The following is a 72,089-nucleotide window of genomic DNA, read 5'->3' on the forward strand; positions in this document are numbered from 1 at the left end:
TTACAAATTACAACATATGTATCACTAACAAGGAAACTTCATGGTAATGTATGGTGGAGTTTGAAATATAGACTATGACTTTTTGAAAATAAGACTGAATAACAACAAAGTAGAAATCACCTATTATTGATCTTTGCTCCCTCCTTCACTAGCTTAGTGTCTGGAAAAGAACAGGGGCTCATATAATTTTTTTGAATAAGTTAATGAATAAAAGTATAAATGCTTCTTTATTGAAAAACCTCTAAATAATTATAAATGATGAGATAATATAACTTACTACACTTAAAAGGTGATCCTATCAAACAAAACAGACCAGATATAAAGAAAGGTACTTAAGAGTTGTCTCAATTTCAACATCTATAAAATGTGTAGAATACTATATGGTTATTTTAAATATTAAATCAAATAATATAAATAAATCATATACTTGCAACTTTATATGTCAAATATGTCCTAAGTATGTTTGCTTATTGTTATAGCTATTATTATTAAAATTCTCTAGTTGTCCAATAGCTATTTGGCAAATTATCAATTGAATTTCTTTGTTAACCTCAAGAAATCACAAAGAACAGAATAATTCATTTATGTCTGAACACAGTCATTTGTTTTATCATTTTATGATGATTTCTATGAATTCTTTATATATTTTAGATGTATATCTTCTGTTAAATATGTGTTTTGTGAATATTATTTCTCATTAAGTTCTCTCCTTTTTATAATGGGGTTCTTTTAGAAACAGATGTGCTTAATTAAAGAAATCTAATTCATAATTTTATATCATTAATGTGTGCTGTTTTGTATTTTTAAGAAATCTTGAGCTTATCAAGGCAATGCAAATATTTTCCTGTGTTTCTTTTAGGAACTTTTGGTTCACATTTTTCCTTTATATCCATAATGCTAATTAATTCATTTTAGTGTGTGTTTTGAGGCAGGGGTCAATATATTTTCCATGAATCTATCTAGCATATGTTGAAAAACTATCTTGTGCCTATTAATGGTTATGACACATTGATTAAAAGCAAACAAACAAGCAAAAACAAGATTATACACACACACCCCTTGCTTTATGGCACTGTTTTTTAACTCTTCCATTTTCTTCCATTGACCTATGTGTTTACACTTATGTCAGTACTACATCATTTTTTTACTGCAGCTTTGTTGAAAATCTAGAAATCAGGTAGAGTGAGTCTTCCAACTTTGTTCTTTTTTTAATCCTCACCTGAGGACATGTCTTATATTTTGTTTTGCAACCTAGGTATTTGTGTCCCCTTTGTCCTTTGGTGAAGCTTTATTGAATGTTTCTTCCAAAGCCTATACCAGTGGTCGGCAAACTCATTAGTCAACATAGCCAAATATCAACAGTACAATGATTGAGATTTCTTTTGAGAGCCAAATTTTTTAAACTGAAACTATATAGGTAGGTACATTGTTATTAACTTAATTAGGGTACTCCTAAGCTGGCCTTTGCTAAAAACATCCTCAATCTGATTGAGGTACGTTCGCTGAGGTCGACCCCTTCCAACTCTCCCATCCACTTCTTCTAAGGCCACTTCTTCAAAATAGACTCGCCCAGGCCGAAAACTGACTTCTGTGTATGGGCCATGAAGTTTCAATCGCACTGTACATGCACACCTGCACGTGGTATTTTGTGGAAGAGCCACACTCAACAGGCCAAAGAGCCGCATGTGGCTTGCGAGCCGCGGTTTGCCGACCACTGGCCTATACAATTCTAAATCCACCCATCCCTGAGGTTTCTTCAGGCAGCAAGAGGTTGATTTTCTCCTGCCTTTCTCTTTCTCCTAGGTTGACATGCTTTACAGTAAGTGGACCAGGTGTTCAAAATCAATCCCCTTCACTGACTTCCAATGGTGTCATTAATCTAAGAATTTCAGGAATGTTGACAACATTTTCTGAAGAGGTATAAGCTAACAAAGGGGCATGAAAAAGACTAACTTTTTGATGTCTTCAAAGTCCCATTTCTACCCACCACCTCCTTTACTCCATCCCTTCCAGACTGGCCTTGGTAAAACCTAATTCTTTCTCACATTGTCAACATGTTTTCTTTTCCTATATATTCCCCCAATGTCATGCCTGAACTTATTAATGGACTCAGCAAAATAAAAATGAAGCAGGACCTTTCCAGTATAAGTATAATCATTTGTCTTTCCTATGCCCTCATAGCCATTATATATGTGCTTTATGAAAACTTAGGGAAATATATACAAAATACAAAGGAAAAAAATCACAAATTATCTCAGTCAGTTTTTAATATTTTGCCTATTCAGATTTCACATAAATATCCTACTATATGTACCTTTATTCTGATTTTGCATTGAATCTTTTAGGAATGATCATTATTATTAAATGCATCTGGGGTAATAATTGCATGGGCTCCCAAATACTTTATTATGCACTTTGAAACAGTCTTTAATCACCTATGCTTGTAATGATGTTTCAGGGGCTGTGTGAACAAATATTAAAGTATTTTTCACATGTAAATTTTAGAGTTATAGGCCCCCAAGTTATCCTTGTAAAAATTGTTGGATATTATGCAGCCACTAATAATAATTGATTAGAAGATTATATTAATTGATGGGGTGAAATTTCCATGATGTTAAAAACTAAGAATTACAAGATACCATGAAGAAGATAGAAAGGTCTGTTTCCTACTGTGGACAGAGATTCAATATTTTAGAGGAGTTCGGACAACATTTCCTTCCAAAGTACTAATAGTGAAAGAAAATGGCTGTTACGAGCCTTTATTCTTACAAATTCATGACTTGGTTTGCATAGTAGAGTGAGACAAAGACCAAAAATGTAACCCTTATAGAACTTGTAGGGAATGAGTTGAAATCTGGACCAAGAGGTCACCCTACATTGGCAAGAAGGGGGCCGGTCAAATGGCAGTATTTTGCTAAACTATTTTTATGACACAATAATAAACAGTGATAGGAAGGCTTTATGCCCTTCATCAAAATTAATCCAAGCACAGTGAGTTTATTCTTTGCTCTTGGTTGGCCTTACAACTCTTTCAAGTTTTAAACAGGTACAAAGTGCAACATGAACAGAGAAGGTTTAACGTGTTTCCCAGCTTCTGACAAATTAACAAAAAAACAGTAGAGGACACTTGTCATGTATTATTTGAAGTTCTATTTTAGATATAGAATATTTATAAAAGCTAAATAAAGCTTTCTCTTTTTGAAACTGTATTAGGTAATGACAATAACTAATAAAATTAAAAGCAGAATTTTATTTTTCAGTGTTCATGAAAATGACAGAAATGTTAAAGATGAGTAACAGACAAGTAAAAAAAAAGAACAAAAAGTCATACAATTTTTCTACTGTGAAGCAGTAAATGAAATTTGAAATGAGTTCACTTTTAACTTATATATTTTTTTGGCTAATTTTTTTTTACTTTTAAATCATGCTGTTGCCAAAGTTAAGGCCAATATTGGTACTGCAACATATTTATATTTAATATCATTAACCATCAGTTTTATGGCTAGGCATTTAGTCTAAGGCAGTGGTTGGCAAACTGCGGCTTGCAAGCCACATATTGGACCCTTGAGTGTGGCTCTTCCACAAAATACTGATTTCTGCACATGGGCCATGAAGTTTCAATCGCACTGTATGCGCACGCCCGCACGTGATATTTTTTGGAAGAGCCACACTCAAGGGGCCAAAGAGCCACATGTGGCTCGCGAGCTGCAGTTTGCCGACCACTGGCCTAAGGCAATAATCAAAGACATGAGCCAAGATTTACTTAAAAAATGTTCATAACTTTATAATTGACTTATAATTCTCATTAAACCAAAAATCAATATTAACAAAAATATGGCAATTCAATATTTTGATTCATCCATAAAAGAGAGTATTAAAAATCATTTCAAATTTATAATGGCATGAATAAAATTTATGTTAATACTAAATTCAGATAATTTATTTTATTTAAATTCATGAGTATATGTATAGAATAAAACTGGAAAAGATGTATACAAGCTATGGTTGTATTTAATTGAAGATAATTTCTGAGGAGAACCAAGATGGCGGCATAGGTTAACGCCGGAGATTGCTGCCTCCAACAACCAATTCAAGGGTACACCTAAAAGACAGAACGGCCATCATCCAGAACCACAGGAAGGCTGGCTGAGTGGAAATTCTACAACTAGGAGGAAAGAGAATATCATACCCAGACTCAGAGGAGGCGCAGTGCTGAAGTGAAATACTCAGGTGCGGAGTGCACGCGAGCGGGCTGGCGGTGGAGGGCGCGGTTGTTGTTTTCAATCGGGAAGGAGTTTCAGACTCTGAGCTCCAGATCCCGGCGAGTCTCTAGGGACCCAGACTCAAACGGGAGAAGCGGGACTGTCTGGCTTCGGTCGGAACTCGAAGGCAGTTTTCTCTCCGAGGTTTGCGGCGGTTGCTGGGACTCTGTGAGGCAGAGCCCCTAGGGTCGGAACTGAGAGCAGCCATAAGTGCTCCCTCAGCCCGCCCTGTTTGATCCCGTGTGACCCGCCCCGCCCAAGCCCTGCACAGAGCCATTTGCCAGATAGCCTCAGGCAAAGGCTAGATTAGCACCTCCCCAGTGGACAGAAGTTTTCCCACTGCAGACACAGCTGACTCTCACAGCCAGTTGGCCTGGAGGTCAAATCCCCCCAGTATTAACTACAACAATCAAGGCTTAACTACAACAAGACTGCGCACAAAGACCACTAGGGGGTGCACCAAGAAAGCATAAAAAAATGCGGAGACAAAGAAACAGGACAAAATTGTCAATGGAAGATATAGAGTTCAGAACCACACTTTTAAGGTCTCTCAAGAACTGTCTAAAAGCTGCCGATAAACTTAATGAGATCTACAAGAAATCTAATGAGACCCTCGATGTTATGATAAAGAATCAACTAGAAATTAAGCATACACTGACTGAAATAAAGAATACTATACTGACTCCCAACAGCAGACCAGAGGAGCGCAAGAATCAAGTCAAAGATCTGAAATGCAAAGAAGCAAAAAACACCCAACTGGAAAAGCAAAATGAAAAAAGAATCCGAAAATACGAAGATAGTGTAAGGAGCCTCTGGGACAGCTTCAAGCGTACCAACATCAGAATTATAGGGGTGCCAGAAGATGAGAGAGACCAAGATATTGAAAACCTATCTGAAGAAATAATGACAGAAAACTTCCCCCACCTGATGAAAGAAATAGACTTACAGGTCCAGGAAGTGCAGAGAACCCCAAACAAAAGGAATCCAAAGAGGACCACACCAAGACACATCATAATTAAAATGCCAAGAGCAAAAGACAAAGAGAAAATCCTAAAAGCAGCAAGAGAAAGAAACTCAGTTACCTACAAGGGAATACCCATATGACTGTCAGCTGATTTCTCAACAGAAACTTTGCAGGCCAGAAGGGAATGGCAAGATATATTCAAAGTGATGAATAGCAAGAACCTACAACCAAGATTACTTTATCCAGCAAAGCTATCATTCAGAACTGAAGGTCAGATAAAGAGCTTCACAGATAAGGAAAAGCTAAAGAGTTCATCACCACAAAACCAGTATTATATGAAACGCTGAAAGGTATCCTTTAGGAAGAGGAAGAAGAAGAAAAAGGTAAAGATACAAATTATGAACAACAAACATGCATCTACCAACAAGTGAATCTAAGAATCAAGTGAACAAATAATCTGCTGATCATAATAGAATCAGGGACATAGAAAGGGAATGGACTGACTATTCTTGGGTGGGAAAGGGGTGTGGGAGATGCGGGAAGAGACTGGACAAAAATCGTGAACCTATGGATGAGGACAGTGGGTGGGGAGTGAGGGCGGAGGGTGGGGCGGGAACTGGGAGGAGGGGAGTTATGGGGGGAAAAAAGAGGAACAAATGTAATAATCTGAACAATAAAGATTTAATTTAAAAAAAATTAAAAAGCGAAAGGACATCAAAGGCTCAAAATGAAATTTTTAAAAGGGAAATGTTAAGGGAGAAACAAAGGGAGAGTCTAGGTAGAAATGTTTTTCTTTTTGAGTATCATAAAACCAATATTGGAGAAACGTCCCATTATTAAAATTGCTAGTGCTTCTTCTCACGGGCGTAGGAGCAGTGGGGGGAAAAATAATTGAAGATAATTTCTTTCTCTTTTTAAAATTTTTAAAAATCTTTTGCAAAGAATGCATATTACTTTTGAAATTAGGAAAATGTTATTTGTAGAAAAATGAAGATTCAGATTTTACATTTCAATTCAAAATTCCCAATATAAAGAAGGCTATTTTGTGTAATTTTTTTCCAGTTATATCCTCTTATTGATGTTAAAGGGGCTGTGGCTAGCAATTCCCTACCTTTGATAAGCTTTTCCTTTTACACCAGTGAGGGTACAGTGAATAATTTCTTTCAGCTTATCTCACATTAAAGTGTGAGGTTTCCTTGTGGGATTTAAAACGCCACAAAACTTTATAAACATAAGAATTACTTCCACATGAAAGGACTAAACGCAGCAGCAGCATAGTACTGCAGGCCTAGGGAATGACTTAGTCATTGAATTGAAATGGAATACTCCCCCAAGGTGATTTAGAAAATGTCATAATCTTTTCAATATGATGAACTGAACAGACTTAGGGAGATCAAGGTAAAAGCCAGTTTCCAGGCTAAAAGGTGCAATCATCACAATTTGAACTTTTAATCTGAAAGACCTTCAATTTCCTTTGCCATTGGCTTCCACAGGATAGCTTAACTATAGGGTTCACCTAATTCCCGTTCAACTATTTGAAGGTACCTTGAAAGCATCTATAAAGCATATGGGATCATTCAAGAAGCTAAGAGATTTCGGTATTATAAGTCTCCCAGTGCTAGCATCACAGATTGTAACTTTTAAGCATTCTCCATGCTTCAAATATAAGAATAGGCCCCTCAAGATTATTGCCAGTAAAGACATAAATGCCAAAAATCTGTTAGACACTTATAGGACTGCCATAATTGATGGGATGTGGATAAGGGCAAGTAGACAGATGCATGAAATTTGTGATCTTTCGGGTGACAGTGTGTAACTGCTGTCGCTGTGACCCAGAATCCTTTAACTGGAACCATAGACTTAGCAAGTCAAATGAATAATGAAAAATAGCAGCTTTTCAGAAGACATTGATTAAGGATCAATGTGCAAGTCTTAGAAAAATACAATAGGCTGTAGTGACTGGCAGGGATGCCCCATTTCAAAGAACGCATAAAAGAGCCCCCTCTGAAGCACAGAACCAGCATACAAAGGCATTAAAAGGATTTCACCAAATTGTCAGGAAAATGGAGTGTCAGGCACATTGTTAAGCTCAGGAAAATGAGTAAAGCACATCTGTCTCACTAAGATAAAGTTCTGTGCTTCAAAATTAAAAGACTGTGCCAGTTACGGATGGAATATGGGAAAATGCCATTTGGACTAAAGAAAAAAAATGGATTATAGGATTATAGGAAATACCTGTTCCAAATTAAAACGCCAAAGTTACTGGTATCACTCTATAGTATAGGTTCCCATGGAAATTAATTTCAATTTCTAGGTATTTTAGGGAATACAGAAAAGCAGGACATGGACTCTGTCCATATATTGCATTTAAGAATACATACTCTATTAATTCCAGTAATGAATCAAAAAAAAAATAAGACCTAATATTAAAATTTTACTACTTTTCTCCTACTTTTTAGGTACTTGAAAAGTATTCATTTGTTCAGTCCTCACAACAAACCTATGAGATAAGTATGATCAATTTCTCAGTTTTACAAATCAGCAACACAAAGAGATAAGTAATTAGTCTGATGGCATACAGGCAGTAAGTAGAAGAGGCAGGAGTTCAACTCAGGCCCTATGATTTTACTGTCCACATGCTTAATCAATGCACTTGATCCCCTACTATGAGGAGACATCGTAAAGCCATTGTCACTCTGCCAGAACTGGTATACACTATCATCATATTCATGTGTGAGAACAAAATGATTGACAATGTGAAGAATGACATGAATCGAGCTATTTTGAAAGTGAGCTGGAATGGCCAATGTAGAGGAACAGAGCTGTTTGTCTTATTCCTTGAACCTCTGAACGGGCCACAACTGTTTTATAAGCAATTGTTCCTAAGGTCAGCAAGAAAGCAGACATCCTGATCACAAGGATTGATGATTTCGGACCTTCTATCTGAAGACAGAATCAGAAACCAATCATATATAGTGAAGAGTAGCCCAGATCGTCAGCACCAATATGTGAATGCTTTTCTTCTTTTTATATAATTATTCTTTTCAAGTAATTACTTCTTATAAAAACATCTTCATTCCACCCTTAATCAGAACACTATTTGGGGGTTCTGCCTGAATCTATGCTCCCCAGGTTGCAATTCTTTGATTGCAAATGAACACTTGTTGCCTCTCATTTGGCCTTGAACAACTAGGTGGACTCCATTTCATATGTCTAATAGATGTAGATGTCATTATCTTTGACAATAGCCAATTACTATATTACTTACACCGTATTGCTATGTATGGGATAGTGTGTGAATGTATACATATGCAAACACAACACACAGTGTCCTTACTTATTCTTTCCCCATGTTTTTCTTTTCTCTAGCTTTTCCAACTTAGAGTACATAAGAAATATATGAGAGACTTTGTTATAAATACAGATTGATCAGTCTTATCACAAGAAAATTAAATTCAGGAGGCATTAAGTGAATCCAAGAATTTATATTTTCAACAACTTCTCAGATAATGGCTATGTTGTTGGTCCAGGGATATACCGTACTGACCAGTGCTCTAGCAGAAAACTAACCAAAGTTTATCTTTCTATAAGCACATACATGACTTTTTTCATTAGTTCTGATTTTCCATGGCTCTGAACTCTCAATATCTGTAATTGCCCCCTAAAATTTCTGAAAAAGTCACTAAAACCAGGTCCAAGGAAACTTCATTAGACACACTATTCCTGTTTATGTCCATTTTTGGTTTAAGACAAGCAGTGCCTGAAATAATTAGTATTCAGCATGGCCTCATGTAACTTTAAGCGAGTTCCTAATATCTCAAACATCATAGGTTTATCAAAGTTCTTGTTATGTTTCTATGAATGCTTCACTGATTAACCATTTTCTTTTAGATGCCTGATCTATTCTTTTTATACTAGAGGCCCGGTGCATGAAATTCATGCACTTGGGGGCGGGGAGCAGTCCCCTCAGCCCAGCCTGCGCCCTCTCGCAGTCCGGAAGCCCTTGGGCGATGTCCGATTGCCTTGGAGGCAGGAGAGGCTCCCACCACCTCCCCTATGCTCGCCAGCCATGAGCCCTGATTCTGGCTGAGTGGTGCTCCCCCTGGGGGAGTGCACTGACCACCAGGGGGCAGCTCCTGAATAAGCATCTGCCCCCTGGTGATAGTGCGCATCATAGAGACAGGTAGTTCTGCCTTTCAGTCAATTTGCATATTAGCCTTTTATTATATAGGACTAGGGGCCCGGTGCACGAAATTCGTGCACTGGGTGTGTGTGTGGGGGGGGGGGGAGTGTCCCTCAGCCCAGCCTGCCCCCTCTCACATACTGGGAGCCCTCAGGCGTTGACCCCCATCACCCTCCAATCGCAGGATCGGCCCCTTGCCCAGGCCTGACGCCTCAGACAGAGGCGTCAGGCCTGGGCAGGGGACCCTCATTTCCCCCCATCACTGGTTCTGCCCCATGCCCAGGCCTGATGCCTCTGGCCCAGGCATCAGGCCTGGGCAGGGGACCCCCAGATCCCTCCGATTGCTGGCTCTGCCCCTTGCCCAGGCCTGATGCCTCGGCCAGAGGCGTAGACCCCTATCACCCTCCGATTGCCTGATCGGCCTCTTGCCCAGGCCTGACGCCTCCGCCAGAGGTGTCAGGCTTGGACAGGGGACCCCCATCTCCCCCCGATCACTGTCTCTGGCCCCCGCCCAGGCCTGAGGCCTCTGGCCCAGGAATCATGCCTGGGCAGGGGACCCCCATCTCCCTCTGATCGCTTGCTCCACCCCCCGCCCAAGCCTGATGCCTCTGACCCAGGCTTCAGGCCTGGGCAAGGGGACCATCATATCCCCCCAATCCCCGGCTCAGCCCCCCGCCCAGGCCTGATGCCTCGGCCAGAGGAGTTGACCCTCATCACCCTCCAATCACCAATCACCGGATCGGCCCCTTGACCAGGCCTGAGGCCTCCAGCAGAGGTGTCAGGCCTGGGCAGGGGACCCCTAGCTCCCCGCAGTTGCAGGCTCCGCCCCTGCCCAGGCCTAACGCCTCTGGCCTAGGCGTCCAGCACGGGCAGCGGGGACCCGCAGCTGCAGCGGCCCCGCGATCCTGGGCTTCGCTTTAGGCCCCGGCAAGGGACCCCTAGCTCCTGGGACTGCCAGCTTCGACCGTGCCCAGCTCCCATCGCTGGCTCCACCCCTACTTCCTGCTATCACTGGCCAGGGCGGAAAAGGCACCTGATTCTCCGATCATGGCTGGGGGCCGCCTTTGCCCTGCCCCCCAGCTCTTAGCTCTCCCCTGGGTTTACGATCACTGTCAGTGGCAGGGGGCTTCTTCCTGCTTTCCCTTTCGCCTCCCTGCATTGTGCCTACATATGCAAATTAACCGCCATCTTGTTGGCAGTTAACTGCCAATCTTAGTTGGCAGTTAATTTGCATATAGCCTTGATTAGCCAATGAAAATGGTATCGTCGTATGCCAATTACCATTTTTCTCTTTTATTAGATAGGATATTTAATAATCTTGGAATATTTTCCAATATTTTTTCCTTCTCATTTATTTTTGCCATTTTTTTGTCTTTATCTTTGGTTACTCTTTATACACTACTAGGATAAATAGCCTATAAGGAGCAGTCAACTTAAAAAGCAGGTAGAGGGGAAGATAAAAGATAACATGATCCACAACTCATCATAATATTAAACATATAAATATACAACAGTCATAATCCTATATACAAAGAGACATTACTAGTATGTATTTTCTGACTTTTAAATTCAATTAAATTGACATGCCTATAATCTTTGGCTTCCCCCTTTGATCCTTTCCCTATTATTATTAAATAGTTAATTATAGTGATATCAAATTCTATCTTCTATTCATGAAAGTCACGTAAAAAGCAAATAAAAATCAGAAGCAAACACAATGGGTCTCTAAGTACAACTGTTGCCTATTGGATAGCTTGCAGTCTGGCTCATCAATAATTTCTGGGGAAGGCTTAATCATATGATTTAGATTTAATTCTCAGCTGTACTCAAGAGGTCATTAGGAACATCAGATCCTTCTGGCCCTTCTGGGAATTCTATAATTTGATAGTAGGAACTCCCAGAACACTTAGGTATTGAAGTTGTAAAGATACATTTCCTATGTCTTCCAATTTTTGCATTTGCTTCCTAATTGTCTCTAGGGTTTTAGAAAAGGCTTAAGTAAGGCTTTCTAAATGGCTTCTTAGCATATCTTCTTTCTTCAAGCAAAATAAATGAATGCATTTTGAGAGACTATTGAATGAGCCCTTTATAACATTTTATTAGTTAACAGAAAAACTCTAACAAAATATTTTGCATCTCTGGATGTCTTTTTAGAATAAGGTGGTTTCTCTTGAAGAATACCACACTCAAGGGGAATATTAGCATCCAAGAAGCACATATTTTATCATTAATCATTAATGAGACCCAAAACACCTGCAGCAGGGAAGAGTGAAGTGCCAACTTCAAGTTGAAAATCAAAATCACCTATTAGACCATTTTAAAATGACATGAAGGCCAGAGTAAGTGAAGAAATTCACAACCATATCCAGAGGACCACTCCTTTCAGGCATATGTCATTTGATAATGTACAGCTTTGGCATAATCAAAATTTTGAAATTTCATTTTCATGGTTTGTTTCCTTTCCCATCTGTCCAGTACAATTTCAGTAGAAACACAACTTGGCTACATTATCCTCCATATTTAGCTCTCCCTTCTCTTGAAAGTATTCTCTTTCTTTTCTCTCTTACCTCCTCCTAACTCCATATTCCTCTTTAGCATTTCTATAATCCCCAATAAGCCAAATCAATGCCCTTTTAACTTTAGCAGAATTTTTTGTTTGCTTGCTTGTTTTTCCAAATCCCTTTCTCTGCATCTCTGGTTCATCCAGTTATGTAGTCAGTGGAACTAAGCATAAGTCCTCATTCAATACTGTTGTGTATTCATTCATTAATCCTACTAGAGAATTTAGAGCTCAATCAGCAAAGCTAAGAGGAGAAGCCAAGAATTTAATCTAAGAAAGCAATTATAAAGCATTTTAAAAATAAAATAATTTGCCAGGACTAATTGGCTAAAAGTTTGAAGTATGAGATATTAAATTATTGTAACTCCAAATATTGAAACACTGAAGCTATGCAACCATTTACATAGTGAATAAAGAGGGAAGGGAGGTAGAAAGAGAAATTAGGCCCCAAAGAATTGATGGGGAAAAGGTGGTAAAAGTAAGGACAGGCCTAGCATGTGACTCTACAGAGGAACTAGCTGAGCTCAGCAAAGGACAGTCTCAGAGTAGGAGCGATGTCCTGGCTGCACCAGATGTCAGGCTGTGTGGGTATTACCACACACAACATAATGTATTAAAACCATTCCCAGGAGGCACTGGGAGCGTTGCTTCAGTTAGAGAGGCATGAGACTGAGAAAGCAGGGGTCATGGTTGAGGAAATCCAGAGAAAACCTGCCCCAAGGGATTTTGAAAGCATGACTGAGTTCAGGTGCTCAGGGGATAGTTAGGAAAGTGAAAATGTAGGTCTGTTTTTGAGGAAGTATCTCAGGTCAGGAGATGAAGTAAAAAGTCAAAACAAACCCAAAACGGAATCTGTAAGGAGGGGGAAAGACACTATGAAAGTATCAATGCTTTAATTTATATGTATAAAAACAAAAATGATAGAATTAAAAGAACTACTATTAGTAACATTGATGGTGCTTTTCTGTACCCTTCATTTATAGATGGAATGCAACTCAAAATAATAATAATTGAGGTCCTACTTTATGTCACTGCTGTGCCAAATCATGGGATATAATGGTATCAATGAAAATATGTTCCCATCACATACACAAGCTTATAGTCTCATGTGTGAAACACACTGAGACACACGTACCACACATAAATATCACATACTCACACAGGAAATTTACAACTGTGACCACTCCTGAGAGAAATACATGGAAAAGAGAAAGTGAGAGAAATGGAGGTCCTAAAAGTAATAGGCTGCTTTGAGTAGTCAATAGTCCTGAAAGAGTTACTGCAGAAAAAATATGGGAAGGCCTTATTAGGCAAAGAGAACAAGCACATGCACGTGAAGTTGGGATACTCTGAATAAGAAAAATATAAAGATCAAATCTAGGTTCCCTGAGGAATGGTTAGCTTTTCTTTTTTCATAATTCAATCCAGTTGTGCCATTTATACCAAACCAAAAAAATGCTGACATTGGGCGTTACAGTCATTTCCATTAAGTAGTCAGTCTATAGTCTAACTCAGGTATTAATATATTACCTTTCTTCCCATGTTCCCTGCCCAAATTTCGGTACCCTGAGGATCATTTGAATTAATGTATGGAATTAGGACACTTTTATACTGCTACAATTGAAATAATTTTTCTTCTAATGTTTATTTAAAGTCAGGGAAATCTGAAATTGATGAGTATGTAGTATTTTTATATGACTTTAGCAGAAATAATTTAATTTTAGTAGTGGAGAAAATCTTGCTTCACTCAAAAATAATACTTCTCAAAGCATGGTTACTGAACATCCCCCAGATAGTCTATGGTCAATCTCACATTATAGTGGTCTCTGCTTATCCACAGGGCATACGTTCTAAAACCCTCAGTGGATGCTTGTAACCATGGATAGTACTGAACCCTGTATATACTATGTTTTTTTCCTACACATACATACCTATGATAAAGTTTAATTTATATATTAGGAACAGAAAGATTAAAAACAAATAATAAAATAGAACAATTATACAATATACAGTAATAAATGTTATATCAATGTGAATATATATATATATATATATATATATATATATATATATATATATATATATATTTAATCCTCTCCTGAGGATATTTTTCACTGATTTTAGGGAGAATTGGAAGGAGGGAAAGAGAGGGAAAGAGAGAGAGAGAGAGAAAGAAACATCAGTGTGAGAGAGACACATCAATTCGTTGTCTCCCACATGCTCCCTCACCTGGGCCAGGATCAACCTACAACAGAGGTACATGCCCTTGACAGAGAATAGAACCCATGACCCTTCTGTGCACTGGCCAGCTCCCTAGCCACTGAGAAACACCAACCAGGGCTCAATATAGCTTAATGCACTATACTCACCCTTATTCTTGTGATGAACTGAGATGATAAAATAGATGGAGTGAGGTACTCAGAACTGCATGCAATTTAAACTATGAATTGTTTCTTTCTGGAGTTTTCTATTTGCTGTTTGCAGATTACGGTTGACCTCTATAACTGAAAAGGCAGAAAGAAGAATGACAGGTAAGGAGGGAACTACTGTAATTCAATTTTAGATTCCTTAGTGTGCACTCAAAGATGTACTCAAAATTGCATTTTGGCAAAAACACAATTACTGCTCATAGGTAGCTTGTAGTTCAACATATGATTCATATTCTTAACAAAGAATAGGAACAACAAGGTTTCTTGGTCATTTATGTCTTATTTAAGTCATCACAAAACCTCTGTGGCATGGATAATGTAATCCTTATTTTATAGATTTGAAACCTGAGTCTGGGCAAATGCAAATATTTTAATACTAGGTTAATTAGCATCTAACCCAGTATTTCACAGCTAAAAAATAATGAATGAATTTAAATGTCAGAGACATTTATGTATAGAAAAAGATAAGAAGGAAAAATATATAAGAAGGAAATATACATAAGAATAACTTAATTGGCCCTAGTGGGTTTGGCTCAGTGGATAGAGCATCAGCCTGTGGACTGAAGGGTCCCAAGTTTGATTCCAGTCAAGGGCACATGCCTGGGTTGTGGGCTAGATCCTCAGTGTAGGGTGTGCAGGGGGCAGCCAATCAGTGATTCTCACTCATCATTGATATTTCTATACCTCTCTCCCTTTCCCTTCCTCTCTGAAATCAATTGTATATATATGATTAACTTAAATGAAAAAAAGTAAGTATAACCTGTTAATATTAATAGGCATTTGATGCTGTTACTTCAGGAAATTACATATAATTGAATGAACATTTTGAATCAGAAGGAAAAGTATTGTTACAAATATGAAAATACTTAAGGAAGACTTTCCTTGTTTGCTTTATTTGATTCACTATCTCCTATCTTGCATATTTTATGTCATATAAAAAAATTGATGGACAAAAAAAGTATTTCTATAGAATTATTCAAAGAAGTGGTGTAAATTCCCCAGCTTATTTTAAATGAATCCACAATTGAAGACTGGTTGTATATCTGGTAGTTTGATTAATTTATTCTGTGGCAAGTACAGTATAAGTCTCTGCAAAAATATCAATGGGTTAAGGCAGAGCCCTGATCTCACGAAGCTTAGTTATAAGCAAAATAGATTACATTAAAAAATCATTGAAATTATGAGAGTACTACTGTGAACTACTCTCTAGTTTTTACAGTACAATTAAGAAGGTATCTAACAATGAACATGTTTAGAAATGTAGAGAAGGTTATTGAAATCTATTTTCTCTTGGAAATAAAAGAAATAAAAGTAATTTTGGCTGAAGATACGAGGGTGTCTGCACTAGCATTCAATCTATCTCCATGTTATATTTCTCTAGAGTATCTCTTTCCTCTCTAACAGTATTATGTTTATGCTGATAAATAATAATAGCTGTTTGCACATAGTTGATCTAAATCCAGAATTCCTCTCGGGGTGTATCTGCAAGTGCATTTGCTCATCATTTTTTTGGGTAGAATCTTCTAGCACTTGATCTTCTTCAATGAGTGTGACTCCTGGGTAAAGAACAATCTTCAACACAGAAAACTTGTTTTGCAAGAAAACATATATCATGAGTATGATTCCTGAATAAATGATAAACTTAAGAAACAGAAAAAACTTTTGTGCAAGAAAACATAACTCTGTAGTGACTACTGGCCTTTATTTTTACCTGTGAGTTGAAACACCAAATATTACAACTGTCCCCTTTATCACTGCTTGGTGATAATTAGCAGAGAACTATGGAATCCTATGAATCATTCAAGTCTTCAGAACAAGAACACCTGTTATTTTAGATGGATTCTAAAAAAATAACCAGTTAAGTCCAAACTCCTTTACAGGTAAATGTCCATTTCTTTGTATTTTTTTGTAGATCAAACAATACAGATATCAAAAAATTAAAATTTAACAGATTTATATACATTTATTAACATGGTCACAGCTCAGATATATTTTATTATCTAATGGATTATATTCATTTCATCAATGATTCAGTGCTCTACAAAACTATCCTTAAAAATTCCAGCAAGAGTATTCATTCTCTATTCGACCTTTTTAAATTTAAACAAGTGATAGAATTTCATATTCCATAGCATGTTTTAATCAATTTCTCTTTTCTTTTTGTACGCACCCCCCTTCAAGTAAACTGTGAACTCCTTGAGCATAGAGAATAATCCATTCTCCTTTACCTCTTTACTATATATTGCAATGGAGAGTATGATACATGTGTATTGCATAGTTGAATAAATGAATGAGTATATCATAGAATGAAGTTGATCTTCATAGTTATTAGACAGCTTTCACTTAGGTTGTTTCAGATACATTTTATGTTTTATTGGAATGGAGGAAAAGCTGCCCAACTAAGTTGTATTTTGGTAAAAGACAAATGTTCCTAATGGTAATGATGTCTCCAGAGCAAAGTCCAATAGAGAAATTGTGCTTGCGGCATTTTTCTCCCCCTGGAGTGGTGAATTCCTCACTGAGGGACTTAACACGACTTCTGCTGAATGCAGTCCTGCACAAGGCCAGAGAAATCCATTCTCAGAGATAGCTTTCTCTTATTTGATACTAACAGCTGATTTTCAGCATGAGAACACCTCAAAAGTTTTATTCTATTGCTTTGTTTTCTGCTTTATTTTCTTGTTTACAGTGTAGGTAAGCAGAAGGAATCTAAAGCATCATTGAAATATATGAGAGAAAAAAAGCTCAAGGTTGTTGCTGCTGAAAATTAATCTTCTAAACTTCTTATTGACAATGATAAGAGAAAAGCTTTAGATAATCTATAGTATTTTATATTCTTCTATGGGAAAACAAATAACTTTAGCTTTTACATACCAGTTTTCTCTAGCATGTGAAGAGGCTATTTACAGAACTGTGTTTGTATTGTGGTTATTTAAAACTAAAAAATAGTGGTATGCCAGTATGTCATATAGGGTCCTACACAAGCTGTACATAATGTATTAGAGGCTCAGTGCATGGATTTGTTCACCGATGGGGTCCCTTGGCATGGCCTGTGGGGATTGGGTGAAACTGGCAGTCCAACATCCCCCGAGGGATGTAGTAGTGTGTGAAGCAGCAGGTGTCCGGGGAGGAGCCAGAGACTGAACCCAGGCTGGGAGCCACACTGCTCCCACTCATCCCGGCTCCACTGCACCTGCTGCCACCGCCACTTGGTAGGCTCACTGTCGCTCTGCTGTGGTCTCTGTGCACCTGTCCTAGGGTGGTACTGGAATGCCCATGACTGAGAAGGTGTCCTGGTCTGGATGGGGGAGGGGCACGCAGGGGGAGTATTTGTGGGAGAGGCTCTTTCTGCCACAGCTGCGTTTTCCAGGTGTGAGCCCAGCGTCTGGCGCCCATCGGTCAGCTGAGTAGTGTTCCCACTGTGAGAGCTCACTGACCACCAGGGGGCAGCTCCTGCATCGAGGTCTTCCCCCTGGTGGTCAGTGCATGTCATAGTGACCGGTTAAATGGTCGCTTAGGCTTTTATGTATATACTAGACATCCAGTGCACAAAATTCGTGCATGGGTATGGTCCATAGGCCTGGCCTGAGATCAGGGCCATCTTCCCCGGCTGCCCGCAGCTGGCTCCACCCCCCACTGCCACCCACCCCCGGTCCCCCATTTGCCATTGGGCAATGGGAGCCTGCTGGCCAGGGGGAAGGGCCTGAGAGGTTCGTTGGGAGGTCCTGATAGCCTGATCACCTGAGCTGCGGGCTGGTGGCAGCTCCTGTGTTGAGAATCTGGCCCCTGGTGGTCAGTGCATGTCATAGTGATCAGTCGTTCTTCCATTTGGTCCATTTGCATATTACCCTTTTATTATATAGGACTAGAGGCCTGTTGAATGGAGAGATTCGTGCAATAGGCCTTCCCTTCTCCTGGGTGCCAGCACAGGTTTTCCTCCGGCACCTGTGACCCAGGCCTTCGCTCCGGTTGGAGCCGCCTTCAGTCTTCCGTCTTCACAGCTCCCGCTTGCCTTCAGTCTTCCCTCCACTGCTTGGAGCCTATGTATGCAAATTAACCACCATCTTTGTTGGCAGTTAATTTGCATATCACACTGATTAGCCAATGGGAGGCGTAGCAAAGGTATGGTCTATTACCATGTTTGTCTATTATTAGATAGGATATGCATAGCCCATGTTTATGGGCAATAGAGTAGTGAAGACCTAGGTGTGGGTGAGTAGGGGTTAGGGGAAGGGAAGTAAGGGGGAGAAATGGGAGGTATCTGTAATACTATCAACAATAAAATTATATTTTAAAAAAATATAGTCATCACATTTCTAATCACATGTTTAATGTCTCTTTCCCACTATTCAAGCTTCAAGAAGGTAGAAACTCAATCTTCTTTCTTTATGTGTTCCTAACACCAAGGACAGTGCCTCACACATAACAATTATTTATTGAAAGAGAATGAATGAATAAAGACAACTTTCTTTTTCTGGGTAACTCTAATCCACCTTTCAAGGACCAAGGCCAGATGTTGTATCAGCCGTGGGCAAACTACGGCCCACAGGCCGGATCCAGCCCGTTTGAAATGAATAAAACTAAAAAAAAAAAAAAAAAAAAAAGACCGTACCCTTTTATGTAATGATGTTTACTTTGAATTTATATTAGTTCACACAAACACTCCATCCAGGTTTTTGTTCCGGCCCTCCGGTCCAGTTTAAGAACCCATTGTGGCCTGCGAGTCAAAAAGTTTGCCCACCCCTGTGTTATATCCTCCAGGTTGGGTTACAGTCGAATCTGATACATCTTTGGATCCCTAGGGCCTAGTTTGGATCTTGGTACATGATTTATATATCATAGATATTTGTCAAATAATAATAAACTCTTGGCTAGGAGTTGATAATTGTTGAAACTGAGTGATGGGTATGTGAGTAGGGTTCATTACACTGCTCTTTCTCCTCTCATCTATATTTTTAAATTTTCCATAATAAAGTCAAGGGAAAGTGTAGTCAAAGATGATTTGAGGTTTCTGGCTGAAGCAAACCAGTAGATGGTGGTATGGTTCACTGGGGTGGATGAAGGGGAGCTGTATCCAGACTCGAATGTGCATGTGCATGGGCTAGCTTGGAGAGGGCTCTTTTTCACCCCAGTGAAAGTTCTTCGAAGGTCAATAATGGGTATGAAAGAATAAGTTTTGATTTCAATACTTTTAGTTTTCATTACTTGAGCAGTGATGGTGAACCTATGGCATGAGTGTCAGAGGTGACATGCAAACTCATTTTTTTGGTTGATTTTTCTTTGTTAAATGGCATTTAAATATATAAAATAAATATAAAAATATAAGTCTTTGTTTTACTATTGTTGCAAATATCAAAAAATTTCTATATGTGACACGGCACCAGAGTTAAGTTAGGGTTTTTCAAAATGCTGACACGCCGAGCTCAAAAGGTTCGCCATCACTGCTTGAAGGATCTCCAGTCAGCAGTGCAATAGTTAGCAGCTATAATAAATTAAAATCTCTGCCTTAAACAATGACCTATGAGAGGGTTTCTGGATGGTAACCTTCTCCCTCATGACCCTCGATGGCCTCTGGGGCACTGATCTGCCTGACCACTGGGAACTGTCCCGCTCTCTAGGGCGTCTGCAGTAAATCCTGTGCCCCACCAGTGCTTCCTTCACTCTTCTCATCCATCTTCTTTACCGCTGTTTTATTTCTACTGGGGAGCGATTTATTGGCACTGGCAAGGCCTCGGTGGGTGTCACAGCTTTATGTTCAGCAGCAGGTAGGGTGTCAAGAAAAGTCTGGTTCCCTTTTGACTTCACCACCTTCTGACTGCAAGTCACTTGACCTTCCTGAATCTCAAATGCTGCCTCTGATAAATAAAGATAACAATCGTGGCGACTTCACAGGGCTGACGTGAAGATGAACGCATGCAAAGGATTCAACACAGAGCCTGGCTCAGAGCTATTATTGATAACGAGGAGCTATTATTCCCTCCAGCGCCGCGCCCTCCTCGGCTCTCCACCTGGACATAGGGAGAGCTGCCGCAGGAGCTGAGCAGGCTGCCCTCACCCAGGACCACCGGCTCCCGCCTGGTGGGTGCATGGCCCCGTGGGGGTGTGGGGAGGGTCCCACGGGCATGCAGGAACTACTCCAGGCGGGGGGTAGGGTGGGCCTTGCCGGGCAGGGTCAGCAGAAGCAGGGTCTACTCTGTGGAACGTGGGAACCGCAAGCAGGGTTGGCCGCTGGCACAGGGGTGGGGCGGAGGGCTCACCAAGGCCAGAGGGTCCCACTAGCAGCCCTGGCTGCCTTGGCCTAGGCCCCCCCGCCCCACTTTGTCCAGAAGGACGTTTGGCTGTCCAGTCTAATTACCATATTATCCTTTTATTATTATTGGTATAGATTGATTGTTTAATGCACCACAATTATGCTTTCTCTTTCCTTGTGGCTTTCTCTTTTTTTACTCTTCCTAAATTTACTACTGTGTAAAAAGCTTACGAATTGAGAAATTTTAAAGAAGAGATATATTGTTATAAGGCAACACATGATTTAGATTCCATAATACAGCCTGACCTCATCGAAATGCTATAGTGCAAGCAACAATTTGCACCTCAGTCTAACAAGATGTATTACAAAATGTCTCATCATAGTTCTTAAACATTCTGATCATCTGGTTTGCCCTCTGCTATCAAAAGTCATTAAAAAATCCCCCCAAACTCTTGTTTGGCAAGCAATCAAGACACAGATGGTAGGTTATCTTTCTTTCATTCACTTCGGTATTATTGGATATCTGCTATGTTATCCCTGTTCTGGGCACTTAAAATGCATCACTGAACAAAACAATCACACAAAAATATCTTGCCCTGCAGAGCTTTACATAAACAGCATAATAAACAATAAGTTTCATAGCAAGCTAGAAGGTCAGAAGTGTCAGTGAAGTGAAAAAAGAAGTAGAACAGGGTATGTTAAGTCCTCCGCACCAACCGGCAAGAGGATGGGGACAGGGCGGAACTGTAAAGGAAATGGTGAAGGTGGGGCCTTTCTGAGAAGATGACATGTACACAAAGATTTGTAAGAGAAGAAGGTGCTCGCTGTGTGGGTATCTGGAAAGTTCTATCTAGGCAAAGAGGGCATCCAGTGCAAAGACTTTACCTGGAATATTAGAGGCAAGACCAAGAGATAACGCAGGGGAATCACTGACTAAGAGCTGGAATAGCAACAGGTAAGACAGAGGAAGTTGAGGGCCCACTTGTGGTCAAATGTTGTACACTGCTGTGAAGTTCTTGGCTTTGATTCTGAATGGAATGGGAGGATTTTGACCAGAGGAGTGGCTTGATCTGCCTTATGTCCTTGCAGGATCACAGGGGCTGTTATACTGAAAATGATTTGTATGAGAATAGAAGTAGCCTGAGTAATGTAAAAGGTTTAGCCAGGATGGTGGCATTAGAAAAGCAGTAGAAGTTATGACATGGTAGTATCTATAATAATAAAAGCGTTATATGCTAATTAGACCGGCCATCCTTCCGGACGACCTTCCGAAACTGTGGTGGGCGGGGGCCAAGGCAGCCGCCGCGGCATTGGGGGCCGAGCCCCTTGCATGAATTTCTTTGTGCATCGGGCCTCTAGTATTGGATATAATTTGATGGCTTAGAAATTGGATGTGAGAGTAAAAGAAAGTAAAACAAGCTGATTTTTTGGTTTTATTAAATAGAAGGATGAAACGTTCATTAATTGAGATGGCAAAGAATGAACCATCAAGATTTCTGAAACTGGCTGAAGCCGGTTTGGCTCAGTGAATGGAGCGTCAGCCTGCGGACTGAGAGGTCCCGGGTCCCATTCCGGTCGGGGGCATGTGCCTGGGTTGCGGGCACATCCCCGGTGGGGGTGTGCAGGAGGCGGTTGATTGATGTTTCTCTCTCATCGATGTTTCTAACTCTCTCTGTCTCTCTCCCTTCCTCTCTGTGAAAAATCAATAAAATACATATATATATATATATATATATATATATATATATATATATATATATATATATATATATATATATAAAGATTTCTGAAACTATAGAATGCCAGATTACCAACATTTAATTATATCAAAAATATGATTATAAATATTTGAAAAATAATTGACTTTTCTCTGAGACTGCCAATGCTCATTTGTGAATGTGCACATTATATTTTGTTAGCCTTTTGAAAATGTACTATTTTCCTGATTTAAATGAGCAATTAACTAATGGACTGATAAGATTTCTATGTCAATTTTGACTAGATTCTAGTTCCACACAGGATATTACTGGTCATAGCCTCAATTAGTCTAATCAGGACTGTGTGTTTAGAATGCATATATCGCACATTCAAGCTAGGTGGGGAAAATACAACTTTCATTAGAATGCTAATCAATGTGTTCTAGACCTCTATAAAAAGTATTGAATATGTGCTTTAAAAGTTTTGATGAACAATATATTCTCTTTGAATCATGTAATCACTTTTGTCATGATTACTGTGTCTCATTCACTAATACATAATTTTTAAAACCAAAGATATTTCTGAAGATTTGTTTTCCTATTTGAAATAATCTTTTGGTAATTTTTTATTAATTTTGATATTCTGATAATTGGCATCACTCAAATATAATGGCAAATAAAGATGGAGAAAAGAGAGAATGGCAAAATGTGCAAAAAACTAAAATGTACAGTATTCCAAATAATTAGAATTATCATCTATTGTAAATTATAGAGATTAAATATATCTTTAAAATCCTAGCAAAACTTAATTGAGAGGGATATACAGTCAAGCGAGGTGGGGAAAATACACTCTATAGAGAACTGGTATTAAACTGATTCCTGGAAGCCTATTGATTTCCTGTGTGAAGGGCAAAAGCCCATTTTAAAACATAAACAAACAACAAAAAAAATAAAACCTTGGACTATCTCTCACTTTTTCTATGTAAACACCTGAGCTATACATTTGTGAGAGTAACTTCACTAGGAAGAAATTTCTATAAAACTTCTGTAATGAGAAAACAAAATGTAAAGTCAGTCTACCACCTATCTAATTTATCTATGTATTATCTATCTATCTATCTATCTATCTATCTATCTATCTATCTATCATCTATCTATCATCATCTGTCTCCATACCCTGAAGGGAACATGCACGGCATTATTTTAAACTCTATCTGTTAGTGTGGCTCAGTTCGAGGCACTAGTATGTTTAAAGCAAGTGATACTGTTTGCCCTACAAATATCTACAGTCAGCAACCTCATTTCTATTTCTGTCTTCCCAAAATGGGCCAGAGCGTTTTGCTTAGGATAAAGACACTGTGATTTTCCTGTCTTTTTGTATGTACAGTGTTCCCCGAAAGAACATGTAAGAATATTATTCAAAAGTTCTGGGAAGATTAAGGGGAAAAAAAGAAAATATTTCTTTCTTTAGGAGGGTGCTGAAGTCAATTAGAGGAAAGTTAATCATGAAGAATAAAATGTGCTCTTTCAGATCACTAAAATAACAACCCATGTCTGAAAATAGCTGTCCTTTAAAGATGTTCTTCTATGGCTTCTAGCAAGAAAAACTTCTCCACTTACTGACATATTTTCATATGCATGTAACTTTAAAGGGCTATTATGGATCGTCTATATTTCCGAGCATTTTAATTAAGAGTGGCTTAATACATTCTGAAAAATGTGATTCCCTAACTGCATATATAATGCACAGGTTATTATCAAGTATGCGTTAGGTTTGTCCATGTGAATTTTCAAATGCTGTTTTCATAATCAATGTATTTAATATCATTGACTGAAGTTTTGCCAACTGTGCTTCTACCCACATGATACACAGGCAGTACTCTATTTATTCAATATATTTTTAAGGACATAATGTATAATAATGGCCATACTAGTTGCTGGAGACACAGCAGTGTAAGTAGAAGATATAATACTTGTCCTAAATATGTAGGACAAAAGAATCTCATACATATAATTAAGAATAATCACCTATTTCTGAAATTAAATTCTAGGAAGACAGATATACAATTTGCCATTGGACTTGGATAGAAAATATAACATATTCTGGGACATTTCTATAAAGTTCCTCTAAGTAAGTGGTATTTCAACTGAGCACTCAAATATAATGGCTTAACAGGGAAATGGAGGAAAAAGTAGTTTATGGTTGAGAAATAGGATATGTGTGTGTGTGTGTGTGTGTGCGTGTGTGTTGGGGGTGGGGGGGGAGGAGAGTATTTGGCCTATCCAAAGAGGTAAGATAATTTGCAGTAAAAAGTCTAGGCAGAGGCCACATACTGTATGATTCCAAACACATGACATTCTGGAAAAGGCAAAGCTATAGGGACAGTGAATAGATCAGTGGCTGCCAGGGGTTGAGGGGAAGGAGGGATGGATAGGCAGAGCACAAGGGATTTTCAGGGCAGTGAAACTACTCTGTATGATGCTGTCATGGTAGATACATGTTACAAGTTTACTCAAACCCATAGAATGTACACCAAAAGGGAACCCTAAGGTGAACTATGGACTTTGGGCGATAATGGTGTGTCAATGTAGGTTCATTCATTCTAATAAATGTAACTTTCTGGTGAGGATTTTAATAATGAAGGAGGCTGTGTGTGTGTGTAGGAACAAGGAGTATATGGGAAATCTGTGTACCTTTCACTCATTTTACTGTGACCTTAAAACAGCTTTAAAAAATAAAATCTATTAAAAACAAAATATCTATAATAATAAAAGCATAATATGCTAATTAGATCAGATGTCCTTGTAGATATCCTTCCAGACGACCTTCTGGATGAAGCCAGGCCTGCGAGGGAAGCCTAGGTCCTGGGTGCCAGAGGGAAGCCGGTGCCGGCAGCCGGTGGCAAGGAAGGCTTACTCTTGCACAAATTTCATGCATCAGGCCTCTAGTATACATATGCCAAGTGGTCATAAAAAAATTGAACAATAATCAGTTCCAATATTATAGGAATTGTAAATCTTTTTAAAATAAATCTTTATTGTTGAAGTATTACATATGTCCCTTCTCCCCCCATTGCACTCTCCCCCGCCCCCCAAGCCTTCACCACCCACTGTTTGTCCTTGCATTATGTAGATATGAATATGAGTTCATTGGTTGATCTCTTCCCCACCTCCGCCTTCCCCTGCCTGAATAATTTTTTAGACTTTAAAAGAAATAGAAAACCATGGCATAATGTAATTAGTGTAGTGACATGCACACACTTCTATTTTACTCTGGGAACAAACTGCTGAGTGTATTCCAGGTGCTGAGGAAACAAAAATGAAGGAAGATGAGTTTTAAGAGGCTGTCACCCTAGACAGGGAAAGAAATAAAGGCTGAAGACACTGGCAGTTAGATTAATAGATTTGGGAGATAATTAAGAGTAAGTACACTCAGAATTTAGTGACTAAAGGGATGAGGTATGAAGGATTGAGTGGAGTCAAAAATAACAGCGCAGGTTCAGGCATTTGCACCCGTCTGAATGTCCGTGTCATCTGCCAAGCCAAGGGAAACTGTAAAAGGAGCAAGCGCTGAGGATAGAAGGGAAGAGCCCATGAGTTTACTTTCATGTTTTAGCGTTAATTACGAGGAATCTGCTCACAGGGTACTAGCAAGTAAAGAACCACAGATAGGATCTGAAATGGAACATTAATAGGAAAGACAAGAGCTTTGTTAGGGAAGGAACTCTGAACCAGGTATCTAGGTGAACCGATGGCATCTTGTGATTTTATGCAAGACATTTAATTTCACCAAACATTGCTTTTCTTACCCTGAGAACATACATGGTTGAGCATGTAATTAAATCTTCTTTTTGTTACTATCAAACTAATGTTGAATCTTCTCATTTCATTCAGTTTCTTAATTTCTATAATTAAAAATTGGGAGATGAAATGTACAGCATGGTGACTGTAAGTTATGTGTTGTATTTTAAAGAACTGGTAATAGAGTAGATCTTAAAATTTCTCATCAGAAAAAAAACACCTGTAACTATGTGGGATATTGGACATTAGCCAGATTTGTTGTAGTGATCACTTTGAGATATGTATATACAAATATCCATCATATTGTATACCTGAACTAGTATAATATTCTCAAGTCAATTATGTCTCAATAAAAACATAACAAAGTAGGACTATAATATAGGTTCCACTTTCCATGGCAAACTCTTTTGAATGCACTTGATGCCTACAGTGTTATTTGGAAAAGGATTCTGAAACCATGTCCATGCACAAAGAAGTCCACTGATTATCCCTGGGTATAGGAGGAAAAAGTGGTGAAACAACAATCTAGTATTTGCCATCTGAGGACAAAATTTTATACACTGAGTGGCCAGATTATTAACCAACCCATCAGTACTTCATTGACATTTCCAAAAATACTGAATATTGAAAACTTCCTAAGCAAATACTCTTAAGGCTTTATTATTATTATTATTTGCATAACTAATTCATTTCATTGTACTGATGGGGTGGTCATAATAATATGGCCACTAAGTGTATTCCTGTCTCTCTATATTTATGATACATTTTGAGTATTTCTATAAATGTTAGTCAATTTCTAATTTATATAATCAAATAAAGCTACATCCTATATACTAAAAGAGAAATGTGTAAATTGACCATCCCTCTGCTACACTTATCAGGCAGTCAGGATTGAGTATGCAAATTAACCCAACAAACATGGCAGGTTGATTTGCATACACAGGTGCCAGGTGGATAACAGAGCGGGAGAGCCGGCGGAGAGTGGAGTGGTTTGGGGAACTTGGCTCCCCAAGCTGCCGGACAGAGAGCAGAGAGGGAGAGCTGGCAGCTTGGAGGACTTGGCAGAGTAAGAGGCTGTGGGACAGAGAGAAGGAAGGGAAAACCAAGAGTGCGGAGAGCACCAGAAATTCTGGGAATAGTTCTGGTGGCAGCCTCAGGACCTGAAGCAGAAGCCCAGAGTGCGGGGAGCACCAGGAATGCTGGGAATCATAGTTCTGGTGGCAGACGGATCTCCTAGACACTAGAGCAGTGGTTCTGAACCTGTGGGTCATGACCCCTTTGGGGGTCAAATGACACTTTCACAGGGGTTGCCTAAATACATCCTGCATATCAAATATTTACATTACAATTCATAACAGTAGAAAAATTACAGTTATGAAGTAGCAATGAAAATAATTTTATGGTTGGGGGTCACCACAACATGAGGAACTATATTAAAGGGTCACGGCATTAGGAAGGTTGAGGACCACTGCACTAGAGCAAAGTGAGCCTGGAGCAAGTTACTGTTGTGGTGGGGGATGGAGGGAAAGCAAAGGTAAGAGACATAAGTAAAATCAGAGTGTCTAGGAAAAATTAAAGGGAAGATATCCTAAAACTTCCGGGAAATCTCCACCAATGAAGCAAAGAAAAAACAATGACTCTATTATTCTGTGAGCAACAAACCAAAGTGGATTGGGGTCTCAGACAATTCACTCATATGATTAAAAAGACAGACAGAAACTCCCGGATTGGAGAGGGTGCAGGTCGGGCTGAGTGATCCACCCCTATGCACGAATCTTCATGCACCAGGCCCCTAGTAATGTATGAGAGGAAGTATCTTGAAATCTGAAGCACACCAATGGAATCATTACTTGTCACCAAGGTTTCAAGAGGTTACAGAAATGATGGCCCCTAGCAACACGGCTACCTGTATCTAAGGAAAACCTCCCATTGTGGTACAATTTTATTTTTCACAAACTCATCCTAAGGAAAGAAGAGACAAATTGCCCATTTGTGAATAAAAAAAGGAAGAAAGTTAGTCCTTCAGTCTGCCTCAGTTAGTTATAAAACATCTAAACTTTTTAAATGTCAGCATCATCTGTAAGAAGACAGAGTAGAATAAGAGAATTGTCAATTATTGATTATATGACAGTATTATATGGATTTTTTTTGAATTCAGTGGAACAATGTATAAAACTGTCACATGCATAACAGAAATAAGGCTCATTTGTATAGCATTCTAAGAATTAAGCTAAAGAATTAACAGGTACACAATCTTAAGGGAAATTCCTAGTTTTGCCTGCCTCTGTACCTCTATGGTGCTTAGGTGACAGATTTTGTTACAGTGCAATTATGTTTTACTCACTCAATCCACATGAAATCATATGTGCCATTTCATGTATCAATAGGGTTTATTTCTATATCCAAACTATTAATATACAGAGAAGTTCTGATTTCACTCTCTAGAAAGGAATGCAGTTCCGAGCCAGGTTTAGGTAGAATTTTTTGTTCTGTTCTGTTTGACTCCTGCCTGTTTTTCCTTATTTTTTTTTTAAGGCTTTAGTGTCATTTTGTGAGTCAGGCTATTCCCATCCTGTGTCAGTGTTTGTTGAGTTACTTTTTTCTATGTATCAGTCTCTTGATATCCAATTTACACCAAATATCCTTCTTTATGTTTTCTTATCATTGAAATGGCTTTTAATAATTTCACACTCTAGCATTCTTATCTCTGCCTTTTCTCATTTTACACAATTTAACCAGGCTCTCTCATCTACTAGGAAGCATCCTTCTGGTCTCTGAACATTTATCTTTTACCCAAGTCTTTCTCCTGGCTTCAGGCACATTTTCCCTTTCAGCTGACGCACAAAGACACGTTGAAATTAACATGTGCAGTACAAGGATCCAATGACTTTTCCCCAAATCTCTTGTCCATACATAGCCTTAATTTCTGTGCATAATCCTAAATGTCACCCTTGACTTCTCTGAATCTCTGTTCACAGTATATGTAAAGCTGGGTCAAATCTATTTTTTTAGTTTTTGTTTTTATTGATTTCAGAGAGGAAGGGAGAGATAAAAACATCAATGATGAGACAGATCATTGGTCAGCTGCCTCCTACACACCCCCTACTGGGGATCGAGGACAACCCCAGGCATGTTCCCTTGACTGGAATAGAATCCAGATCTTTCAGTCCGCGGGCCGATGCTCTATCCACTGAGCTAAGCTAGGGCCTAATCTGCTTCTTAAAGACCTCTGCAAGTTTACTTCATGTGCATTGCCCCATCCAGTTCCCACCACTATCTTCTTTGGCCTGGGTTATTGTGACAGGATTTTAATAGATTTTCTACTTTCTAATTTAATTTTTAACAATTCATTCTCCATATAACAGCCAGAGTCTTCTTCATACAAAGAAAATCTATCAATTGGTGCCCTTCTTAAAACCATTCTATAAATTAAAATTTGTGCTTGTATGTTAAACTAGTATACACGTAATCTTTTATATCCTCGAGTTTATAAACCTCTGGCCAATATCTACCTTTTCACCATCATTTCCTGCCATCTGCATCATTTCTCTCTCCCACTGCTTCTGTCTCACCATACACATAGGGGTGGGCAAAAGTGAGTACTATTGTGAGTATGTGAAACAAGAGTTTATTCTTATATTATTAATTATTGTATTATTGTATTTATAATGATTAACCTAGTTTTGCCTGCCTCTGTATGTGCCGCATCACTTTGAACTTCAGCCCTCATAGCATCACATTCAAATCTACTAGTATAACAATGTACTGAAATAGCTGACTCCTCAAATGACTTTTTCTAATCTCGGCACCTTACCCAAGGCTGTTCTCTCTTCCTAGAATACCTTCCCAACCTACTACCTTCCCTGCTTAGCCAAATCTTTGTTCTCCTCTTCTCTGCTTATGTAACTATACCTCAAGAAAACTTTTTATCAACTGTCCTGCATCCAGCCTGTATTAGGTCTCCTTCATTTTTCATGACACCCATGCTTCCATTTACTGTAGTATTTCCAAACTATGTCATAGCTATCTTTTTATTTGTCCTAAGAAATTTATCAGCATTGTAATTGAATAATTTAGAAATTCTTTTCACCACTCAGGTAATCATATATTATATCCTACTGGATCTATCATGTTAATTGATTTAAAGTGCTTTTTATATCTTTGTGAAATCAGTAGTTTTGATTTATTTTTCATAAGATTGCTATGTACTATAAGATTGTTTTCAGGTATTTTTTTATTTCTACTTATTAATATGAATGGAATATTGTACGAATACATTTCCTAGTTGGTAGGAAGGTGATCAATCTTGTATACAGACATCTTTTATTATATTCATTTATTAATTTATATAGTTTAAGATGATTTATTTGTGCTTTTTATAAGTATTCAGTTTTACTATAGAAAACATGGCATTCTCCTTTTTCAATCTGACATACTTTTATATCTATTGAGTTTGCAATTCCTAGTAGTAGGGCATGCAAAAAGTTTAATGACATATGTGGAAATACTTCCAATAATTTCTGAAGTCAATGAAATTTTGCTGAAATTTTAGTCAAAGATGAATAGCTATTCACTGAACTCCTGATGTGAATACTAGTGATGTGATGTGGAAGTTCTGCAGTAAAATTCTTGAAGGTAAAACAATTAAAGATACAGTATAGTAGTGAACAAAGATATGATGACCAGAATCATATTCTGGAGAATCTGGAGCCAGATTACCAGAACTCATTCTGTTCCTTATCTATACCAACAATCCCAATGTGTGGTCCAAAGACCCTTGAGAATACCCAACATCTTTTCAGTTTTTGACAACTTTTCAATCCTTAAGCACTTCTTTTTGATACACGGTGTTATTTAATGGGTGTAGTGATTATACCTAACCTCTAAAAACAATATTTTGGAGAAAATTAGCATGCGCTCCCACAACCTTCCCCCACCTCACTCAGATAAGTAAACAACAAAGCCTCAAAATTTTTTATTAACCCATTCTTGCTTGAATTAATCAATTTGTGTTTTGTGTACTTTTTTTTTGCTGTGAGACATAAACATAAAAATTCCCATTCTAATCATTTTTAGATAATCAGTGACACTATGTGTTTAAAGTAAGAAGTAGTTTATGGATAACCAACAACTGTGTACTACTTTCTGGGTGTGGTAATGACATCCAACAAAAAAATTACAGCCTCTCACAAACTCTATTAAGTCTTCTTTGTTTTCTGGCTTTCTATAACTCACGCTCTGTTCACTAAAAACAGACTGTATAAAAACAAACTGTAACTAAAATTGTATCAGTATAAACCAGTCACTATGACGTGCACTGACCACTGTGAGAGGGCGCAGGCCAGGCTGAGGGGACCCCCCCGCCCAGTGCATGAATTTTGTGCACCAGGCCTCAAGTGTAGGATAAACACACTTACGTTCAGAGTGATAAGGTAAGCCCAGAGAGGCCTTTGCTACATACAAAAACCAAGAGTAATATCTTAAGTTTGTGAGTACAATTGATCCTTGAACAAAATGTGTTTGAATTGTGTGGGTCCACTTATCCACAGATTTTTTTCCATAAATACTGTAAATGTATTTTATCTTCCTTATGATTTTCTTTTCTTTAGCTACTTTATTATAAGAAGACAGCATATAATACATATAACATAAAAAATATTGTGCTAATCTACTATATGTTATCAATGAGGCTTCTAGTTATCATCGGGCTACTAGTAGGCAAATTTAGGGGGAGGCAAAAGTTATATATAGATTTTCAACCCCAGTGTTGTTCAAGAGTCAACTGTACTGTGTTTTCTTCTGCTTATATAATTCCCTAAAAACTATCCCTTTGTACGCCTGTAAATCAGTACATAGCCGATGATATTAGACTTACTGTTTTAGCTGGGCTATTCTTTCTTGTTCACCAGTTCTATTCCTTTTTGTCTCTCTCTAGTAGCTTTCTCATTTGCCTTCTCACTTTTTTTCTCATCCTCTCTTCTTGCTAAGTCGCAATGCTGTATTTGCTTTTCCTTAATTTATTTTCACAGTGAGACTGTCTTTGGCTGCCAGCCAGCACTTTACTTTCTTTGAGGGAGACAAGTGCTGTTAGTTATGTGCAATGTTGCTGTTTTCTGATCGTGAAAAAGTCAAACAGAGTATATTCAGCCAGCATTTTTTCCAGCTCATTTGGACAGAGATGTTTCCTCCTCACATTTCCTTCAGAGAGAGACGTCAAGCCAACTCAGCCTCCGGCACTCAACGGGACCTGGCGATTGGATCTGGCTTTCCAGTTCAGACTTGCACTAATTTACTCTGCTGACCTTTGGCCTTCCTTCCTCATTTTCCAAAAATACTTAGCATTTTCAAGAGTTTTCAATCCCCTGTGGCATGTATCTTTATAGAATACATCCAAACAAAACCAAATGTTTGATCAAATAATGCTTATAGAATTTAGGAAGAAATTAACAAATATTTATAAAATGTAGATTACAATGGAGAGCAATGACCCAATGGCAACTGACTTCACATAATATTTTAAAGGAAAGACGGGAGTATTTTTGCTTTTGAAGCTCTTTGTTTTGAGTAACTAACAATGTGAGTGCTACTTAAAGCGCCTCTGAAAAAAGGTTAAAAGCTACATAAATAATGATAATACAAACAAAGCCATGTATGGGATCTCTCTGTGACTGGCTTGCTTTCATATTTATGTATACATTTCAGTCTTTCAGTTAAGTGGGTGTGCATCAGTTCCCCCTCTCTGGTTGGTGGTGAGCTGGTTAAAGATGGAATCTACTAAAGAAGAAAGACCTTGTTCTTCAGCGCCCTGTGTTCCTGCCCAGAAGGGGCACCGAGAAAGCCTCTGTAACATCTGCTGCAGACCCCGGAAAATCAAGGGGGTTGGATTTGGACATTCTCAGTAGGGATGGTTACAGGATGATGGGACATAAAGAGATGATGGTAGGTAGTTGATAGATACTAGAGTTCAATTTCAGTCCTCGAGAGAAGCTAGATTCATCTGATATCAGAGAAATGAAATTTCAGGAGACTGAAACTAGATCTGAGTTTCTTTTTAGAAACTTCTTCCCCAGCCTTGAAACTCTTGAGTACTGTAAGTCCTGGATAGACAATAGATACTGACAGTATTTTTTCTTTTATGTACGAAGGTATAGATGATTCTGTGAATTAAAGATGGATCTGACTTTTTTTTAATCAGAAATAGCTTATAGAATCAACTTGCAAAAATATAAGAGGCAGTCAAGAAAGGAAAGAGGAATATATATATATATATACTAGGGGCCCGGTGCACGAAATTTGTGCACTGGGTGTGTGTGTGTGGGGGGGGGTGTCCCTCAGCCCAGCCTGCCCCCTCTCACATACTGGGAGCCCTCAGGCGTTGACCCCCATCACCCTCCGATCGCAGGATCGGCCCCTTGCCCAGGCCTGACGCCTCCGCCAGAGGTGTCAGGCTTGGACAGGGGACCCCCATCTCCCCCTGATCACTGGCTCTGGCCCCCGCCCAGGCCTGAGGCCTCTGGCCCAGGAATCATGCCTGGGCAGGGGACCCCCATCTCCCTCTGATCACTTGCTCCACCCCCCGCCCAAGCCTGACGCCTCTGACCCAGGCTTCAGGCCTGGGCAAGGGGACCATCATATCCCGCCAATCCCCGGCTCCGCCCCCCACCCAGGCCTGATGCCTCGGCCAGAGGAGTTGACCCTCATCACCCTCCGATCACCAATCACCGGATCGGCCCCTTGACCAGGCCTGAGGCCTCTGGCCTAGGCGTCCGGCCCAGGCAATGGGGACCCGCAGCTGCAGCAGCCCCGCAATCATGGGCTTCGCTTTAGGCCCAGACAAGGGACCCCTAGCTCCCGGGACTGCCAGCTTCGACTGTGCCCAGCTCCCATCACTGGCTCCACCCCTACTTCCTGCTATCACTGGCCAGGGCAGCAAAGGCACCTGATTCTCTGATCATGGCTGGGTGGCTGGCCAGGGCCGCCTTTGCCCTGCCGCCCAGCTCTTAGCTCCCCCCTGGGTTTCCGATCACTGTCAGTGGCAGGCGGCTTCTTCCTGCTTTCCCTGTTGCCTCCCTGCATTGTGTCTACATATGCAAATTAACCGCCATCTTGTTGGCAGTTAACTGCCAATCTTACTTGGCAGTTAATTTGCATATAGCCCTGATTAGCCCATGAAAAGGGTATCATCGTACGCCAATTACCATTTTTCTCTTTTATTAGATAGGATAATCATTTTTTAGATTCTTTGCTAGATTGTAAACCCCATGAAAGCAGGATAACTTCCTTATCCTTAACACATGGCATAGAATAAATACTCAAAAAATATTTGAAGTTTATTGAAATCTCCATTGATTTTTTACTATGTTTTTAATCCCTGGAAAAAGGCAACCATTTCAATGAGAAAGCCAGACATTTACATGGAATAACTGGGACTTCAGTTTTGACTCTTATGTAAAATGAATACAGGGTGGGGCATAATAGGTTTACAGTTGTTCATCTGGAAAATAATACAATGATTAAGAAATAATAATACAAGAATAAACTCTGTTTTGCGTACTCACAGCTGTGGACTTGCTTTTGACTCACCCTCTACATAGGTGCAATAAAACCATCTGGATATCAATGAGTGCACTTAAAACTCTTAAACTCTGATTATGATGCTTGATCCTTTAAGAGGCAATAAAAAATAGCTGTGAAAACAACCTATGTATGTGCAGAATAGATATATAGAAGCTTACTGTTATTTAACAGGAAATATTTTATGAACATTTTATAGCCTTATTAGATAGTTATCATTGGTTTAAATTGCACACACCAGTCAAGTATGATTAAAAAGTCTTTATTGTGGCTTTACATTTAATATTGGAATATTCTCAGTTGTTTGGTCTAAATTATAGTTCAGAGAATTGTTTGCCCTATATATTGTACTTAACAATGAGGGTCTCTTAATATGCAAAGTGTATAAAATACACATCCAAATATTGGAAGTCTGGTATACTTCACTCTGCTTTGGAATTAAATTTAATATTTATTCTTAACATCAGAATCACACAAATTATATGCAACTATAATAACTTCTATTAGAAAATAAAACCTATTCTTTTTTTGTTTTTTTATTTTATTTTTTATTATTATTATTGATTAAGTTATTACATATGTGTCCTTATCCCCACATTACCCCCTTTACCCCCCACTCATGCCCTCACCCCCTGGTGTCTGTGTCCATTGGTTAGGCCTATATGCATGCATACAAGTCCTTTGGTTGATCTCTCCCCCTTACCTCCACCCTCCCATAACTTCCCTCTGAGGTTTGACGGTGTGATTGATGCTTCTCTGTCTCTGGATCTATTTTGTTCATCAGTTTATGTTGTTCATTATATTCCACAAATGAGTGATATCATGTGATATTTATCTTTCTCTGACTGGCTTATTTCACTTAGCATAATGCTCTCCAGTTCCATCCATGCTATTGTAAATGGTAAGAATTCCTTCTTTTTTATAGCAGCATAGTATTCCATTGTGTAGATGTACCACAGTTTTTTAATCCATTCATCTAGAGATGGGCACTTAGGCTGTTTCCAAATCTTAGCTATGGTGAATTGTGCTGCTATGAAAATAGGGGTGCATATATCCTTTCTAATTGGTGTTTCTAGTTTCTTGGGATATATTCCTAGAAGTGGGATCACTGGGTCAAATGGGAGTTCCATTTAGTTTTTTGAGGAAACTCCATACTGTTCTCCACAGTGGCTGCACCTGTCTGCATTCCCACCGGTAGTGCACGAGGGTTCCTTTTTCTCCACATCCTAGCTCGCACTTGTCGTTTGTTGATTTGTTGATGATAGCCAGTCTGACAGGTGTGAGATGGTACCGCATTGTTGTTTTGATTTGCATCTCTCGGATGATTAGTGACTTTGCACATGTTTTCATAAACCTATTCTTTATATTAAGATTCTTTTATTAAAAGTATCAAATCAGTTTTAGAGTAAATAATGTTAACAGTTTAAGATTTAAAGAAATAACAGGGAAATTATTATCTCATTATATAACTGATAGGTACTTAGAATATCTACACAAAATTAAAATCAAGCTTCCTGGTAAAAATAACATTTTTGAAAGGTAAAAGTAACCTGTAATTAAATGTTATAAGTGATGCAGAAACATAAATTGTGCTCTGAGGTTATCCAGATTCCTTATGCTAGGAAAAGTAGATTGAAGATTAAAAGGAGAACTTTAAACCTATAGAAAAGGAAAGAATCTGATATTGGAGTAGACATAAGCACAAAAAGGATTGATAACTTAGTATACAGTAAAATTCAAACTTATATTTGTGTGCCATGTAACTTACCAATAATTCCTTATAAATCAAGGAAATTATCAAAAATATGAATGGGCAAGTCACAGATGAGGACCCCTGAGGAGTCACTCACATGAAAAGATGCTTACTCTCCCTAGTTTTCAAAGAACTACAAATTAAAACAACATTGGGAGACCATTTCACTGCCATCAGATAGGCAAAAAAGAAGCAAAACCCAAACCTGACACTTCAGCATACTGATGGGCCAGGAAAATGGGCTCCATCTTGGCTGTTGGCATTGAAATTGAAAGTATGCCTTGGAAAGTGGTTTGGCAACAACTAGTTTACTGAGTGTCAACCTATGAACCAGGATGTCACTGTTGATTCCCAGTCAGGGCACATGCCTGAATTGCAGGCTCAATCTCAGGTAGGGGGTGTGCAGGAGGCAGCCTATAAATCATTCTCTCTTTCCCTTTCCCTTCCTCTCTGAAATCAATACAAATACGTTTTTAAATGTCAAATGTGAGTAACATTTGGCTTTATTAAAACTTAGTGATGGATAGTCATATATTGTACATGCTTGATATTCTATATAATAAAAGGCTAATATACAAATCGACCAAATGGCAGAACAACTGGTCGCTATGATGCACACAGAAGCTGCCCCCTGGTGGTCAGTGCACCACCCCAGGGGGAGCACTGCTCAGCCAGAAGCCAGGCTTATAGCTGGCGAGTGCAGCGGCAGTGGTGGCGGGAGCCTCTCCCACCTCTGGGGCAGCACTAAGGATGTCCAACTGCTGGCTTAGGGGAGTGGGCAGTCGGACATCCCCTGAGGGCTTCCGAACTGTGAGAGGGCGCAGGCCAGGCTGAGGGCCTCCTCTCCCCCAAGTACACAGATTTTGTGTACCAGGCCTCTAGTTTAATAATAATAATCAATGTTAAAAAATCAGTTATTAATTAGTGCTTTTCCCATAATCTTTCCCCATATAAATAGCTTCAAATAGGTGTTTCCTCAAAACTCCATGCACCTAAATTTTATAACACTATATCATCATTTATGTGAGTTCAGCAAACTTTAACTATTTTTTCAGTGTCTTCTAAAATTTTGTGTTTTTGCCTTCTAGCCACATTTTTAGCTCCAGTCTTCTTTGAGATGGCTAAGAGTACTCCCTTATATGTTATTTTAAAACTAAACTTAAATTTCTGTTCTCAGTTTATCTGATAATGGAGTTAATTATTTTATCCTGTATCATTTTAGTTATTAAATTAATCAGTTTTCTAGGTTCACATATTAACATGTTTCTAGATATGAACTTATTTTTCTTCCTATCTGACTTTAAAAAGTATGGTTGTTTAAATTTTGATTTTGATCAAAATTTAACTTTAATTGATGAGGTCAACTTTAAGGGATAATTAGTTGGATTAAAATGCTGTATTTTGCCTAGAAAGGATTTACTTTCGCAAAACCTAAGGCACAAATTAATTCAGAATGTTAGCTTACCTTTGAGCATAATGAACTACAATTGAATATATAATTCATAATTAAATTTTTACCAGGGTGTTTTGGACTAAAATGTATTTTCTAGCTGTAATTGAAAAGTACATTGGAGATGATCTGGAAACAGAATCAAAATCAAGTGCAAACTCTTTCTGAAAATGAACATCATATTTCCATAATTAAGTTGATTGTTTACAAAATTTATATATACAAAGAAGGAGAGTTTTCAGAGTCTGAAAATTTGAGCTTGTAGGTAGGGAAATGGCAAGAAAATTAGATACTTATAACATTCTTACTTGATTTTTAAATTACCTGAAAACTGACTATGTTTTTTTCTATATACCTTTGTTTTAGTTAATTTTTTTCAGTTATATACATTAGGTATTAACAAATTTTAGATGTGTTTTCTTATATAGTTACTAGGATACCAAAATAATTTTCTATGGCATAATGTTTCTGGAATTTAAATATTTAAACAAATGAATAGGCACCTGTTCTTATGGATTTCATCAATACCTTAAGCATAGTTGTGTTATATTTATAAATAAAATTTGATCTAATTCCACTATTATTGCTTGGGTTAATAGCATATATAACCTCACCCATTGGTGGCAGGGGAGGCTCTTCTGTTTGAAAATTAAAGAAGACGGAAAAAGGAAGAGGGAAGGACAAAGGGAGAGAGAGGCAGAGAAAAAATAAAGAAATAAGCAACCAACAGAATTTTGTAAAGAACTCAGATCTTCATTTTACTATGGACAATTTCAAGACATTGCCCACAGTGGCTTTACTGTAGCTTGTTTGGATTTTAGTCTCCCTAAAATTCGTATCACCACCCACAAACAACCTTAAACAAATATTATCTTTTGTTTCTTTGTTAGTATATAAAGTTAGTTCCAAGAAAGTTAATTTTCCTAACTCCTCTTTCCAAGCTTTCGCCAGTGGTAAACACCTCTTCCCCACCTCCCGCAAAATTAAAATATTTCTACTCTTGCCTACATTTTTATGGTTCACTTGAAATTGGTGGTGTTTTCCCCCCATGACAATTATGGCCTCCATTACTAGTTACTGAACAATTATCATTAGTTTCTAAGACATAGTGCTTAAAAACACGTGTGCCCTTCTGAGATTTTCTAACCTTGAGGGCTTTCTGTGGAAGGGAGCAAAGGAGTTAGATACCCTTGCAATCTGATATCCCCCATTCATCCAATTTTAGAGAATTAAACTCTCTTGTCATATCGGGATAGTCAACTCACCTTGACTTTGCCCAGGTTCAATAATTAAAAAAAAATACTCCAGGATGTTGAATAAACAAACTAGTGAATTAAAGACCAAGGGACTTTTTGAGAGGAAAACAAACTAGTTCTAGGAATGCCAGTCATTTGGGAAATTTGTCCAAGGATGGAGTGGTTATTGAACCCAACACAGTGCATGTTATGTAGACAGTCCTCTTTTCCTATCATTTCTTAAAAATATATATTTTTATTGATTTCAGAGAGGAAAGGAGAGGGAGAGAGAGAGAGAAATATCAATGACAAGAGAGAATCATTGATTGGCTGCCTCCCGCACGCCCCACACTGGGGGGGATCCAGCCAGCAACCCAGGCATGTGCCCTGACCGGTAATCGAACTGCGACTTTCTGGTTCATAGGTTGATGCTCAACCTCTGAGCCACACAGCCTGATGATTTCTATAATTTCTTATGATTTTTCTATAAACCTAAGGAGAGAACTCACTATATGAAAGAAGTAGCTCCTATAAGAAATCTACAGCAGTGGGTTACAATTTTCTTTCTTCCAATAGTGAGAATAGAATGCTTTTTAAGCATTTCAGTTTACTGAATAGAAGGTAAACTAACCCAAGAGAATAGTATGGCAGTGGCATATAAAGCCTACAATTCTTAATAAACAATTACTTTGTTACTTTTATTAGCCATGATTAAAAAGAGAGATATAAACATCCATTTGATTATATTTTTAAAGTTTTAAATGAAAGTAGGATACTGTATCTCATTAAGTACTTTGTAAATATCTAAAATAAAATTAATTTCTCAGTAAATCTACCAACAGCTCTTGTGATAAATGATCCACCCTAAAGTGGATCATATAGGGAGTCACTTTAGGGAAATAAATATACAAGAAAATAAATTTTAATATTATAAACCTATCGCTTTTGACCAAAGTTCCAAATATCATAATCATTCACTTAATTTATTAAACTTGGCCTTAAAATAGCTTTGAGTGTCAAAGTAGAACCCCACAAAACCCTCAAATATACTTTCATAGATCAATATTTCTTTAAAAATAAGGATAGTCTTAAAAAATAACATATATTAAGAAAAATCTTTAAAAACTACAACATACCAGACACTTTGTAGGTAATTTGGGAGATCCCCCCCACACACACACAAAAAAAAAAAAATAAGAATTTAAAAGCTACTTTGTGTTCTAGTATCAATTAAGTGGATAGTCATCTCCCAAAGAGAACACACTGATGAGTGGAAATTTAATTTGTAAGTTTAAATTCTGGCAAAATCTAACCAGTGAATCGATGGTAAAGACTTCCATTTACCCCATCCTTAAGTAGCCATAGTATCGAAACTCTAAAAATGGATTATTTAATTAAGGTAAAGTAAGTTTTCTGTTGGGTAGTTCCCTTGCCTGTACAATGAGTATATTTTGATAAATTCTGACCCTATGATCAATGAGAATTATATTATTTCACATATGTTATTTTACATTATCTTACCCAGGGAAGATTTTAAAGTCACTCTTTCATAAAAGGATATGCTGTTCTCTTCTAAGAATTTTCTTTTATTCTCAAGGTGATATTAATAGGATAGACTTGAAATGTCTTTACTGCAGTAGAAGGAACTTTATTTCCATTTTTAGTACTATACTACTGTATCAAGGCTTTCTCATGAGAATGCATCTCAATGAAATTTTTTCTTTTAGTTGTATAGATATATGGATGTAATGTAAAATCTAGAAGAAAATTCTCATGTTTGTGAGTTTGTTAGTATTATTTTATTTTAATTTTTAGACATTCTTTATAGGGCAAAATTTATTTTGCTTAAGTTAGTTGATCTATTGATAACAAATATATCACAAGTATAATAATGTAAGGTTGGATGTTTTCCCCCCAAAAAAAGTCATCTCAGAGAAATGGAGAAGTCATCTCTCACTTAATTACTTATAAAGTCTCTCCTATTAATAGGTATGCTCTCAATTAGTTTCTTTTAAATACATTTTGTGAAAGGTACATTCTTTTGAAATTATTTTAGGTAAAGCTAATATTGGTTACTACTGTGGTCTTCTGTCAAATTAAAATAAAAGATGAAGAGGACTATCCTGCAATCATTATTCCTGGGACATGATATTACAATTTTAAGTATGTAATGACACTAAATAACACAACATCAAAAATATATTCAAAGGAAAAATAAAGCTTAGTTCTTCTGGTGTAACGTACAACAAGCCAAAGCGATCACAATGAGAAAAGTCCTGGAAAATAAACAACAAAATACTTAGTTGCAGAAATTGGAGAATTGTTTGGGCAGACAAATTCAGAGGCCAAAACCTTAGGGAGTTAGTAGGGAAGACAGAGGCGAGGAGGCCCTCTTAATGCCTTTCTCCCTCAGAGAAACAGGTGAGTCCCAGATCATGCCCTGGGATATGGTAAACAGACTTGATGTAGGCTTTCTGGCCTGATTATGTGCTCTTTCTTCATTGCTATGATACACTAACTGCTCATTTTAAAAAAAATTACTTAAGACCAATGTGAAGGAACCTTAAAAATACACGTCTAAGTCAGAGAAATAAACCTGAGCAAAAGAAAATGTGTACCTTTCTTTTTAATGCACAGCATTTTAGTTTCATTAAAAATGTCACTTTCTTTCATTTAAATTTTAATTTTAATGTCATTCTAATAGGCACTTATTTTTTGAACTCTACAAGGTTTGTCTAAGTTTTTGTGGGGGAAAATCAACAAGAGTCAGAAAATGTTTTAAAAATAACAACTACAGGGTAAACAAAATTAATAGAAACAGACACAGAGTAAAGTTCCATTTCAATCTTTAAAACTCTGTGGTAATGTAAATAGTTAAACTGAAGTCCAGACATAAACCAAGTACATGTGGGGACATAGTATATGATAAAGATTTCATCCCAAATGATTATGGAACATGAATTCTTCAATAAATTGTGTCAATTAAGCATACATTTAGGAAAAACTAAATCTACAAATGTAATTATATATTTTGGTATGAGTTATAGCTTATACTAAACACCATAATTAACTCAAAATGAATTGCATCTATATAAATAAATGTAAATATGGAGTATTTATTTACACCTGGGAAGTGAGACGTGTTCTAGTTATAGAAGCTATCAATGATAAAGCACTTTCTGTATATTCGAAAAACATAACTTTCAAAAGAATAAGATGTGTGCATATGATATGTGATATATGTACTACTAAAAACTGTAAATTAGGTTCACAATTCTTATCTTTGGAAAAGTACAAACTGCCCTACACTTTTAGAAATTATTTTTTTTTAAAAGCAGTGAAAGATGGTAAAGAATATGAACAGACAGAAAAAGACATTACAATGACAACACGAAACAAATTTTATAAGGAAACCACAAATTAATATTGTATTTAAGAGTTTTCCCCACTTATCACCTGGACAAATATCCATAGCACATTTCATTTATCAAATGGGAATACAGGCCATTGTATATGAGCATGTCACTAATATAATTTTCAATGAAAACAAGTGGGTAAAATTCTTTAATTTTTCTTTTAGTATGCTCTTTGATTCGGTTGTATTACTTCCTAGAATTTAAAGACCAGAATCCTTCACAAATACACAAATATTATTTGGAATATTATTTCTAATAGCATAATATTAAAAGAAACTTAAATTTATAGAGTACCAACAAGATAAATTAAGCTTTCTCCACATAGCTGTAAGTTTAATAAGTACTTCGTGATAAGGAAAATAGTAACAGAAAAACTGAAATATCTTAAAATATATAATCTCAAAAAGTTATGTAATATTATCATAGATAACTAATCAAAATTATTAATTAACCTCTATTCAGCAATATAAAAAAATTCTAAAAAGAGGTAGAGATAATACTTTCTCATGAATGGACAGACTCATCATAAACTATTATCTTCAAGTCAATCTTTCAACAAAATCAGAATACCAGTTTCTTTAAAAAAAGGAGTAAAAATCTACAGGTGGCTGGCTCCTTCTCTAAACCAATACCTGAAAAATCTACCAAAAAAGAGATATAAATACATCTAAAATGTTTAATATTTTAAAGCTCCAGTGGTAATCACTGAGATACACAAGCGGTTATATCATTATATAATGACTAGAGACCTGATGCACGAAATTTGTGCAAGGGGCTCGGCCCCACCGCCATGGCTTCATCTGGAAGGTTGTCCAGAAGGTCGTTGGCCTAATTAGCATAGTACACTTTTATTATTATAGATCGCTGTGAAAGAAATGCCACGCAGAGCTAGAGGCCAGGACAATTTGGAGGGAGGATATATTTATAAAGAAAAAGGAGAAAATATGTGGAACCGTATGTGGCACCATACCTGGAACTCATTATCATTTTGGATTCTCTTGTGAGATAAAATCTAATAACATAAGCAATTGTGATTTTAAGGATTATCTTACTTTCAGTGGCAACATCTAAAGTAACCATTTTGTAGAGGCCTACATTCCTTATTCAAGACTGCAGGAAAGCTTTTACTTCTGGGAAGTGGATGGGGAAACAGAGAAATAGGTTAAAAATGCAGGTAAAAGGCCCAAAACAATGAGAGCGACAAGTAATTTTGAGTATATTGTTACTATTTTAACCAAAGTATATAATATCACTGCCTAGATGAGAAACAGGCTAGTAAATCATGAATACAAAACTGTAATTTTTATTTCTCATGGAGCCCATCAGAGATTAGAGTCAGCTCAGGCAGACAAAGTTTTAAAATATAGTAGTCTCCTCTTATCCATAGTTTCACTTTTTACGGTTTCAGTTACCTGCAGTTAACCAAGGTCTGAAAATATTAAACGGAAAGTTCCCAGAAATAAAGAATGCATGAGTTTTAAATCATGCACCCTTCTGAGTAGTGTGATAAAATCTTGCTCTTCTCCAACCCCGCCCACCATGCTGTATATACTAACCACCTATTAGTTCCTTAGTGCTGCTATCCCAGTTATCAGATCGATTATCAGAGAGAGACTGCATTCACATCACTTTTTTATGTTGTTATACTTTCTGTTATTAGTTATTGTTAATCGCTTACTGTGCCTAATCTAAACATTAAACTCTATAATATGAAAAAATATAGTGTATAAAGGGCATCCATTGGGGGTTCTTGGAACATATGGTATTGCAGTGGGAAAAGGGGGACTACAGTATGATCAAGTAGTTTCTCTTTTAATGTTCTCCACTTTGGGTTTTGTAGTTCTATTATTCTAAAATGTTATTACAAATAATTGGTACTGAAATATAAATTTTAATATTCTTAAACAAGAAATATGATTTACTTAAAATGCTTAAGTCAACATTTAGTATTATATGCAATTAGCAAAAAAGAAACAGGAAAACTACAGATTTTGAGAAATTATTCAATTTATGGAAATATATACAAATCAATGAACTTGAAAACTGAATTCTGTAAATATAGCACATAATTTATAAAACAAGTATAAATAGTCCTCTGCAGAAATGGTTCATTAGATAATTGGAAACATTTGATTAAAAATGAGAACACTTGACTTTCAATTTTAAACAGAGATCCAAATGACAACACATTTTGAAATAGGAAACCTTTCATTCTTCTGTCTTGAATGGATGCTGAATCATAAGACAGGGAAACTGTAGTGTAATTGCAGAGATGTATTTCTCCATTGTAAATTCCTTAAAAGTTTACTTATTGCATTTATTTTCTCATTTATCAAAAGTATAGAAGTCTGAACTAGTCCATGGCTTTAAAAAAAAAAAAAAAAAAAGAGATGTGAATCCAAGCAAGCTGAAGTTAAATGGCCAAATCAAATGGACAGTTCCATTCCTATGGTTTTATTTGAATTATTTCTAGTGGGTAATGAGGAGTAAGAAAGCCAGGACCCAGTTCTAACATTTATCACCTAAGTGAAAACTATTATTGGGATGACTGGATTTACTAGTTGTCTTAGTCCGTTAGGGCTGTTATAACAGAATACCGCAGGCTGGATAGGTTATAGAAAGAAGAAATTCATTCCTCACTGTGCTGTGGGCTGGGAAGTCCAAGTTGAGAGGGCCAGCATGCTCTAGTGAGAGCCCTGTTCTGGGCTGCAGACTTGCTGTTGTATCCCTACGTGCTGGAAGGGGCTAGGGCACTCGGGGGGGGGGGGATTTTTTAGAAGAACACAAATCTCAGAAGGGCTATACCCCACGACCTAATCATCCCAAAGGCCCTTTCTGCTAATGATATCATCTTTGGGGGTTTGAATTTCAACATGAATTTGGGGGAGACACAAACATTCAGATTTTAACACTAATTCAAACTAACAAGTTAGCCGTATCTTCAGAAGTTATGATCTGTTGCAGTGACAAAGAATTTGAAGTTTTCTAAGGAAGTACTATAAAATATTATACTTATTCTAATGAAAAATAGGCAAGAAACTCTGTGTCTAACTTAAAATATTTTATTTTGCAACGTAAGGTCAATTGAGTGTAAACAGACTATTTCAGATTAATGATATTTTTAAAAAAAACCTAAAAAGAGCATAACTAAGAAAAAAATGATTAGTGATGTTAAAAGGACCAAAAGAAGCTCTGACATCAACATCTCAATATACTGTAAGACTATATCAGGGCATGAGTGGGGGGATGGGAGGGGGTAATGTGGGGATAAGGACACATATGTAATAACTTAATCAATAAGAAATTTTAAAAAGACTATATGAGTCAGTGTTTTTATTTTGAAGTGAGCCTATTACTTCAAACAGGAGTTGACTTTTTTATAATTTTGTATTTTCTTACATTTTCCCATTCAATCTTAGAACAATGCAACATCAGTACTATTTTCAATAAAGGAGATGAGGCATAATATTTTGACTGCCATATAATTTAGTAAGTAACTAGTGTGCCTCAATTTTCGATTCTTTTCGTTTCACAGTAATAGTCTCTTCTGTAATTCACCATAGCCCTTGGTGAAAGATGTGTCTTACTTAGAAAACAATTTATTCAATAATATTCTGTGGGTTCCCTCTGAGCCAGGTGCTGTGTTATTTTTGGGGGATATAATAAAAGGAAAAGGAAAAGACAGGCACATTCTTGCCCTCATGGGTTTGAATATTAGTAAACTCTCCTGCTTATTCTGGTTCAAAGTTGTCCCCAGGGTCCTATACAACTCAGACACTGACTGATTCTGTGATCAAAACCAGTTCTTTGAGATGCTGGACTCAGCAAAATGTTCACTGTAAACTTTCTGCTGAAACAGTTCCTTAGCTCTGTGGTTGATGCCCTGCTGACTTTCATGTGCTCTGACTTTCACATCTGCTTGGCATTTCATGTAATGTTTGATTTCATAGTTGATCCATGTTCTGAAAGGCTGCCTTCCATTTCCTCCAAACTATAAATAATGGCTTTTAAAATCTAAACTGTAATCTACTGATTTATAAAATTATTTATATTTTTTCAAATATGTTTTTATTGATTTAGAGAGAGAGGGAGGGGAGATTGAAATATTGATGAGAGAGAAACATCAGCATCTATCCACTGCCTCCTGCGTGACCCCCCTGGGGACTGAGCCCTCAAACTGGGCATGCACCCCGACCTTGAATTGAACCAGGACCTCTTGATATATGTGTACATGCTCAGCCACTGAACAACACCTGCCGGGCATGAAATTATGTATTTCTTGATAATATTTATATAATATAAAATCAATAAATTTCTATATTCTATATGTTATATATAATACTATGTAAATCAGAAAATCACACAGTTATAAATTATCTATTTATATATTATACAATAAATTTGATTTCTTCTGGAGTGTATGTCATAATGCTTCAGTCAACTCCCTAATTTTGGGGGGGTTTGTGTTTTCTGTTGGAAAACAAGCCTGTCTCAAATTCTCTTACTACCTGTATCTGGACCAGGTCCCCTGACACCTGGCCCTAATCAGAAACAGGAAAGTTTCTAAGCCTTTTCCTGTCTATGTTTGTCACAGCAATGCATTTTTTATTTCGCCTGGTGTACAACACTCTGCTGAGTCAGGTTGTAATTAAGGAAAGAAAGGATATCTTTGAGTTACTACCTGGGTGGTAGGCATTGCTCTATTATGAAGCATATCATGTCCCCTTCCTAATAAAATTAGAAAAACTGAAAATTCGGAGTTAATTTTCAGTTAAAACTGAAAATTCTGGAGATAGAGCCTGGTTCAATTTCAAGGGGTCATTACTTAGCTGTGTGATACTGAGAGGGTTACCTAATTTTTAATAACTTTAGTTTTCTCATTTGTAAAATAGGAATAATTAGCCTGGCTGGTGTTGCTCAGTGGTTGAGTATTGACCCATGAACCAGGTTCAATTCCTTGTCAGGGCACATGCCCAGATTGTGGACTCAATCCCTAGTGGGGGCATGCAGGAGGCAGCCAATCAATGATTCTCTCCCATCATTGATATTTCTATCTTTCTCCCTCTCCCTTCTTCTCTCTGAAATCAATAAAAAGTTTTTAAAAATTGGGATAATTATACCAATGGCATAATTTTTATAAGAATAAAATTAACATAATGAGTGGATCTCAGTAAAAGTTAACCATTTTCCATGCTACCATTATACAGATTTTGTATAAAATTCACATTTGAAACGTGCCAATTTAAAAATGACAAATTTTGCAATTACTTGCAAAATAATAAAGATAAAATGTGTTTTAAAACATTGAGTATGGGTATACATTCTTGAAATTAAAGTCATCCTCTTCCACTCAGTGAAAGGATCCAGAAACATTACAGAACTTGATAGTGAAAGGCTTGTCATGTTTTATTGTAAGCACGTGCACTTTAAAAGCCCCATTTTAAATTCCAGATTATAAACAGGACCAATGCAACTGTGAACATGCTGATTGTGAAATAAACATCAAGTCCCAACTTTTATTATTTTGGAGTACGAAAAAGCGAACTGTTCCTTTTCAGGAGGATGACATTGAAAGAGAAGGAAGCCTCTGACCCCCAAAGCTGAGGCCACAGCTAAAACTTTGAAGGCAAAGAAAGCAGTGCTGAAAGGCATCCGCAGCCACACAAGGAAAGAAGATCCGAACGTCACCCACCTTCCAAAGGCCCGATACACTGAGACCACTTAGGCAGCCCAAATGCTTGGAAGGGTGACCCCAGGAGAAATAAGCTTGACCACTATGCCATCATCAAGTTCCCCTAACTACAGAGTCTGCCATGGAAAGAATAGAAGACAACAATACATTTGCCTTCATTGTGGATGTCAAGGTCGACCAGCACTAGGTCAGAGGCTGTGAAGAAGCTCTATGACATGGACGTGGCCAAGGTCAACACCCTGAACAAGCCTGATGGAGAGAAGGAGGCATATGTTCAACTAGCTCCCGGCTATGATGCTTTGGATGTTGCCAATGAAATGGAGATCATTTAAATTGAGTCCAGCTGCCAGCTGGTTAATTGAAAATAGAAGTTTTTTTCACTTAAAAAATAAAAAAAAAGATAAGTGAACTTTCTAAAAAGAAAAATGGCCCTGTCTTATACTGCCAGGCCTCTTGTTTTAGTTCCTTGTAGTCTCCTCTTCTGGATGACAGTGTAAGAGTCTTAACAAATGCTGGGGAGGGAGTTTTCTTCAAACCCTTGGGAGAAAATTTTGGACAAATAGTTTTATCTGAACAGTCAGGCCTATATCTATTTTTAAAGAGTGTCGGCTAACTTAATTTCCCATGGGCACCTGTGAGAAAGTCTACCATGCAGTGAGGATTTTCCACCTGGAATAGGTAGTTATTATCTGACTATAGATCTAAAAGCCTTTTGTTCATATTGGAAACCATTGAAATAAAGTTAGGAAACACGGAGATTTTTTATGTTTTATATAGTGAGGATTTTTATGTTGATTTTAAAAAAGGTTAAAATGTGGCTAATTAAAATAGAATGGGCAGATGACAAATTACAGGCTGGAAAAATAATTCAACTTATTTCACGTACAAAGGGACACACACAAACACACATCCATAACAGAGAGGGAAAGACTATAAAAAGATATAAAATCAGCCCAGATATATGTATAGTCAATTCATAGGACAAAGGAACTATCATCAGTAAGCCCTATGAAAAATACTCATCCTCTCTCACAGATCACTGCAAAATTAAACTTTCACTAAGGATTATGGACAAAATTAATATGTTGAAATAATAACCACTAATAGGATGATATTAGAAGGTGGGGGTTTGGGAGGTAATTAAGGTTAGATAAGGTCATAAGGATGGAGCCCTCCTGATTGTATTAAAGCCTTTATAAAAAAGAGGATGAAACAGATTTCTCTTTCTCCTGTAGGTGAGGATGCAGAAAGAAGGCATATTTCTGTAAGTAAGGAAGAGGGGGTCTCACCAGGAACAAAACAACCCAGTGTCCTCAACTTAGACTTTTAGTCTGCAGAACTGAGGGGGGAAGAATTTACTCTCTCTCTCTCTCTCTCTCTCTCTCTCTCTCTCTCTCTCTCTCTCTCTCTCTCTCTCTCTCTCTCTCTAGAGGTCCAATGCACAAAATTCATGAAAGAGTAGGCCTTCCTTTCCCCAGCTGATGGGACCAGCTCTCCTCTATCACCTGGGACCTGGGCTTCCCTCTGGCACCCAGGACCCGGGCTTCCCTCCAGCCACCGGCAGGCACCCGGGACCTGGGCTTCCTTCGCAGCTCTGGCTTCATCGGAAGTTTTTCCAGAAGGACATCTGGTCTAATTAGCATGTTACACTTTTATTAGTATAGATATTCTGTTAGAGCAGCCAGAATGGTGGAGATACTACATTATGTTATCAACTCCTTTATCAGATTGGAACAATACAAATGTGTGAAAATATACTCTACAAGGCCATTGGGGAATTAGGCCATCTTATATATTTCTAATGAGAATAGAAAGTAATGCCAACCTACACAGGGATATTTTGCAATATCTGCCAAAATTAAATGCATTACCAATGTTTTACCCCGAGGTATCTATCCCAAAAAATACTGGAAAATATATAAAGGAAGGCACATTCATGGAAATCTTATATTGTAGACTTGATTTTAGAACCAGGTAAATTTTTATAATTATACAACAAAATTGAATATCAAAGCAGTTTCTAAAAGTTGAAACCTTTCAAAATTTGTGGCATAGTCACATGGAGAATAAGTATCACAGCAGGGTTCAAAATAATTTGGTTGGAGTCCGGTTTTGGTATACACCATAGGAAAGATCTACAAAAAAACTTAAATTTTCAGTAATAATATTAGTAGCAGTAATATTAATATTGAGATTATGAGTCTTTTTTTATTTTTGTAGTTTGGGATATGGCAAATGTTGATATGCCAATTTTACAAACAAGTTTTAGGCAAATAAGCAGTTTTTTATTTTTACCTCCTGTATATATTTATCTAGTAATAGCAGGTAAACTGTAAGGTGTTTCTTATTCTTGAAATATTCATGGAAACCCAATAGACTCTAGTACCTCATCATATGGAAATTAAAAAAAAAAAAATACTTGCTGGCTCTGGCCATTTTCTCAGTGGTTAGAACGTTGACCTGCAGACGGAAGGGTCCAGGGTTGGATTCCCAGGGTTGGTCCATGGCACATACCGTACCTCAGTTACAGGTTCAAACCCTGGCCCTGGTTGGGGCATGTGAAGGAGGAATCCAATCCATTTGTCTCTCACCTTAAAGTTTTTCTCTCTCTCTCCACCCCCTCCTCTCTCCCTTCTACTCTCCCTAAAAATCAATGAGAAAAATATCCTTGGGTTAAAATAAATCACAAAATAGTTGACTGGTTTTACTTATTTTTAACAGGAAGGAAAATGCTGCATGGGTTTCAGATTATAATATATATGGGCAGTAGTCAAAACCATCTAATTTTCAAATTCTCTAAATAAATAACTCCTAAACCCATCATTTATTAAAGTGAAAGTTGAATGCCAAGCTAACTAAAATATTAGATGTGTTAAATTAATTAAACAGAGGTAATTAGATTGAGGCAGCTCTAATGTCATGCTGGCCCACATAAGCAAACCAAGATCTAAGTCTGTAGATGCCTCAAGGTTACGAAATCATAGCACTAAGGACAACCAATAACAATAAAACCTATCAGGACTTAAGCTATAGCCAATCAAAAATTTCCTTCTTTGCATCTGTACTTTCTCTTTATGAGTCTTTCCTCTAGCACCAGTTCCAGGAATACTCCTAATCAATTTTGGTTTGGTGCTACACAATTCAAATAGATTTTTGCGCAAATAAACTTAAATTTTTAATATGCTTCAGTTTACCTTTTAACAGACTATATTTTAATAAAGAAGGTAACACAGAAAAAGCCAATTCTGTACCTGAAAAATAAGGCTTAATAAACTTACCCCTTCCTTTTATGAGCAAAATATGAGTTCTATTAGAATTTGAGGATAATATGCTATATGCTATCTATAAAAATAATAGCATAGGTGGTTATCACACCCTCACACCGTGATGCCCTCACGCCATCACAATCCCACAATCCATCACCAGGAGCCTGCGTGACCATTGGGCACGTGTGGGTGGGCAGGAACTTGACCATGCTTGTGTGGCATGGAGGTGGGGCCCGGCAGCCGCTCCACGTGGCCAGGTCTGTGGGTTCTGCAGCCCTGCACACCATGGAGGCGGGGCTTGGTGATTGCTTCACACAGCCAGGCCTAGGGGTCCCACGCACCACGGAAGAGGTGGGGCCTGGTGACTTGCCACACGGTCTGCCTGGGGGTCCCGCAGCCCCACCTGGCATGGAGGTGGGACCCCTGGTTCTGGCCTACCTCTTTGGGGCAATACATCGAGGAGCCCCAGATGGGTGGACGGGGCTCACCTCTTTGGGGTAATTGATTGTGTGGTTCTCGCACTGTGAGAGGGCACAGTCCAGGTTGCCCCCTCCCCCCCCCACCAAGTGCACAAATTTCATGCACCAGGCCTCTAGTATAATATAAAATATTCTAAATCCTAAGCAACTGATTTTCCAAACAGTGATTAATATCTGGAAAATTTTGGAAGATGAAATTTAGGATTCATTTCCCAAATAAAACTAAGTTCATTTTGCTAATTTGGTTGAAGTCTTGTTCAAACAGTTTCATACATTTAAGGTGCATGAACCTCTCTGTATTAGGTCATATATTCTGTTTCAGTATAGAAACTATAGTATTTATATGATAAAGATGGTTTTGCTTAGATATGTCTATAGTAGATTGTTCAAATGAGAAACCCTTGAGACTCATGGGAAGTTTCCAGGATTTTCTGTGTTTACTTGCCTAACACAGTTGGATTCGTGTTTCATCTCCAGGTAATGGAAGGTACATTATGGCTATTTCTAAGCAGTAAAAAATGTCAGATGAAAATGATTTCAGTAACTTAAATTTCACATGTTCTAGAAAATTGCTTATTTAACAATCAGCCATTTGTAGCAGTAAGAATCCTCCAAAATCACTAGAAAAGTATTGTTTCTTAGAATGGCATTCATGTATTCCAGATTCATTGTGAACATTTGGGGAGCAATTTTGCATTTTACTAGCTATCATTCTTTTTTTATTATTGAATTCAATTCTCAAAATATTAGATGAATACCAACTACTTAAGTATTTTCTTTGTATTATTATAATTTTCATTGCTATTTTTGCCTCAACCACTATTTAATTATATGGTTCTTTTAATATGAATATCATGCTCCTAATATTAATGAATATTAAACATTTTCATTTTAATATATGCATTTGTGAGAAAATGTGTGCTAGCTACTTTGTTAACCTATATTTCTTAGTCCCTAGCACCCAATTTCCACTCTCCTATAAATAAGAACTCTCACATGCACATACACAGTAGTGTCATTCCTCATTTTGCAAGAGACAAAAGTTCATAACTATCACAGAAGCTAACACTTAGTTGAAATGGAAGATGATTGTGCCTCTCAGAAAAGACTCTCCTTTGGAAGCAACCACAATGCCTATCAGGACAGCAATACCAAGGGGATACCCAATAAACACATGTGTGAGGAAGAACAAGGGAATACTATGGAAATTTTAGATGCAATCTGGTGACTGCCTAGAGTTCTTCATGAACATATATCAGATGTCTATTAATGACTCCCAGAAATTCTCAGGAGTCTTCCAACCTGGACATTTCCCCTGTACTCCAAACTTGTACCTTCATCTACCTACTTGCTATTTCCACTTGGATATTTTCTAGTTATCTAAACCTAACTGTGCAAATAGAGTACCTGTTGTTCCTCCATCCTCTCTATCCAAACTTGATTGCTCCATTCCAATGACACTGTATATCCAACCCGCAGAAACTCCTGAATTCAACACGTATTCAGAAACAGACCACTTCTCAGCACCCTGCCCAAGCTCTTATCTACTTTACTGGAGCACTAAATTGCTCCCTAACTTGCCTTAGAGCTTATATGATCACCTACATCTATTCTCAACACTGAGATACTTTTCAAATAAAATTTGAAATTTTTGTTGTTGTTAATCCTCACCAGAGGATAGTTTTCCATTGATTTTTAGGGAGAGTGGGAGGGAGAGGGAAAGACAGAGAGAAACATAGATGTGAGAGAAACACATCAACTGGTTGCCTCCTGCACTAGCCCTGACCAAGGCCGGAGCCAGGGAGGAGCCTGCAATCAAGGTACTTGCCATTGACCAGAATTGAACCAGAGACCTTTTGGTCCAAAGGCTGATGCTCTATCCACTGAGCAAAACCAGCTAGGGCTAAAATTTGAATTTTATCACTTATCTGCCGCCATCCTCCAATGAATCTCCACTTTATTCAGTGAAAAAAAATCACAGTCTTTATAATGGTCTACAGAGCATTACATTATCTACACACACGCTTCTCCCCACCCCTGCACATTACCTCTGACCTTTCTAATCTCCATTCCTTTCCTTGACTTTAAGTAGGTAAGCATTTGTATCATGACAATTTAAAAAAAAAAATTAAAAAAATGCTGTCTGCCCTTTCCTACACACCCCTCTTCTCCCCTACCCCATTTTAATGTTATAGCACTTATGACATAAATATAAAATTCAATTGTTTATTGACTATTTCTCCTTACTAATATGCATATTTCACAAGGGAAGAACATTTTACCTTATTTTTAAACTAATATATCTTCAGTTCTTGTACTTGATAAATATTTGTTGGATGAAGGAGTTGGTAACTAGGTTAAAGGGAACTGGGCATACAATGTGAATAGAGTGATTTATAAGATGCTTCTGAAAATGTTCAGTGAGGAAATGAAAAAAACAAACGAACAAAAACACACATGCAGGACTTTTTTCTCACTTTGCTCTAAATTACCACAAAGAGAAAACAGTACATTTCTGTTAAGATGTTTCCAGTTCGAGATGGTGGTGTAACTTTTTATCAACTTCAAGTATACTATTATAGATTTAAGTTGTTATATGTAAGCCTCAAGGTAACAAGAAAGCAAAAATCTATAGTAAATACACAAAAGATAAAGAGAACAAAATATAAGCATACCGCTTCAGAAATACATAAAACTGTAAGGAGAACAACAGAAAAGGAAGGGAACAAAGAGAGGAACTACAAAAATAGGCATAAAAATAGTTAACTAAATGGAAATAAGCATATAATTGAACTAATTTTCCTATGAGAACCAATGGAATAGCTAAACAAATTAATAAAACAAGACCCACGTGCATGCTGCCTGTAAGAGACTGACCTGAGAAGTAACACACAGGGACTAAAACTGAAGGAATAACAAAAGCAATTTCATGCAGACAGAAACCAGAAGAAAGCTGGAGGAGCTATACTTAACTAAGTATACCAGACCAAATAGCCTGAAAAGTAAAGACTTGTTAAAAGAGACAAAGTAGGACAATACATAAAAAAGAAGTAGTAAGAACTCTTCTAAACTCATTTTATGAGGCCAGTATTACCCTAATAACAAAACCAGACAAGGATGTCACAAGGAAAGAAAATTACAGGCCAATATCACTGATAAACACAAAGATCATACAACATGATCAAAGTGGGTTTATTTCAGGGAAGCAAGGATGGTCTGTACATCAGTCAACGTAACACATTATATTAACAAAATAAAGGATAAAAATTGCAGGACTATCTCAATAGATGCAGAGAAAGTATGTGACAATATTCAACATCCATTTATGTTAAAATCTCTCAGTCAAGAGGGATCAGACATCAACATAACGGACAGATGTGACAAACCCACAGCTAACCTCATACTCAATGGTGATAAGCTGAAAGCTTTTTCTCTAAGATCAGGAACAAGACAAGTATGCCCATTCTTGCCAATTTTATTAAACATAGTATTGGAAGTCCTAGCCACAGGAATTAGGCATGAAAATAAAACAAAAGGCAACCAAATTGGAAGGGAAATAGTGAAATCGTCACTATTTGAGATGGTATATTAGTGAAAACCTTAAAGACTTCACATAAAAACTATCAGAACTAATAAACAAGTTTCTTAACATTGCAGGATACAAAATCAATACACAGACATCTCTTGTTTTTCTATATACTAATAATTAGTAATTAGGAAGAGAAAATAAGGAAACAATCCCATTTCCAATTGCACCAAAATGAATAAAATACCTAAGATTATATTTAACCAGGAAGTAAAAGACTTATATATTGAACGAAATAATTTGAAGAAGACACAAATAAATAGAAAGATAGTCCATGCTCATGAATTGGAAGAATTATATTTCTAAAATGTCCATAACACCCAAAGCAATCTAAAGATTTAGTGTTTTGTCTATCAAAATTCCAATGGCATTTTTAATAAAAATAGAACAATCTCAAAGTTTTTATGGAACCATAAAAGACCCTGAATAGCCAAAGCAATATTGACAAGGAGCAAAGATGGAGATTCATGATACTATATTACAAAACTATGGTAATCAGGCATTATACTTTTACACAATTAATATTTGAGGGATATATGAGGAAATATATTGAACCAGAATAGTTTTCAATAATGAGGCAAAAATAACTTGGCTATATAAATTGGCATACAGAAAAATACAAAACAAAATTAAAAGCAAAACTACCAACAGGTTTTCTCTTTTCTTGAATGGTTTAATAATGATTGATCAGCTGCTACATATCTATGCATTTACTTATTATCACACATTGTTTTTAAACATGGTGAATTTACATGCTCTAAACTAAAGGAATCAGGCTTCTTTTGGCCCGAAAGAGCAAGACTTCTACTCTGATTTTTAAAATCTTTATTTTAATCTTATAATTTTATAACTGATTTAATTTTTATTTTATTTTGAGGGGATTAGACATGTGAAATGCACATAAATTTACAGATACATGTGTATAAAACGTACATGCAGGCTCATTCACACACAAACATAGTCTACATCTACATGAGTAGTTGTACACATGCATGTGTATACATAGGCACATGTTTTATAGATACACATACCTATGAGATGGGTGGGTAGGTTTTATATACCACCACTTGCAGTAGCATTTACATCAAGTTTATCCCATTGTCCTTTAAACTGACTTGCTAGTTGAAATTTAGAAAAAGGACTGTTCTAAGCTGAAGATCATCTTCTTGGAATAATTCATTTTCTTCAGGACAATATATTAGGCATAGCTTATTCAAATTAAGAACAAAAATCCAGTATTTAAGATATCCTTACTATCCAAAGATTAGACAAAATAGGTATAGCATAAGAGTATTTATTAGGGCACTGAAAACATTCTATGATAATAATTTAGTCCGAACCTGTAGAATGTCCAACACCAAGAGTAAACTCTAAGGTAAGCTATGGATTGAGGGTGATATTGATGTGTTAGTGGAGGTTCATCAGTTGTGACAAAGATACCGCTCCCATGGGGGAGGATGGTAATGGGGGAGCCTAAGCATATGTGGGGCAGGAGGTACATGGGAAATCACTGTACCTTCTTCTCAATTTTGCTGTAAAACTAAAACTGCTATACAAAAATAAAGTAGTTTTTTAAATGAAAATTAAAAATGTGATAACCAGACATAAACTTCTAAGTCTGACATAAATTTCTAAAAACACAGGTTTTTATTTTTTCATCCTACAGATAATAGTTTGAGTTATAGTGTTATTATGTGATATGAGGAAGAGTAAAGGTAATATTTAAAAATATTACCTGCTCTCAATTTGGTAACTTTTAAAAAACCTGTTTCATATTTCAAAAATTGGAGTAACTAGATCACTGCACTTTAACCAATACTACAGTTTAAACTGTTTCTGTTGAGATGGTAGTTGTTTTTCCCTTCAACTTTTATTGAGCACTAGAGGCCCAGTGCACGAAATTCATGCATGGGGGAGAAGGGTCCCTCAGCCCAGCCTGAACCCTCTTGCAATCCAGGACTCCTCAGGGCAGTTGGACATCCCTCTCACAATCCGGGACCACTGGCTCTTAACCACTGGTTTGCCTGCCTGCCTGATTGCCCCTAACTGCTCCCTGCCTGCCTGCCTGATCGCCCCTAACCACTCTGCCTGCCTGATCATCCCTAACTGCTCGTCTGCCTGCCTGATTGCCCCTAACTGCCTCTGCCTCATCCCCCACCACCACAGCTTCATCCGAAAGGATGTCTGGAATGACGTCTGGAAGGTTGTTTGGCTGTCTGGTCTAATTACCATATTACACTTTTATTATTATAGATAGGACACAAATTTATCAAATCTCTTATGAATTTTATTTTTATATCACCAAATCTTCAATTTTAGTAGTTCCCACTTTTAAAGAAATTTTCTGATACATGCCCTATTGTTGCCTTCCATTGTATTGAGATTCTTTATCCCTATTTGGAGATCTCTCTAGGATATTTCTTTTTTAAGCAACACAGAATCTGATATTCAGTGCTTTCCTTAATTTGCAACCTCCGAGATAGTCACAAAAACTGCTAATTAAAAGCAGTTGAAAATAGTCTGACTCACAGATGCAGCTGGATTGAGCTTAGGAGGATAGCTGAGATCATTTGCTAATATCTTAATTTACTTTTAATTAAGAAAGTGAAATTTTGTGTTTAATATGTTTTTCTCTTTAATTATTTGTTGTACCAAGTTTTCAGCTTTTAAAATTAAATCTTATGCAAATATGTAAAAAATAAATGTTATTTAATGTTACTACATTCTTAGATTCTATAATCATTAATTGCCTTAATAAATACATTTTGAGGATCTTCAAAGATCCAAATCATATCTGTTATACAAGCAGTAATAATGATAAAGACCATATCAATGTTAAAGAAAATAAGCTCCCAACAGTAGAGTTATTCATTTACCACGTAATTTTCTCCCATAAATGGAAAACAGCAATATTTTAATTGAAAGAAAAAGTCCTGACCAGGTGGCTCAGTTGTTTGTAATGTCACACTGTATAGCAAAAAGGTAGCAGGTTTGATTTCTGGTCAGGGACATGACTAGGTTGCAGGTTACATCCTTGGTTGGGGCACATACGTTAACCCATCAATTGATGTCCATTCTCTCTCTCTCACTACCCCCTTCTCTCTCTCTCAAATCAATAAAAATATATACTCATGTGATAATTAAAAAAAAATAAAGATAAAACTAAAAATTCTCTAAGCCTTCATAAGATTTTTTGGGGGGCAATAATAATACAATTTTAAGTCGTAGTTAAATCTGTACTGTGAACTAAAATACATATAACAATTATGAGAGCATCATTCATCATATTAGCTAAATATGTATTTTTAAATATGAACAAGGTTATATTTTATATATCACATGAATTCACATGGCAACTCATTATTTATAAGTCATATCCACTGTTTTTTTTTTTCTCATCATATTTATTTATGCGGTGTTTTAGCCTTCCCATTTGTAGGAGTGGCTGCACTCCTGTAACATCTGTGGCTTGAGGTACCTAATAAAGAGAGCATAATAAACTGGATGGAAATAAACCTCACCAGTATATCTAGTTTCACCGTGGGAGTCTATACTGAAAATATTTTCAATCAAAAGTTATTGGCAAGGCTGAGTGGTTATTCAAACAGATCAAATCCTAAGGTCATATCACATTCGTGATTTGCCCTAGCTGATTTGGATCAGTGGATAGAGAATAGGCCTGCGGACCAAACGACCCTGGGTTCCATTCCGGTCAAGGTCAAGGGCACATACCTTGGTTACAGGCTTCTTCCTAGGCCTGGGCCCTGGTCAGGATCCTTTCCGGAGGCAAGTAATCGATGTGTTTCTCTCACATCAATGGTTCTCTCTGTCTTTCCTTCCTTCTTCCACTCTCCCTAAAAATCAATGGAAAAATATCCTTGGGTGAGGATTAACCAAACAAACAAAGAAACAAACAACAACAACCAAAAAACACACAAAAACACTGGTGATTTCACCATTTTTATGAGTTTGGTCCTAAGACAGCTTCCTTGTTTTCAGTCCAGTCTGTGTGATAACTTCATCACACAGACTGGACTGAAAACAAGGAAGCTGATTCATATTCACAAAATAAATAACACACGAATGTTCCAACCTGTAACTCAGAAAGTCAACATATTAACTTACTCTTTCAAAGATAAAGACCCAAATTACCTATGTGCCTATCAAAAACATTTATTCCCTCTGAGTAAGTGACATGCTAAATTCAGTTAACACAGTGCCTTAAATTAGGTGTGGAATTAGCAAAAGGAGGTATAGATATTATTGTTAATGGTAGAGGTCCAGGGATATTTATAAGTGATGATTTAAATACAATGCTGCTGCTCATAATGATGGTGCTACTAATGAAGATAATACTGAAAACTCACCACCTTAAGTCTTATTTATCTGTTTACATGTTTCCCTCCCATTTTTTTTATGTAGTTGTATATACATGTACCATACACAAACACAAACACATACACGCACACCATGTACATCTGTGACTAAAGAGACTTATGTTTTTGGGGTTTTATCTTTCAATTTCACCTCAAAAACTGCAGGGCCAGGAGACTTTAAAAATAGTCTACTTTTCATCATTCATGAGAAGCAGTTACAGAATTCAAATCTTGACTCTCTCTAAATCTAGGATTCTTAATCACCATAATTGCATGTATCCACAATATCCACTAAAATTTTTATTCTATTAATTTTTATTCTGTTTTATCTACTCAGCTTCCTGACCCTGCAGTCAGTTCACTTATATAGATTATGAAAACCCTAAGTATGGTGTCACCCTTCGCTGAACTCTGTGTAGTTAAGAGTTATGAATACTCTGCATTTAAAGAGATATGGCCTCCACTGGCTTAGAATCAAGACTGCATTATTGATATTTCTGTTCTAAACTTATAGCTGATCTATATTTTGTTAGTTCTCTGTGTACCTGTATTTTTAAGTCTAGGAGCACTTAAACTATAATTAGAGAGTAGCTATGTGCTTACTTATGTCTGAATCTTCCTCTTAATTCTTATTTATGTGACTGTATCAGTCAGGGTCCAATGAGGAGAGAGAGAAAGCACCTAGTAATTCAAACAGGGAATGTTTTATATATATATACTTATGGTGAAGCAAAACTAGGTTTATATTTATGAGTACACAAAACAGAGTTCATTCTTGTATTATTATTTATGAATTATTGTATTTCTATGTAAATAACTGTGAACCTATTGTTGCCCTACCCTATAAGTATCTATAATAATAAAAGCATAATGTACAAATTGACCAAATGTCAGAACAGCAGAATGACAGTCTGGATGACCACGCTATGACACACACTGGCGCCAGGCCAGTCAAGGCGGGTGCAATGTGATTGGTGGGGGGCGGTGGGGGGAGGGCCCGCTAATGCCCCACAATCGCTCTGCAGAGGGTGACCCAGGCCACCGGCTGACGGGGTGATCAATTGGGGATGGAGAGACTCTGCAATCACCCCAAAGAGGGAGGCCCAGGCCACCCTCTGCAGGGTGATCGATCAGGGAGTTCCGTGATGGATTGCCTCACAGAGGGGGGCCAGGCCCCTGGCCAGTGCTGCTGCGGCAGGTGGGCGTGGCCTCCCTCTGTGGGGTGATCAATCACAGGGCTCCTGGACTGCGAGAGGGCGCAGGCAGGGTTGGGGGACCCCCTGCCAGTGCACGATCTTCATGCACAGGGCCTGTAGTGTGTGTATATATATATACACACATATATATTAAACAAATGAATACATAAATAACAGATGACTAAAAAATACTGATTGGAAGCATCAGAAAGACTATATCTTCAGGTTATCATTGGGGAAGGTCATTAAGAAGTTGTGACTGTTCAACCTTCTAGCTGGGCTTGGCAATGGGAGGCCCCCCACTCCCTCCATTGTGCTTAGAAAGTGTGCCACCTTGCCTTCCTGGACTAGAAGTTGTCCAAGGACACAGCCTTGAGACAGCAATGTGGTGACGAGACATGAACCCTGTTCAGTCCTCATATGAATGACTGAAACCACTTAAGGCCTTATAAATAAAGATTTAGAGGGTGAGTGAAGAAAACTACTCATTTGTAGCCACCTAAGACAAGAATGTTCCCTTGCTTTTTAAGCTTGCTACCTATCCACCTAGAACGATCTGCCTTTCTCTTTCATCTCTGCACGCCCTCCATGTTTGGGGGCTGATTTCAGATTACAACAGATCCTCCTGAGGAAGGTGCACGCGGACAGTTATAGAACCTGGTCAAGGTGTATGGCCTGGCGCTTGTGTAGTTTCCATTGCGCTGGTGCAACAGATGTTGACGTTCATGGGTACCAGAGCAACCAGAATGGCAGAGAAATGAAACCATGGAAGGCATTCCAAGCCTTTTGTATGTAACCCCTCAAGGCATTTACTAATTCCTAAGTTGGACATGCTGAGAGTAAAATGTCAAGATAATGAAGCAAAACAGCCTTTGAGGGACAAACTATACTAAGGTTTTGGCAGTCTCAGAGTTCCAGGCAGACATTCATACACTTGAAGTCCTAAAAAGGAAGCCAGGCCTAGCAGTCTCCCTAGGTGTAAAATTCATACTGAAAGGTTATGCCCTTAGAGAAAGGACACCTAAGAAACAGATAACCTGTGGATATGCTAATAGCCTGTAGAGATTAAATAAAGTCTTCTCTAGAGAATGATAATATTATCCAGAATTCACATAAAGTAACCAAAACATTACCAAGCATTCTAACAAACAAAACTAAGTGAGAGAAAAAAGACATTGAAAGACCCAAATATAAACCACATATAAATAACTATGATTAAATTATAAGAAAATAGAAAGAAAAGAAAATGAGTGATTGAGCTACACTCTGTATTCAGCCTCTATAATCTTAAATACATGGAATTAAAAAAAGTTCTATAACTTTAAAATGCCAAATCAATTGAATTACATTAACAGACAGCTTCAAAATTAGAGAAAACTATGGCCTTAATAAATTATAACAGAATGACTGATACAATTTATTTAAAAGATGACATCTAATTCACATCTTGTACAAAATTAATTCTATTTAAATTATAAATGAAAATGAGGGGTCACACAATAAATTTTCTGTAACATTACATAGAGTGATATTTAAATAGGTTAATATTTCCTCAACAGAACACACTAGTTATTTACTATGAAAGAAAAGACTGACAACTTGGACCTAATTGAAATCAAGAACTTCTGTTCATCAAAAGACAATTTTGCAAAAGTAAATGGCAATCTGGAAACTAGTATGAGAGAATTGTAATACCAATAACCAACTAAAGATAAGCCCAATTCAGTAATGGAGAGATGATTAAATTTAAATTAAAAAGGAACAAATGAAGTGGACAGGCACTTGTGGAAGATGTTACCCAAAAGTTAGCTCCTAAAAATATGCTCAACATTCTTAGTTATTAGGAAAATACAAATAAGTGATAATAAAATATAATTACAAAGGTGTTTGAATGGGCCTAATTAAATTTAAAAATGCAACACCAAGTGTTAGTAGGGACAGAGAGTAACAGGAGCTCTCACACATGTCTGGTGAAAGTGTTAATTGTTATAAACACTTTGAGACTGTTTAGCAGTATCTACTAAAGCTGAATATATTCTTAATCACTAATTAAATCCCTAGATATATACCAGGAATTTATATACACTCAACAGAATTCTGTATATTTGTCACCAAAGATAAATACAAGACCTGTTAAGGAATTATTAGTCAGAGCATCCTAAAACTAGAAATGACCAACATGATCACAACAGTAAATTATATAAAGTAGGATGAAAAATAAATTCAGAATTATTACAATGTAATATAAGAAAAACTACAACTATGTAAAAGAGAGATAAGTCTCAGACAGAATGGTTTAAAAAATCCATAAATAAGTATACACACTGATATTTCTCAAAAACAAGCAAGAACTTTTATGGCAATAGATGCCAGAAGAGTGGTTACATTCCGGAAGGGTTAATAACTAATTAGAGGCATAAGGGAATATTCTGTAGGCTAACAATATTCTATATCATGAATACATATGATCATTACAGAGAATAGTCACTTTTAAAACTCCAGTGAGCTATATGGTTATAATTTAATCATTTTAATTCATGGGGTTTATATTTCAATATTAAAAGCCAAGGATAAAAATTGCTTACTATATTTATATCTTGCCTCATTTCTTAAGAAGCAGTTGAACTTAAATATCAAAATGAGTGTACAGATTTCTGTGATTTTGCAATAAATTTGAGAAAATCAAACTTTTTGTATTTTTGGCTATATTTTTAATAAATTGCAAATCACTCTATTCCCAGATGACTTCATTTTTTTTTTCTCAGAGCATTTTAAAATCCTATATATGTACAAAGTTTTCAAAATACCAATATGAGTGTTTGATACGCCTATGAAAAACCATTTGCTGAGGGTTACATTGAAAAAATATAAAAAGAGATTATGTAGAAGAAATTTAGCTTAATACTTTTACATTCAGTATTATATATTGCTAGGAAATGTATGTGTGTTAATAAGTGTATTAATTTCCTGTTAAAGATCTATAGAGGAAAGTTGTAATGAAATTTGAAAATAACTTATTTCAGAGGACAAGTTATAAGCAAAGTCTGAGAGACATTGGGAGATAAAATGTCACATTAGAAACAAAAGGAAAAATTATTATTATTTTTTCTATTTTCTCTACTGGCTCCTATCTGAAAATGTAAATAAAGGGATGATAGCCTCTACTGATAATTATGTACAGATCCACATGCTTTATTACCTGGGTGGGACTTACCATTCCTTTCTTCTATTTTTATATACTAAGTATTTCTTACTGTGTAAAATGTGCCTGCTCCTTAAGATGACAGAAAAGTATTAGATACCCTCCTTCCTAATTATAAATCTATACAACCAACTTAAAGGTTCTTGAAAAGTGCAATTGGAGGGACAAACATCCCCCAACATACCACCCGGAGTCTAATCCAACACATAGTAGCATAGTCCAGGCTTCAGATTTTGTGCCACAATATGTGAACACATTTTTATCTAGTGTTATTACTTACTATCAATCAATTAAATGTATGAAGTGCTAATTTTTCATCAAAATGCATTGGTTTATATATTTTACAGGATCTTATTTTAAAGCAGGTGTATGAATTAAATATTCAATAAAAAATAAAAGTGCATTTTTTTGTTGAACAGAGCACTATGTTATAAATATACCTTCAAATTATGTGTTTTTTTCTTGTCCTATACAATAGAGGTAATATGCAAATTGACTGCCATGCCCTCACACAAGTTGGCTGCCCCCATGTCGTCGCAAGATGACTGCCCCCATGTGGTAACAAGATGGCCACCACAAGATGGCTGGCAGGGGAGGGCAGTTGGGGGCAACTGGGCCTGCAGGTGAGGGCAGTTAGGAGTGACCAGGCTGGCAGGGGAGGGCAGTTGGGGACAATCAGGCTGGCAGGGGAGCAGTTAGGCATTGATCAGGTTGGCAGGGGAGTGGTTAGGGGGTGATCAGGATGGCAAGCAGAAGCAGTTAGGGGCAATCAGGCATGCAGGCAGGCGAGCAGTTGGGAGCCAGCAGTCCTGGATTGTGAGAGGAAATTCCGACTGCTGGTTTACCAGCAGTCAGATATCCCCCAAGGGTTCCCAGATTGGAGAAGGTGCAGGCTGGGCTGAGGGACACCACCCCCCCCCTCCAGTGCATGAATTTCGTGCACCGTGCCTCTAGTCTACATAATAAAAACCCAGTGGTCGTAATGCTATAACAACCATAGACGGGTCACTGGGAGGGACTTGACGCTGCATTCCACAGCGCCAGCGGGACTTGATGCTGTGTCCCACGGGGTGCGGGGTCTGGATCTCACACAATTTCGCACACTGGGCCCCTAGTTCAGAATAAAGTCACATTTAATCTTTTAGTTGCCTCTACATTTGGCTCATATTTTCCAGGGATTGCAAGTATTTTCCAATACAACTGGTTAATTCTTATAAGTCTTTACAATGCGTTGTTGCTTTGCATATATTAACTCTCATACAGAATTAGCTATGGTCCAGTTATCTTGGGTAGTATAGAAAGTCAGAGTCGGGTCTACTGTTACACAAGGGCCATTTGGATATTTATAATATCATCCACGGGCAATACAGAATTATCAACTTGAAAATTAACCTGCTGTATTTGGTCAAACATTTAATTAACTCACCCCTAGCAGGGCCAGACCAAATGATTTCATTGGCCTTACTAGTATCTGGCTTGTGGGCTGGACGTTCCTCACCCCTGTATGATACCATCGGTTGACTAAAATTTTTAGTAAGAAGCCTACCAGGTGTCAAAGTTCGCAGCACCACTTTTTAGCTTTGATATCAGACAGGTATCAGCGCCACTTACAGCTCCTCCATTGTTACACTGTTGGAGTGCTAATAGTGTTTATTTCACACGAAACTTTTCTCACTCCTTATTGTTGGTGTTGGAAGAGAAATATGGTGTTGGAAGAAAAACATATGTCAGAGGAGGGATTTCTTTGGATAGGAAACCATATATTCCTCAAACACTGGAAAATTTCCTAGCCATGGAACGCTAAATTTAAAGGACTCCAAAGTTATAATTTTGTTTTTGCTTAAGCTCTGTCCAAAAGCAGGCATATTATGAAATTCAGACTATTTAAATTCAAATGGAAGCTCTTCAGAACAATTTATAACTTATCCACTATATTAGCTGTTTGTGCTACAATCAACATATTCTAAAAATAAATTTAAGAAATATTGGAAATTTCTGGATTTCAGTTACACCCATAAGGAGCTAGGAAGCTGGCACTCCATCCTAACAACAAGTGGACTGTAAAGACTGAAACACCAACAATTTTTCTTGGCTCCATAAGAGAGGAGAAGGAGAGGACACCAGGCAAAATGCTGCCCCCAATGTTAGAAAGACAAACAGGTGAACAGAGGGAGTTTGACTCACCTGAGCAGAGATCCAAGGGAGAAACTGTAGGGGTGGGTAAACTGTCACTGATGCACTGCTGAAGGCTCAGTGGACAAACCTGAGATAGAAAAACTCCAGAATCAGTCAAAGGAGGGCCCCCCACAATATTGCGATGTTTGCCTCCAGGAGTGTGGCCAGGTTCCCGCAGTAAATATTGAAGAAAAATTCCCTTGGTTTCCTGTAAGGAGAGAGGAAAGGGAACCATTTTGAAATATGCCTGAGTACCCTGTTCTTTTTAATAGGCATGTCCTCATGTGTCATTATTTAGCCAGAGCCTGACCTTTGGGATATTATCAGAGCTCAGACTTTACACCCTTCAGAGAAATTAACAAAAATGGACTGACCTAAATGTGAAATCCAAAACTATAAAACTTCCAGAACATAACACTGGAGAAAGCCTGGATGTGGGTATGGTGATAACTTTTAGATGCAATAGCAAAGGCACAATCTACAAAAGAAATAATAGATAAGTTACTTCCTTAAAATAAAAAATAAAAAAACTTAAACTCTGTGAAAGAAAATGTCAAGAGAATGAAAAGTCAAGCCAAAGAATAGAAGTAAATATTTGCAAAAGACACATCTGATAAAAGTCTTGTTATCCAAACATACAAAGAACTCAACACTTAATAAGAAAACATAAAACCCAATTAAAAAATTGGTTCCAAATTTTAGCAGACACCTCACCAAAGAAGACATACAGGTGGCAAATAAACATATGAAAAGATGCTCTCCACTTATACCATGAGGAAAATGAAAATCAAAACAAAAATGCTATTTTAAACAACTATAACCCAGCTATTAGAATGGCCAAAATTCAGAGCACTAATAACACTAAATGCTGGTAAGCATGTCCAGCAATGGGAAAACTCATTGATCGCTGGTGGGAATGAAAAATGGTACAGCCACTTTGGAAGTGTATTGGTTTTATTACCAATCTGAACACACTAAACTGATGTAAATTAAACATTATTTCCCTATATAATCCAGAAATCATACTCCTTGGTATTTGCCCAAAGGAGATGAAAACATATGCCATACAAAAACGTGCACACAAATGTTTATGGCAACTTTCTTCATAATTGCCAAAGCTTGGAAGCAACCAAGATGTCCTTCAGTTGGTGAATGGATAAGTAAGCCATGTAGATCCAGACAATGAAATATTCTTCAGTGCTAAAAAGAAATGAGCTATAAAGCCATGAAAAGATCTAGAGGAGACAAATTACTAAGTGAAAGAAGCCAATCTGAAAAGGCTACGTACTATATGATTACAACTAGAAAAGACAAAAGTATGGGGGCAGCGAAAAGATCACAGTGGTTGTCAGAAGGAGGAAAAGGCAGGGGGATGAATAGGCTGAGTACAGAGGATTTTGAGGGCAGTGCAGATATTCTGTATGATATATAATGATGGATACATGTTTTAAACATTTGGCAAAAGCCATAGAGTGAATTTACAACAAGAGTGAGCCCTAATGTAAACTACTGATTATGGGTGATAACAGGATGTCAATATATGTTTAATGATTCTAACAAATGTACCACTCAAGTGGGGGATGTTGACAATGGGGAAAGCAATACATTTGAGTGCAGGGAGTATACGGGAGGTCCTCTTAATTTTCCTGAGATCCGATTATTGCTATAAAATAATAAAGTCTTAATAAAGAAGATAATTAAGCCAAGTGACAGAAAAATATGTAACTATGTTAAATTTTCAAAGAACAGGGATATATATGTGTATGTCATATACATTACATAGTGTTTAATCATACATATTATATTTTACATATGAAATTTCCAGTGAATCTTAGAGGAATTCAGGATAACCTAAATATCATAAATTATGAATAACGGGTATTAATGTGCTATTGCTGCCTAACAGATGACCACAAACTCAGTGGCTTAAAGCAACACCTGTTTACTAGCTTTTGGTTCTGTAGGTCTGGCATGGCATGACTGGTTCTCTTCTTAGGTGATCACAGGGCTGGGGTTCTTTGCCCCAGCACTTAGGTGTCAGCCAGGCTGAGTTTCTCATGTGGAGGCTTGGACCAGGATTCCACCTGAAGTCTTCCTTTTTGTGCTGTCAGCTGGAGAACCCAGCTCATAGATCTCACCTGCGCTTTTGCCAGGTGCCCTGTTCTATCTTCAAAGCCAGGAAAGAGTTCTCATGGCTCAAATCCCACTGGTGATTAAAAGAAGTCTTACTTCCTTTTTGTCTGATGGCTTGAGAATTCATTCATTTATTTATTTATTTATTTATTTATTTATTTATTTATTTATTTATTTAATAAATTTTATTGATTTTTTACAGAGAGGAAGGGAGAGGGACAGAGAGTTAGAAACATCGATGAGAGAGAAACATCGATCAGCCGCCCCCTGCACACCCCCTACCGGGGATGTGCCCACAACCAAGGTACATGCCCCTGACTGGAATTGAACCTGGGACCCTTCAGTCTGCAGGCCCACACTCCATCCACCAAGCCAAACTGGTTAGGGCTCATGTATTTTTAGTGCTGAATAATATTCCATTGTAGGGATGTACCACAAACTTGTTTTTCCATTCACCCACTAAAGAATATCTTGGTTGCTTACAAGTTTTGGCAATTATGAATAAACTGTAATATAATACTATAAACATCTGTGTGCAGGTTTTGGGATATATGTAAGTATTCAACTTGTTTGGAAAAATGCCTAGAACTACAGTTGGTGGATCATATGAAAAGGCTACGTTTAGCTTTGTAAGAAACTGCCAAACTGTCTTCCAAAATGGCTATGTCATTTTGAGTTCCCACCAGCAATGAATAAAGAGATCCTGTTTTCCCACCCTCACCAGCATTTAGTGTTTTCGGTGTTTAGGAGTTAGCCTTTCTAATAGGGGCATAACGGCATCATTGTTATTTTTAAGTTGCAATTCCTAATAAAACACAGTATTGAGTATTTTTTCATATGCTTGTTTGCCATGCTATATAATAAAAGGCTAATATGCAAATTGAATGGTGGAAAGACTGGTCTCTATGACGTGCACTGACCACCAGAGGGAGACGCTCAGTGCAGGAGCTGCTGCCTGGTGGTCAGTGCACTCTCACAGAGGGAGTGCCACTCAGCCAGAAGCCCTGAGCCAGGCTCACGGCTGGTGAGCACAGGGGCAGTAGCGGGAGTCTCTCCTGCCTCTGCGGCAGCGCTAAGGATGTCCGACTGCCGGCTTAGGCCTAAGATGGCAGTAAGACATCCCCTGAGGGCTCCCGGACTATGAGAGGGCACAGGCCAGGCTGAGGGAACCCCCTGAGTACAAATTTCGTGTACCGGGCCTCTAGTCTATATATAATCTTTGGTGAGGTGTCTTTTCAGATCCTTTTGCTGCTTTTTAATTACATTGTTGATTTTTTAATTGAGTTTTAAGGGTTCATTGTGTATTTTGGATGTGTTCCTTATCAGCTTTGTGCTTTGTAAATATTCTGTCCCAGTCTGTGCCTTGACATTTCATTTTGTAAATACTGTTTGTCTTGGAACAGAAGATTTAATTTCAAATTGCTATAATAACTAATCTGGATCTGTTACATTTCCATGTAAAATTTATAAAACTGAATATCTATCAGTTTTTATATATTCACAAAGTAACCTGTTGGGATTTTGCCTGTGGTTGTACTGAATATATGGGTCAAATTGTAAAGAATTAACATCTTAACAATACTGAATGTTTCCATGCATGACATTTAATATCTTTCATACACACACACACACACACACACACACACACACACACACACACACACACATACACACACACTAGGGGCCCAGTGCATGATTTCGCCTGGCCCCTCACGCCATGGCCCCCGGTCCCGTCTGCTGGCAGCCCCACTCCCACCACTACCACTCCCACACACTGACGGTACTGGCCCCGCTCACACCCACTGATGGCACGGAGTGATTGGGCCTGGCACCAGCAGCGGGTGCAAGCGGGCTGGCACCATCAGCCATCGCGAGCTCCAGGTGAGACTGTGGCCCCGATCAACCCTCAGGAGCAGGGGAAGGTGGAGAAGTCCTGACGGACAATCAGGGCCGGCAGCGGGTGCGAGCGCCAGGCAGGACCGAGGCATGTGGGAGCAAAGAATTTTCAGTAACCACCAGAGGCTTGTCCCAATGACAGAGACCGGAACCCCACCTTGGTCTGGTGCCTCCACTCACCTGCTCCACCATCCTGCTATGACTGACACCTGCCATGTTCCACACTCTGCCGCCTGCTGCCCATGCCCGCCATATTCTGTGTGTGACCCCTGGTGGTCAGCATATATCATAGAGACTGGTTGTTCAGTTTTTCAGTTGTTCCGCCATTTGGTTGGACCGCCATTTTGTCTATTTTCATATTGAGGTTTTATATATAGAGATATAGATATATTTTCTTTCATCAGTATTTTTTTAATTTAAAAAGATTTTTTTCCAATTACAGTTTACATTCAACTTATTTTGTATGCATTTCAGGTGGACAGCATAGTGGTCAGACAGTCATATACCCTACAATGTGTTCCCCCCAATATTCCAGTACCCATCTGGCACCGTACATAGTTATGACAGTATTATTGACTATATGTCCTATGCTGTACTTTACAATTCATGACTATTCTGTAATCACAAATCTGTACTTCCCAGTCCCTTCACTGTTTTCACCTAGTTCCCCAACTCCCTCCCCCTCTTGCAACCATCAGTCTGTTCTCTGTATCTATGAATCTGTTTCTGTTTTGTTTATATTGCTCTTTAGATTACACAGTTTTCTAGTTGTTTTTTACACATAGAGAATGTGTGTATATTTTGATAGATTTTTAAAAATATTTTTATTGATTTCAGAGAGGAAAGGAGAGGGAGAGAGAGATAGAAACATCAATGATGAGAGAGAATCACTGATTGGCTGCCTCCAGCACTCCCCCCACTGGGGATCGAGCCTGCAACTCAGGCATGTGCCCTTGACTGGGATCGAACCTGGGACCCTTCAGTCCGCAGGCCAGTACTCTATCCACTGAGCCAAACCAGCTAGGGCTATTTTGATAGATTTTTAAATAAGGATTTCTCTTTTGGTGCTAACATAAAGGGTGTTTTATTTCTATTTGAATTATTTATTGCTAGTGTATAGAAAAGCAGTTCGCTTTTACATATTAAATCCTTAACCTGCAACTTTGCTATAATTGCTTATTAATTCCAGGGTTTTTATTGTTGTTGTTAGTTCTCTGAGATTTTATACATAGATAATCATGTCATCTGTGGACAAATACAGTTTTAATTCCCCCTTAATAATCTGTACATAAAAACTGACAAGTTTACATAATCTATGGATTAATAGTTATTAATAAACACATTTTATTAATAACTAACATTCCTGATAGTAAACTCTTAGTATTTATTTTAGCAATCATGTTGCCTTATTTTATTTTTTATACACACCTGTTAAATTGGCACTTATTATTAATAAATTGATGAATTTATTATCATTTTATTAATTCTCTTTTGGTGAATTTATTATCAATTTA

At 37.6% G+C, this 72,089-nt stretch overlaps 1 pseudogene; it reads left to right on the plus strand.

Annotated features, from left to right (window-relative positions):
- The first annotated feature begins 7,892 nt into the window (after positions 1-7,892).
- On the plus strand, positions 7,893-48,598 carry LOC132241178 (large ribosomal subunit protein uL23-like; annotated as a pseudogene).
- The last annotated feature ends 23,491 nt before the right edge of the window (positions 48,599-72,089 follow it).

Source organism: Myotis daubentonii, chromosome 1, assembly GCF_963259705.1.
Source record: "Myotis daubentonii chromosome 1, mMyoDau2.1, whole genome shotgun sequence".
In the NCBI taxonomy this organism is placed as follows: Eukaryota; Metazoa; Chordata; class Mammalia; order Chiroptera; family Vespertilionidae; genus Myotis; species Myotis daubentonii.